General features: G+C 33.1%; 1 protein-coding gene across 1 annotated transcript; it reads left to right on the plus strand.

Moving 5' to 3' along the window:
• Positions 1–8,239: 8,239 nt before the first annotated feature.
• On the plus strand, positions 8,240–53,691 carry LOC114335710 (uncharacterized). The gene is made up of 3 exons (XM_028285992.2): positions 8,240–8,641; positions 32,023–32,393; positions 53,448–53,691. The coding sequence occupies exons 1-3, from the start codon at positions 8,271–8,273 to the stop codon at positions 53,618–53,620; spliced, it is 915 nt and encodes a 304-aa protein (XP_028141793.1). The 5' UTR covers positions 8,240–8,270; the 3' UTR covers positions 53,621–53,691.
• Positions 53,692–72,089: the final 18,398 nt, after the last annotated feature.

Below are 72,089 nucleotides of genomic sequence, written 5' to 3' on the forward strand. Positions count from 1 at the left end.
GGCAATTGACCCCATTGACCCCCCCCTTGGATCCGCGCCTGCTTTGAAGCATCCTAATAAAAAGTTCTCATGGGCACAACTCAATCGTGTGAAGGATTTTCAAGATATAGAGGCACAAACTCGGAAAATTATAAGATTTACTGGGTATTCCAATTCCCTGAGTTACTGGTTATCCATGCAACATGTAGAAGTTTGGATCAAGGAAAAGTACTAGTAGTCTATGATTTTTTCCTGGCTATCCAATGGCGACCTTTACTTTGACCTTGACCTTCAGCGGAGGTCATCTTCTAGAGTTTCGAGGGTTTTCGGCATTAAATTGATATAAACAGATTACTCATGGGTTTTTGGGATCGCTAAACACGAATATGCTATCAGAATTAAACTCCGGAGGACGTGGTGGCCACGGCCACTGTAAGAGACGTCATCTTCTAGAGTTTTGATGGTTTTCGGCATTTAATTGACGCAAATGAATTACTGGAGGGTTTTTTGAGGTCGCTAAAAACAAATATGCTAGCAGAACCGACTCCCGGAGCACCTGGAGTAGGGATGGGAAAAACCTACCGGTTTTAACCTAAAACCGGTTTTTTTAATTCGCAATAACCGATTTTACCGGTTGTTTTTTTGTCTCGGGTATAAACGGTTTTTTCTTTTTAAAGTAAAAACCGGTTCCGGTTATTAGATTTTTACGGTGATTAGGATTAGGTTAGGTATTATTTTGGTTCCCAATCATAATCATTATTCTCAAGTAATTATTCCAAACTAAACCATAATTCAAATTTTATTTTATAAAAAATCCAGAAGCAAACTGAATTTGCAAACTCACATCAGCCCGAAACAATTAAGTTTTATTATAATATTTCGTTGAAAAGTTATTGACAATCATAATATTTTCATAAGAAGTGATCTGGTTGAAGTAGACGCAAACACCATCTATTTTTTACGCTTAACTCTTGACATTGAAAGTAGGTGAATGACTTTTTCTGATTACCAAAAATATTGTTCTGACTATGAATATCGAATTACCGATTACGAATACGAATCTCCAAGGATTTCCCTACGTTTTCAAAACGATACACCCATACAGGAAGTATTAAACGAGTTAAAATGAACCTATTATACAAATATACAAACGTGTTAAAAGAAATACATGATACATTTTCTTTATGGTAGTAAAAATAAAAGATAAATTGCATTATCCAATTTATTTTTAACCTTCGGATGACCAAGCGGGGGAAATTGTGACCCCAGCATATGTTTTTCTTTAATAAATTCAAAAGTATTTTCAATTTTTAACTCATTATTTTTTTATTTGACTTTAATATCATTCCAGATATCCTCGTAGTTTGAACTAAAAAAATTCCCTATATTTTACGAATAAAAATTATATTCTGAAGTTGATGTTTAGTAAAATACGGTCTATTATGTTTAATTCCAAGTAGTTTTACGCTAATGACGTCGACTTTGCAAAGTAACAAGACACTTACTCAACATGCACACTACACATGACACTACTACTCATGTTGTGACTGGCTGAATGACATAAAGTCCACGCCAAAAAAAAATTAAAAAAAAAACTTCATTTTTTTGTTAATTGTCATTTTTGACATTTTTGACCTGGGGTCATTTCCCCCCCCCCTTGGTCATCCGTGTAACAAAAGAAGGTTGGTCATCGGAAGGTTAAGTAAAATATTTATGTTGATATTATTTTTTTAAATCCCATTTGAAAGAGTCTGGGAAATTTTTTATAAGTTGAAATGGTTGGGTTAAATTGTATATTATTGCAATATGTATATATTAATCTTACGCTATATTATATTTAATAATAATCAATAAATATATAATAATAAAATAATAAATAAATATATTAATTAATAGAATAAAATAGTTTTATTAAAAATTGTGTTTTATTTATATTGATATTGATGTTCTTTCGATAGTACTAATTTTGATCATATTGATATCGAGTATCGAGTCGAGTGAAGTATCGCAAACTTAAGTGCATTGTAAATGTAACATTGTAACCTATTGTATTAAAAAACCAAAAACCGGTTTTTAGAAAAACCGGTTTTGTTTGGCCGGTTATAACCGCCAGGTTAAACCGTAAGCAAAAAAACCGGTATAACCGAAAACCGGTGTTTTGTCAAAAATCGCCATCCCTAACCTGGAGTCCAAGGTCAATGAAAGGGGCTCCTGGAGTTTTGAGGGTCTTTGGTACTACATTAATGCAAATGGATTAGTTATAGGTTTTTGGGGTTGCTGAACACGAATACGTGATTAGCACAGACACAAGAGCACCTGGTGCCTAAGACAGGCATCCTCTGGAGTTTCGGAGGAATCAAATGGATTACTCTTAGGATTTTAACTCCATAAGATAACCTGTCTTAGGCACCAGGTGCACCTGTGTCTGTGCTGACCACGTATTCGTGTTCAGCAACCCCAAAAACCTATAACTAATCCGTTTGCATTAATGTGTTACCAAATACGCTCGAAACTCCATGAGCGCCTTTCATTGGCCTTGGAAACCAGGTGCTCGGGGAGTCGGTTCTGGTGGCATATTCGTGTTTAGCGAACTCAAAAAACCCTCCAGTAATTCATTTGCATCAATTAAATGTCGAAAACCATCGAGACTCTAGAAGGTGACGTCCCTTGCAGTGGCCCTGACCAGCACGTTCTCCGGAGGTAAATTCTGATGGCACATTCGTGTTTAGTGATCCCAAAAACCCATGAGTAAACTGTTTATATCAATTTAATGCCGAAAACCCTCGAAACTCTAGAAAATAACGTCCGTTGAAGGTCAAGCTCAAAGTAAAGGACGCCATTGGATAGCCAGGAAAAAATCATAGACTACTAGTACTTTTCCTTGATCAAAACTTCTACATGTTGCACGGATAACCATTAACTCAGAGAATTGGAATACCCAGTAAATCTTATAATTTTCCGAGTTTGTGCCTCTATATCTTGAAAATCCTTCATACGATTGAGTTGTGCGGGGTAAGTTTGTGCGGGGTAATTTGTTTGTTTTAACAGGAAGTCGCTTCTGCCAATTTACAGAAATAGATAATTGAATTTCTCTATTTTATAGTTATTGAATAATTCTACCGTTTTTGATACATAACAATTTTACGATACACCATCAGAACCTATCCCGGAATACCTGGTGCCCAGTGTCACTGCTAAGGCACATCATTTTCTGGAGTTTAGAGAGTTCTCTGTGGTTTTCTGTCTAGTGGTTTTTGGGGTTGCTGAAAACGAATATGCCATCAGAATGACACCCGGGTACCTGGTATCTAGGGTCACGTCATCTTCTGGTGTTTCGAGTGATTTCGACACGAAATTGATGTAAATAGATTATTGGGGAGGGTCAGAACTGACTCTAGGACGGACCACCTGGTGCCCACGATCACTGCTAAGGACGTCATCTTCTGGAGTTTCGAAGGTTTTCGGTACTGAATGCATGCAAATAGATTACCAGGCGTTTTTGTGATCAGGAACATAAGCACGCTATCAGAACTGACCGGATCACCTGGCGCCCAATGTCATTGCTAAGGCAAGTTATCTTCTCGAGATTGGAAGGCATCTGGGCACAAGGTGCACCTATAAGCAGAATAAGCAGTTACTGGGCACCAGGTGTTCCGGGGCTGGATTCTGATGGCGTATTCTTATTTAGCAACCCCAATAACCCATCGAGTAATCTATTTGCATCAATAGTGTGCCGAACACCCTCGAAATTCCAGATGACGTGCCTTAGCAGAACCTGAATACCAGGTCCTCCGGTGGTCGATTCTGATGGCGTATTCATCTCCAGCGATGCCAAATCTCCCTAGTAAAAAAATATGACCCTTAATACACCTCTTCTGACAGTTTGTGCAGTATTGGATGCATTTCATGCAGTTTAAAATGCAACTATTTTAACTATGCAACTAATGCAACCATTTCTCTGTAGTAGACTGTTCTTGACATCATCCTGGACATAATGCAAAAAGTTGCAAATTTCTACATGTTTTATTTAAAAATCGATTTATGTTGTGCTAAATTGCCTGGTCTATAAAGATAAGGTGCTGATTTAACTATTCCTAATTTATGCAAAATTGCTTCATATTTTCCGTATCGAGTTTTTAATCTCACGAGAGTAGAAATATCGCGGTTTGGCAGGTTATACTTAATATATATTCAGATGGCGAGGAAAGTTATTGTTGTAAATAAAAAAAAGTAGTGTAAATAAGGATAGGGGAGCCCAAGCGGGAATTTTGCAGTTATTCGAGCGCGTCAGATTATCACATGGGAAGAAACCTTATACCCTATAAATGTACCCCTACCATATATTGGATCTTTATACAGGGGAGCTCGTTAAGGGGTCCGAAAAAAATATATCCTTAAAAAAACTGAAAATTGTCAGATTAAGATAAGGTAATAGTCTAAAAGCTAGTGAACCCTCCGACTAACGGTCTTCCTGTAAGGCTATAAATTTGTATAGTCTGATAGTTCATAGCAAACCAAGGCTAAAAACCATGACCTGGCACATCAGCCCTGCACGTGTATCTACCAGGTGAATCGAATTTGAATTTGAGTATGTCATTTAGAAGAAATGTGTACAATTCCAGGCGATTCTGAACAGCATAAGACCTTGCCAGACGAGAGGAAAGATTAGGGGTTTTTCCTAAAATTATTATTTTTGCATCGAACAAAGTTTTTTTTAGGTTTTTTGAATGATTCCAAACAGAAAAGATCTTTGGAGACTTTTCTTTTAGGTTAATAGTTTTGTTATATAAGCGATTAAAAATTTTGAAAATTGTGAAATCGGTCCTTTTTAACCCTAAATCGGACATTTGACTAAAAATTTCAATGTTGGCAAGGTAGGTAGAGATTCTTTAAACATTGATTGATAAAATCCCGAAGAGTTTTTGCAATACATTATCGAAAACCCCTTTGTTTCTTAATTGCTAATCAATCGGGCACGACACTGTAGTATAAGTGAGGACGTTTAAGTTTGCATAAATTCATTATCTCGAGAATGGGCAAATTTGAAGAGAAATCCTCAGACAGTCGATTTGTATTTTTAAATTAGGACTTTTTGGCATATATATAATACTAGTGACATCATCCATCTAGGCGTGATGACGTAATCGATGATTTTTTTAATGAGAGTAGGGGTTGTGTGATAGCTCATTTTAAAGGTTATTTAATTCTGTATTCAGTAATATAAACATAAACATAATTATTTATATAGGGTGTACAACAAAAAATTTTCTTATTTTTGTCTAAATTAATTTAATAAAAAATTTTTTTGTACACCCTGTATAAATAAATATGTTAATCTTTATATTACTGAATAGAAAATTAAATAACATTTTAAATGGGCACACAACCCCTACTCTCATTTAAAAAATCATCGATTACCTAACTACGCACAGATGGATGACGTCACTAGTATTATATATATGCCAAAAAGTCCAAATTTAAGAATAAAAATCGACCGGTCTGAGGATTTCTCTCCAAATTTGCCCATTCTCGATATGAATTTATGCAAACTCAAACGTCCTCACTTATACTACAGTGTCGCGCCCGCTTGATTAGCAAGTAAGAAACAAAGGGTTCTTCGATACTGTATTGCAAAAATCTCTTCGGGATTTCATCAATCAATATTTAAAGAATATCTATCTACCTTGGCAACATTGAAATTTTTAGTTAAATGTCCGATTTAGGGTTAAAAATGGCCGATATCGCAAGTTTCAAAATTTTTAATCGCTTATACCGGGTGTCCACTTATATTTTCCCCCATTTTAACTGCCTATAACTTCTAAACGGCTCAAGATAGAAATATGCGGTTTTCGCTGAAATGTTTTATTTTAGTAAAAGTTTTGTCTGAATGGACTGAATTTTTTATATCGCTTTCAAATACGAAAAGAAAAATGGCGGATTTTTGAAAAAAAACGTTGTTGACTTTTTTTTTAATGGAACACCCAGTAAATTTTTTTGTAAATTGAAAGAAAGGTCATTCACCTATCCAGTTATATAAAGTTTTTCAAAATCGGTTGTCAAATCACTGAGTAATTAATTTTTAGAATGAGAGGTGCAACGTGGATATCACATACCTAAATAACATAATACGTGATTTTCACATTGCATCTCTCATTTTAAAAATTAATTGCTCAGTCATTTGACCACCGATTTTAAAAAAGTTTATATCGTTGGATAGGGAAATGATTGTTTTTTCAAGTTTTTAGGTAAATAACCATTTTTTATGTCGCTTTGAAATAAAAAATGGCGGATTTTTGGAGAAAATAACGTTGTTGACTTTTTTGATTGAAACACCCAGTAATTTTTTTTTGTAGCTTGAAAAAACGGTCATTTACCTATCCATCGATATTAAATTTTTTAAAATCGGTTGTCAAATGATTGAGCAAATAATTTTTAAAATGAAAGATGCAATGCGGAAATCACATAACATAAATATCATTTTGCTTAGTTATAGTTATGTTATTTAGGTATGTGATATCCACGTTGCACCGCTCATTTTAAAAATTAATTACTCAGTGATTTGACAACCGATTTTGAAAAACTTTATATCGCTGGATAGGTGAATGAGCTTTCTTTTAATTTGCAAAAAAATATACTGGGTATTCCATTAAAAAAAAGTCAACAACGTTTTTTTTTTAAATCCGCCATTTTTATTTTCGTATTTGAAAGGGATATAAAAAATTCAGTCAATTCAGACAAAACTTTTACTAAAATAAAACATTACAGCGAAAACCTCATATTTCTATCTTAAGCCGTTCAGAAGTTATAGGCAGTTAAAATGGGGGAAAATATAAGTGGATACCCGGTACCTACAACAAAAACTATTAACCTAAGAGAAAAATCACTAAAGAGCTTTTGTGTTTGGAATGATTCAGAAAACCTAAAAAAAAACTTTGTTCGATGCAAAAAAATAATTTTTGGGAAAAACCCCTAATCTTTCCCCTCGCCTGGCAAGGTCTTATGCTGTTCAGAATCGCCTGTCATTGTACATATTTCTTCTAAATTACTTACTCAAACACATACTTAAATTTAAACTTTACAGGAGAAAGTTTATTTTTCCCCTAAACTATGCACTTTTCGATCCAACTGGTAGATACACGTGCAGGGCTGATGCCTGCCAGGCCATGGTTTTTAGCCTTGGTGTGCTATGAATTATCACTATACAAATTTCTAGCCTTACAGGAAGACCATTAGTCGGAGGGTTCACTAGCTCTTAGACTATAAGTTAAGTACATGCACAACCGTGTATATTTCAAAATCTGACGGTTTGTGCGAGGCGTAAGGAAATGGGTGAGTCACAAAGTTTCACAAGAAAAAAGCGAATATTTCGAGAAATAAACGTTAGATCGAAAAACTAAAAAATACCTATACAATATTTTTCAAAAATATATCGAATGATACCAAACACGATCCTCCACGTAGTGGGGTGTGGGGTAAATTTAGAATTTTAAATAGGAACCCCGCGATATTTCTCGAAATGAACATCGGATCGAAAGACTGCAAAATGAACGTATTCAATATTTTTGAAAAATCTATCGAATGACACCAAACACGACCCCCCACCGAGATGGGGTGAGGGGTTACTTTAAAAACTTAAATAAGAGCCCCCCTTTTTATTGCAGATTTGGATTCCTTGCGTAAAAATAAGAAACTTTTATTCGAGATATTTTTTAGAATTATGGATAGATGGCGCAATAATCGGAAAAAACGATTATTGGAAATGGAAAATTAAATAAAAAAATAGAAAATCCTCACTAATATGGAAAACTTTACTTAACTTTTTTTGGTTTTAGGACATAATCTTCACAACCAAATAGGTCCCCATAACGCTCGAGTGACTTAAAACTTAGCATACTTTCCTCCTCTACATATAAATAAATGTATAATCCTTGTGCTGGCATATTTGAGATATGACAACCAGAATATGACTTGAATAATTGATACAATAATCATTTTAAGTTAGCTTCATTGACATATTAAGCGTAGACACGGCATACTCACCAAAAAAGCGTAACGCGGAAACAGCATGGAAACAGTCGATCGGTGGTCTATCTATCTCTTTTAACCAATCGATCCCGAGCATGTGACAGACAAAGTTAGCTAGACCACTCAATCCTATGTCGGCGTTACACCTCGATGCATTGACTGGCATATGACTAGCCAGCTCTATCCGTAACATGTCTCTGTATACCTTACATATAACAAAACCTGACAGATTAGAATGACATAACAATATTTTAATTACTTAAATTATGTTTGATGCCAGAGAATCAACAGAAGGTAAAATAGTAACATTAGACAGGGGGGACTACACTACTTGTACCGTAAATCTCCAAGGAGGTACAGTTGTTTCCTGGAGGATCAACAACGAAGAACAATTATTCCTGGGTCGAAGAAGTTCATTCTCGAAATTTGCAAACATCCGAGGAGGAGTTCGTTTGGTCTGGCCACACTATCATTTGTGGAGCTTCGGAAGACGACATGGGTTTGGTAGAGATATGTTGTGGAGAGTAATGAAAGGACCTGAGCTTTTACTCAATGGAGATATATTTCTCGACGTTTGTGTAACATCGAATCAGTACACGAAGTCTATGTGGAACTTCGATTTTGAAATGCACAACAGGTAAGAATTTTATATTTTATTTATTTCGTTGAACTTATCTAAAAGCTATTAGACTTAAAATTTACAATTTTAACTTATAGAATATAATATGTACAGTTACGGTGATTAAAATAATTTACAGGCTTACGTAGCTAGGAGCCGATTTTTTAATGTTTACCTCGTTTAATAGTAGGGGAGCGAAGTATGCTAAATGTGCAGTCACTCGAGCGCTTTGGGGACCTACACGGTCGTGAAGAGTAGGTCCTAAAACCAAAAAAGTTAAGTAAAGTTTTCCATTTTAGTAGGGACTTTCCATTTTTAATTTAATTTTCCATTTCCAACAATCGTTTTTCCGATTATAGCGCCATCTATCCGTAATTTGAAAAAATGTTTCGAATAAAAAAGTTGCTTATTTTTACGTAAAGAATCCAAATCTGGAATAAAAATTTGGTTCTCCTATTTAAGATTTTAAAGTAACCCCACACCCCACCTCCATGGGAGACGTGTTTGGTACCATTCGAAAGATTTTTCAAAAATATTGATTAAGTGTAAGTATTTTGCAGTTTTTTGATCTAATGTTTATTTTGCGAAATATCGCGGGATTTGTATTTAAAATTTTATATTTACCCACAACCCCTTTCCTTGAAGGCTTGAGTTATCAAGCCTTGAAAATCGTCATTTTTCGTTTTTTTCAATTTTAAATTGAAAATCCACGAGGAATATAAACTTCTTGTATCTGGCTGTATACCATAAATCACAAAAATACTAGATTTGTTGTAAAAGGTATATTTTAAAATACCCTAAATAAGAGTCACATTAAGAAAAAACGTTTTCGGATTAAGAAATCCATCATCAATGTTCTAAAAGTCAAAAAATAGCATGCCTGAGCCACCAAAATATGTTGGGTACAAAACCCTTTAAATATAAACGGTTACGTTATGTTATATCTTCTTCTTCTTTAAGTACCGTGCCCAAATTTTTAGGCGTGGGTAGCTTCCATAACAATTTGCCGATATCGTTCTCGATCTTGTGCGGCATGTAACAATTGATCTCCTGATAAGCCAGTCCATTAACGAAGGTTTCGGAGCCATGAATATTTCTTTCGACCAATTCCTCTTCTTCCGTCGATCTTTCCATTGAGTATTAACTGCAGCATCCTGTATCTGCTACCTCTCATTATATACCCCAAATATTCAAGTTTTCTCTTTTTATCATCTTCATTAAGTCACCTTCGCCTTGACCTACTCTGTTTAAGACTTCTCTGTTAGAAATACGTTGAACCCAAGATATTCTGAGCATTCTACGATATGACCACATCTCAAAGGCTTCTAATTTGTTCATCATGTTAACCTTCATGATCCAGGTTTCACATCCATATAGTAATACAGAATACACATAACATTTTAGGAACTTGATTCTTAGTTGTAAATTCAGCTGAGAGTTGCTCAGAATAGATCTAAGTTTCATAAATGCTCCTCTTGCAATTTCTATACGAGTTTTAATTTCTTCATCCGGATTTAGTGTCTCGTTTATCCAACATCCTAGGTATTTAAAATGGTTAACTTTTGCTATTGATTCATCACTGACAATTAGTTGCATAGGGCCGACGTCTTGTTTACTAACCACAAGTAACTTTGTCTTTGTTGCATTTATGTTAAGTCCGTTATTGGAGCATTCTCTAATGATTAGATCTATAAGGAATTGAAGATCTTCGATGTTTTCAGCCATGATCGCGATGTCGTCTGCATATCTGATGTTGTTAATAGTCTCCCCCTTGATTCGAACTCCACATTGTCCTTCCAAGGCTTCATTAAAAATTATTTCTGAGTATACGTTAAACAAAGTTGGGGATAACACACAACCCTGTTATGTTACATATTTATATAAAATTTAAATGATGTTCTAGATATGCCTGGATGTTACCCAGGGCAACACAGGACTCTACCTACGTGTTTGGAATTTTTTTGAGAAAACCTCACATGGGTAACATCCAGGCATATCTAGAACATCATTTAAATTTTATATAAATATGTAACATAACATAATCGTTTATATTTAAAGGGTTTTGTACCCAACACATTTTAGTGGCTCAGGCATGCTATTTTTTGACTTTTAGAACACTGATGATGGATTTCTTAAACCAAAAACTTTCTGTTTTATTGTGACTCTTATTTAGGGTATTTTTAATATACCTTTTACAACAAATCTAGTATGTTTTTAATTTTAAATTGCTTATAACTCGAAAATGATCAACTTTAGAGAAAAATTATAAGAGACCATTTTGGTTTAGAATGGTCCAAAAAACCTAAAAAAAATTGTCGTGGCCAAAATATTGATTTTTGCAATTTGCTTAAAAAAATTGTTAAAAAAAAATTGGACCACTTTTCACTTGGGCGACTTGTTGAACCTTATTCTGGGATGTCTCACGAATGTGATTATGCAAAAAAATCTCATGGGAATATTTTTCCAACGAACCCGCCGTTCTCGTCTTGTCTTGTAGGACATATACAGAGACGCCCACAATCAGATATGTTGAAAATGATAACTAACTGGACACCACTATACTCGCCTAGGTGTAGAGAAAGACATATAAGAAGATGGCTGGATGATGTAGAAGAAGACTTAAGGGTAACGAATGTGAAAGACTGGAAAGTTCAGTGCAAAGAGAGGAAGAAACGGAAAAGAGTCACGACAGCAACAAAGACACACGGTAAGCTATAAATGACAAAGGAGTAATCCACCTCACCCAAGAATAGGATTTTAAACGCCATGGCGTCAGGTATAATCCCTAGGGATTGTAATGCTTAATGAATGAATGAATTAACCAAGTTATAAAACACAATAAAATACCGGAGCAATGAAGAACGAGCGGACTAATTCAAAAAATGAGATAAAAAGCAGCCAAAAAACTGCAGAAGTATCAACTTGTGAAGTACTTCCCTAAAACTTACAACTAAATTCTACAAAAACTACTGAATTGGAGAATAAGTTTAGCAGATGATTAACAGGGTTTTCGTACTGGAGGATCATGCACCGACGCAAGATTCGTCATAAATAAAATAAATGAGAAATCACTAGAGTATAATAGACCAGCAGCATTTCTACGTCTGATTGAGTTGAAAAAACATTTGATAGGGTGACACTCAAAAATGGAATCCATCTTCTGTATAATGGAGAAGTTCCCCTAGATATCATAAAAACTATTAAAAGCAACTACTAAAACAACAAAATAGAAGTCAGAATAAGTGACCAACTTACAGGACCTATAGACATAGGCAGTGGAAGAAGACAGGAAGATTATTGAGCCCTATGCTCTTTAATTTAATCATGGATGAAATCATCAAAAGCGTCAACAAAGGAAGAGGATACAGAATGGGAAACAAAGAAGTAAAATTACTATGATGCGCAGACGACGCACGCAATATTAATACCCCAAGATGAAGTTAGTCTCTGCAAAGATTAGTCCCAGCTTAAATAAGAGCAAAAGATTTCAGTGTGACAATTTCATCTCAGAAACTAAAAAAATAGTTATCAGTAAAGAACCAATCAGATGTAAAATAGAAATTGAGGGCATCAGCATCAGTACTAAATAAATAATGGAAATAAAATACATTGGAATTACAGCTACGGAAACCTGGACAAAGAAGTGGTAGATCAAGGTACAATCAAGTAAATAGGCAGGCAGGATGCCTTAATAACACTATATGGCAAAACCGATATACTAACACTGAGATGAAGTCAAGAATTTATATAGCCTGGGGGGCTATAATTCTGGAGTGTTAAAAGTAAATTTTGTGACCTGTATGAAGATGGTGTTTGCCTAAAGCTGAAATTGAATTGGCATAATTACAAACAGATATGGAATGTTCGTAAACTCTTTTTTGGATTCTATGGTTGCTTTGGCCTATGTAAGATCGGGGGCAGTTTGAACAGGGAGTTTTATAAACCCCGCTTTGTTCGTTTGGGATGTTGTCTTTGACTGATCGGACAAGCGGTGAAAGTTTATGATGGCGGTAAATATTATCTTATTCCTCGAAGTTTGAGAATTTTGTCGATTTTGTCAGTAACACATTTAATGTAAGGAAGAAATGAAAGGCGTTTTTATCTGGAGACAAGAGTCTTCATAATTGAATTAATCTGTTGAGGTGGGTAATGACAGTTGGCATGCAAGTATCGATTGGTATGGGTGAGTTTTCGGTAAACAGAGTGATGAAAACCTTGGGATTGGTTCTTGTTTATGAGAACGTCGAGGAACAGTAGGGATGAATCAGTATCCACCTCCATTGTGAACTGGATACTAGGATGTATACCATTCAGATACACCAGAGACATCAGATACCAGAGCATCCCTGCCGTGGGGCCAAATGGCGAATGTATCGTCAACATATCGTAGCCAACATATAGGTTTGAGCGTGGATGTGGATAGTGCTCCAGTCTCGAAGTCTTTCATAAAGATATTGACAATTACTGGACAGCGTGGCGAACCCATTGGGGCACCATTTAATTGTCTGTAGTTTGATTATGGAAAATGAAATAAGTGTTGGACATAATTTAATGTTTAATGGGGGATAAGTGGTCGTGCTAGGTACTGTGTTTAGTTTCCAGAATATTTAGGGTTTCGGCGATAGTAGTGCTTGTAAAAAGTGAAGCGATGTCGAAGCTTACTAGAATGTCTGAGTGTGAGATAGGGTATTGTTTGATAAGTTCGAAGAAATCAAATGACAAATAAACGCTCCAACAGTATTACATTGACCAGTGTACAGTATAGTAATGTCTGGGGCTTCGGAGACTGAGACCCCGGAATCACTGAAGATGACGTTAGAAAGGACGTCGAAAGCTGCGACAAGAGAATATCTACGTGATGCAACCCAGAAGCCTAGTGAGTTTAATTTTAATATTAATTGAGGGGGTTAGAAGGGTTTAGGTGCACTTTTTTAAAATACACTAAGCGCCAAAGCCAAAATTAACGCACCATCTTAAAAATGGGACATTTTTAATGTCTCATATTTCCTAAACCTGTTGTCCGATTTTAGTGATTTTCTATTGTGGTATAGATTTAGTCTTCAAGAATATCGATTTGTGTCATTGTATACCGGGTGTAACAATGATAGTGTGTTTTTTCCTCAAAGTTTGAAACACCCTGTGGAATATTCTAGCGTATATAAAATATTGAAATTACAACTCAACTGTAACCTTAGGCTATCTTAACATTTTGCTTTTTGATTCATTCGCTTATGTTGGATAATAAAAAAGTTAGGTACTTTTTTTTTTTTTTTTTTTTTTTATATGGCTTTGGCAGTTTGCCATACAGCCAGTTACATGTTTTTTTTAATCTCATTAGGAGCAATAAAAAGTTTATGAATTATTTTCAATTAAATATAGACTAGAATAGATAAATTTAAAGTTGGAAATCAATACAACAATTAGTGAAAAGAAGAGAAAATTTTATATATATACATACACATTAACAAGGGTCACACGCTTCACGTCCAGGGGCCCATCAGGACATTATAATATAAAACATATACAGGAAAACTAGGCCACGGTAAATAGGATTAAACATATAAAGGAGAGAAAAACAAAGGTAAACAGTAAAAACAAATTATTATTATTTTTTTTTAACTAAAGAAAAATATTACATTTGGCCAAAAAATCGATTATGCAGTCGTAAATTAATCTGTTTTGAGTCGCTAGAGCAGATAAAACGTTAAACGGAGATTTACCGGTAATGTGAACTATATTATTATATAATAAGGTGGATTCCAGATTATTTTTGGCACAACCAAAAATTACATGATCTAGGTCACCTTCTACTCCACATTCCACACAGTTTTTACTCTCAACCACATGAATTCTTGCAAGATGAGCAGGAAAGCAAGCATGTCCAAATTTTAGCCTAGATATCGTTGTTATATAACGCCTAGGGACATTATAGGTTCTATGCCAATGTGAAACAGGGACAGTTGTGTGTAAAGAAGTGTATCTATTTGGGTTGGTAAAGCAAAACTCAGACCATAGGTCACTCCATTTATGTTTCAAGGCTTTCTTACGTGTGGCAACCAAATCAGAAATACTTGGTAGATATTCTGTGGTTTCCCCTGAATAAATACTTAATTTGGCTAAATGGTCCACATGCTCATTATGTTTAATCCCACTGTGTGCTTTTGCCCATATAAATATCACATTTTTTTTATTTTCTTTAAGTTGTTTCACCAATTTTTTAATTAATATTATATAGGGATTGGAGTATGTGCTTGGAAAAGTAGGTTGGTTAATAGCTGTGAGAACTGACATCGCATCTGTAACAATAATAACGGAGGATTCCCTGTTAGAAACAAAAACTAGGGCTTGATATATGGCAATTGCTTCCGCACTAAATATGGAAATATTTGCTTTTAATTTGAACATTTTTTCTACCTTTTCCATGGGGATGTAAAAGGCACATCCTGTACCGTCTCCTGATTTGGAGGCATCCGTGTAGATAGTACTGTGGTAATCCCAATTGGATAAGATGCTTGTTATAATGTTGTTATTTGCTCTTCCAGTGTTTACATAATTTGGTTTAATAAATTTAACGTCATAAAAAAATGTTTCAAAATCATTTGTATCTGTGTGTGATTTTAAGTTAATAGCTTCATCAGCAGAAACTGTGTTTTCTCTAAGAGCTTCACATAGGGTTGGAGAGTTTTTCTTCATCCAATATTTATTCGTTAAATCATAGTTGTTTAAATTTATTAATTCGGTATAAAGGAAAGTGTTCTGGTGTTTAATTTTCAGTAAAAATTTTTCGGCCAGGAAATGTCTTCTAAGAGAAATTGGAGGCTCAAGTGCTTCAACATAAAGGGGCTCAATAGGAGTTGTCTTCATGGCTCCAATACAGATCCGCAGACACTGGTTTATAAATATGTTTAATTTGTTTAGTAAGTTCTTGCTGGAAGATCCATATAACCAACATCCATAATCTACGATAGAGCGAATGTACGTCCTATAAAAAAGTAAGGAAGTCTGAACATCTGTTCCCCACCAAGTTTTAGTTGTCATTTTCAGAAAGTTTAGGCCTTTTTCACATCTATTTAACATATATTCTATGTGAAATTTCCATGTGAGTTTGTGATCCAGTATAAATTTCCATGAAATTTCCATGTGAGTTTGTGATCCAGTATATATTTAACTACCTTTTTAAAAGGAATTTCTCGCTGTTTTACTATAAATGTTTCTATATTGGGAATATTATGTCTACTGAAAATGGTCATTACTGATTTTGTGGTCGACAGTTGAAGGTGATTTTCTTCCAACCATATTTCTACAACATTGTAAGTATCCATTAAAAATCCAAAAGCTTCATCTCTCTTCTTTGTTTCGCAGTATATGCTGAAGTCATCTGCATATTGGATAATCTTAAAAGGATATTTTTCCAACTTTAATTTATGTAGGTCAGCTGTGTATAAATTGAAAAGCAAAGGACTTAAGACAGCTCCTTGTGGAATTCCTGTAAAAACATATCTTGGGCCTAATAAATGGTTGTTAAAATCCCTGACATAAACATGTCTTTCTGAATATAATCCGACAATAGCATATACTATTGCCTTAGGAATTTTAAAATCAATAATCATTTTTTTACTCAAAATATTTAAGCTTAAGGTGTCATATGCTTTCTCAATATCAATAAAAATTGTTGGAATATAGTTATTTCTAGAGAAATTATTTTGAATATTTGTTACTAAGGTTGTAAGTGCATCTAGCGTACCCACTCCTCTTTTGTATGCAAATTGATAGGGCGTAAGCAGGTCTTTTTTATGTAGCCACCATTCTAGCCTATGTTTTAGCATACGTTCGAAAGTTTTTTGCACACATGATAGCAGAGAAATCGGTCTATACGAATGGGCCAAATTAGGGTCTTTACCTTGTTTAGGAATCGGTGTGATTATAATTTTTCTAAAGTCTTCAATGCATTCACCTGCAAGCATCTCATCAAAAATTTGTAGAAGAAACCTTTTTGCTATAATTGGTAGGTTCTCTAACATTGGATACTTTATTTGATCAAAACCCGGGGCAGTACATTTTTTATTTATTAAAGCATAATTTAGTTCATTAATGTGAAATTTTTTTGCCAAAAAATGATTTTTATCTAAGAACGTTTGTTCGATATTTACAATGGAAGGAACAGTCTGGGGAGCTACATGATTAAAAAACTCATCTATTAAATCATCATTATGTGGCTTACCCAGGTTTATTGCTTTACGATTCATTTTTTTTGCTTGTTTCCATATCATGCTCGCTGGAGTATTTTTGTTGAGATTGGAACACCATTCAATCCAACTTTTTTTAGCTTTTTCTTTTAATGTTCGTTTAGTAAGTGCCATACATTTTTGGTAAGCAAGAAAATTATCTTCTGTGGGGGTTTCTTTGTATACTCGCAGTAAATGTTTTCTTTCAGAAATTATGTTGTCACATTCTGCATCCCACCAAGGTGAAGGTGTTCGATTTTTGCACTTAAATGGTCTGTATTCTCTTAAAGTTCTTTGTGCTGCATTATTTATACAATTGATTAAGAATGCATATTTTTCTTTGGTGGTTGGATATTCTGCATCAGTAAAATTATAAAAATAGTCTTCCACAATCTCTTTATATTGCTCCCAATTAGCTCCTTTTAGGTTCCATCTATATCGCGGAACTGTGATATCCTGCGGAATTTGTTGCATTGCAAGAGTTATTTTTATCATAAAATGATTCGATCCTAGTGTGTCAGAGTAAACTGCCCAATCTATATCACTAGCTACATCCGAGGAGCAAAAGGTAACATCTATCATAGAAACATTGCAGCCTGGCCGGGTAATGCACGTAGGTTCGCCCGTATTCATAACTACAAAATCACAATTATTACTTGCTTCAATGAGTTGTTTACCAATAGAATCGTTTTTATGCGATCCCCAGGTAGAATGATGCGCGTTAAAATCCCCACCAATAATACATGGAGTTGAAAATTGCGAAAAAATATTTACCCAATCAGTCGTGTTGGTTTTAATGTCCGGTGCCCTATAAACGGAAACTATACTTAAAATTTTTTTGTTGAATTTAATATTAATACCACAAACAAGAAGGTCGACATTAAAATTGGAAACTATGCTTAATTCTAGGTGTGAAATCGATTTTTTGACCAAAATGCAAACTCCAGAAAAACCATCTTGTCTATCCTTACGAATTACATTATAACCTACAAAACTGTATACTTTGTTGGGTTTAAACCATGTTTCACTTATTATTGCCACATCAATATTATTATTTACAAGATAATGCATTAAACTATTTTTATTGGAAACAGCAGAACGTGCGTTCCACTGACAAATATTTAATGTCTTTAGTAATGGAGTGAAGGTTACTTTTTACATGTGTCCTCCAACACTTTATTTATTCTTGTTTGAATTAAATCATTATTTAAATTTTTTATATCTTCAATAGTATGAATACTTTTTAAAAAATCAACTATACAATCTGCAATTGACTTTACAATGTTTTTATTATTTAAATCTTGATAAGTTGGTGGATTATTATTTCGAGGCAGTGGTTGATTAGGGCCAAACTGAAAAGGGAACATCGGTTGTGGAGGAGGAGTGTCATTAGAAATTCGACGTTTTTTATTGCTGTTACCGGTAGGACTACGTGTAGGATGTGTGGGCAAAACATAATTGCTATTTTTCTTAAAATTGGAGTGTAAAAAGGAGTTAGAATTTCCAGACCTGGATTCAACTGCTGGTAAAGGCGGAAAATTTTCGTTGGACAAAATAGAAAAACTATTTTTAACAGATATTCCCGAATAAGACATTTCATATTTTTCTCTTGCTTCAATAAAGGAAATATTCTCCACAACCATAATATTCTTAATTTTACGTTGTTTCTCATAATGCGGACATTTTCTTGAAATGGAAACATGGTCATTAGTTTTGCAATATATACAGCGAATTTCTGAATCGTTACAAACGTGATTTTCGCCTTTTACGTTACTACATTTAATGCACAATTCCTCAACCCTTTTACAGTTCCCGGAAATGTGTCCAAAAAGCAGACACCGGAAACATTGAGTAATTCTGCTGAAAAACCGCTCTACCGAAAAATAAACACTATTTATTGAAATATAATTGGGTAAAATATTCCCTTCAAAGGTTACAATGACGGTTTTTTTGGGGACATACTGTATATCACCATCCTTTTCTATTCTACGATGTGTACGTTTAACATCAACTACTGTTGCGGAAGATGTTATGTTATCTAAAATATATTTCGTATCGTATTGAGTATCAACATCTCTTATCAAACCCTTAATTTCCAATAAATGATTTGGTATAAACGCTACAAGATCATTTTCTGATAAAAGAGGATTGTTTACCAAAGCATTGGCATCAGAACATGTTTTTAGACAAACTTTTATTCTATTTTTTCCAACGCTTCGAATTTGAATAATATTCTTAACGTTCAATTTCTTATGCAAAATATCTGCCACACATAAAGGATGCAACCGACCTGCATTTTGAATATTTTTCCGTTCGATATAAACACAAATATTATTCAAATTATACTTATCTCCATTCCTTAGGTTAAAAAGTTTAGGCATTTTGTTTTGTTTATGAATATCCTTTTCGTTATCACTAATGAGCTGACGACTGGTTCCAGCTGTTGCTACAGAACAAGCAGTGGTATCCATCTCTTGTACGGGGACCGATTCATAATTCGCATCACTTTTAGAGTTATTTACACTCACTGTCTGGTTAATCGTTTCACCTAACGGCGTCTTTATATTTACAGCTTCCCCCATTTAGGGGGAGCTATTTACACTCCGTACACCTTATCGCAAAAAGAGTTTAAACTAGTTTACAAAGTAAAAATTAAATAATTAATAGCCGATATCGGTAATTATCACTGGTTTTGTTGATAGAAATACGTCCGGTACCTATGAAGTCTATCACGATACTGTTAGGTACTTTAACACTAGCAACTTTCTTCATCAATACAGGGTGTTTCTAAATAAGTGCGACAAACTTTAAGGGGTCATTTTGCATTAAAAAATAATGGCCGTTTGCTTTATAAATATATGTCCGTAAATTCTTCGTTTCCTAGAGACGGGATGTTGAATTTTTTCTTACAAACTGACGATTTATTTATTGCTCTAAAACCGGTTGAGATATGCAAATGAAATTTAGAAGTTTTAAGAGGTAGTTATTACACATTTTTTGACGTACAATTAAGAATTTTATATTTACCATTGGCGCGGATACGGGTCATATTTCCCGGTCATATTACCCGTATGCACGCCAATGGTGAATATAAAATTCTTAATTGTATGCCAAAAAATGCGTAATAGCTACCTCTTAAAAGCTACCAAATTTCATTTGCATATCTCAACCGGTTTTAGAGCAATAAATAAATCGTCAGTTTGTAAGAAAAAATTCATTATCCCGTATCTCGGAAACGAAGCATTTGCAGATACAGTACGTAAATCGTTCAGCTGGACATAGGGAACATACATTGTACATATTTAGATACATAAATACATACATTGTATTATATTGAGACAATTGTGGCAACTAAGCTCTCTTGATGACAATATGGTTGTTAGCATTAAGGGGCATTAACCTCAAAATTGACAACTCTGACACAAATAAACGTCAAAATATTACAATGTAGTATCTAAATATTTTTGGCCTAAGGGAATGGGAAAACTGTTTAGTTTTGAAATTAGTTTTTAAAAATAAATATTTTAAAAATTAAAGTAAAATTATTAACTCATTAATCATAAACTTTGTTTTCGATTTATTTATGGACAGCCTTGCTTCAAAACTCACTCATTCTATTCGTTCTAACAGCTCTATTACACCAAAAACTCGTACTCGAACAGAAGCTTCAACTAACACAGGTTACCGCAGTTGCCACAATTCTCTCAATGTATAATCCCTATGTCCAGCCGAACGATTTACGTACTGTATATGTTTATAAAGCAAACTATCATTATTTTTTCATGCAGAATTACCCCTTAAAGTTTGTCCCACTTATTTAGAAACACCCTGTATTGATAAAGAACGTTGCTAGTTATTAAAGTACCTAACTTTTTTATTATCCAACATAAGCGAATGAGTCAAACAGAAAAATATTAAAATAGCCTAAGGTTACAACAGAGTTATAATTTCAATATTTTATAGACGCTAGAATATGCCACAGAGTGTTCCAAACTTTGAGGAAAAAACACACTATCATTGTTACACCCGGTATACAATGACACTAATCTGATTAGCAACAGTATTATTATATCGATATTATTGAAGAATAAAGCCATAACATATTAAAAAAATCACTAAAATCGGACTACAGGTTTAGGAAATATGAGACATTAAAAATGTCCCATTTTTAAGGTGGTGCGTTAATTTTGGCGCTTAGTGTATTACTCTAAGTACAGATTCGCATATACCTCGTCCAATTTACTTACCGTTGCACGTCATCCGCGGCATAGCCTGTGACACGATACCAACACGAAATATCTAGACGGTAGGTGTGTTCCCCTTTAGAATCATTTTGATTCTAAAAAAGAACACACCCACCGCCTAAATATTTCGTGTTGGTATCGTGTCACAGGCTATGGCGCGGATGACGTGCAACGGTAAGTAAATTGGACGAGGTATACTTAAATGGTATTAGAACTTGGTGGTAAAACGATTTAAGCATATTTCGCCCTACAGTCGCCATCTATCGCTATTACATTTAGTTCACTGAAAAAATTGCAGTTTGCTTTGATAATAAAAAGGTTTAACCGTGCGCTTGAACCGTTTTGCCACAAAACTATTTTTAGTATTCTGTAAAAACAAATAGTAAAAAACGGATTTAAGTGCGCTTGAACCATTTTACCACAAAACTATTACCAGAGAACGGCAGTTCTCGCCAGTGGCGCACACCCAAACCCCCCTACATGCGACACTATATATACACGAAATTTTCGATTTTCTAAATCTGACTGAATTTAAAATTGGACCATCCCCCATCTTAAAGTTCAGGAAAAGACTCACCCATTAATATATCAACCATCCATTTTGGTCCAAGGGTGTGGATTTTACGACCCTTCCTATTTAGGGTGTGTTTTTCGTTGTCGTCCCCAAAACTCCCAGAAACTTTAAAAATTTAAGTCCGACCTTTGCGGCTTCTAATAGTACTCATTAGAGAGCGGAATATATGCAACACAACATTACCAAAATATGCGCATATATATGCATTACTTTTACTACAAATATGCAGGTATTTTTTCTAAATTTGTCTAAATATGCAAATGCATATTAAAAATACTCAAAAATAAAACAATATATTAAGTCGTACGATCTTCAGAAAAGTTGCCTTCAAAAATACGTACAACTTTCCTCAAACAATCGAAGCCCTCATTTTTTTCTAAAACATTTTTTAATTTATTTCTAATTGTAATCCCTGTATTTTCGGGAATTTTTTGACAATGAGCAGAAAAAGTGTTAACAAGATTAACCGAATCACTTAATTGTAAATTCCTTTGTTCTAATGACTTTATTAGATCTGGTAAAAAACCAAAATTAACTTTTATGAACATAAGTTCTTTAGCAATTTGTACGCTACTTAAAGAACAAAGTACGTTACTTAAGCTGAAGAACAAAAGCGGAATTGTCTACAATTTGATGGATTTTTGTATTTTGATGCTTCTCTCTATGTCCGTCTTTATAGAAGTAAAAGCGAATTTGTCGAATAAAAACACTCTTTCCAGAAAAATTTCTTTTGTGGGACATGATGCTTTTGTTTGTCAGTTCCTCATTTAAAAAATGAAATGTGAAAATGAATGTAACTTACGATTTTGGAACAGGCCTTGCAAAATACTTTGTCTCCACTTAGCTTTAACTCGGGAAAACACTTCGTCCAAGCACTTTTTTGAATGGTAGACATATTTAAATTTAATATATACCAATCACTTCAAAAACACTAAATACGATACAACGTTAACTTTAAACAAATGTTGGCCGGAAACTGACAAAATAATTATTAGACCCTTAAAAGCAGGTAGGCACCTACGACTTGCTACGCTAATAAAATAATATTTTTCTGGGAACACCCATAATTGTTAAATTCAGGTAGTAATGGGAAAGTCCAGAGGAGCGATAGATAGATAAATAACGAGCTCGTTCATATCGAAGTTATAAAATTCCAACTAAGAGAGGAAAATTTTAAACTTTTATATAATTTATTTTTAAAATATGCAAAATAAATCGTGTTTAGCTTAAATATGCAATGTTGTGTTTGTTGTCTGAAAATATGCAATATATGCATCTATATGCACTTTGCATATATTCCGCTCTCTAGTACTCATCATTACCTTTCCAACGCATGTCTAATTTTGAAAATCGGTTATACCATTCAAAAGTTACCGAGCTCAGAATATGACTCAATTTTTATTTAAAAAAGGGAAAATGTTTGTGGATATTTATGTATGTGTGTGGAAAAGTTACACCGATTTGATTTTTTTTTCTGTGTTTTAAGAGGGGGTCAGGGCCGATTCAGAACCGGTATAGTTTTTGACTTTTCACCACCATTAAGCCAGTTATAGGACTTGGTAAGTACAAAACGGCATATTTTTTGGGAGTATATATCTTCGGATCAAGAAGGGACAGGAGAACCGCAAATACATCATATTAATACTGTTGAAATAAGATTTCAAATGGTGTCCAAGCCGTCAGGATCACACATACACACGGCTCAGTATAGCCGAAAAACTGAAAAACTAATCTTAGGCCAGGAACCTAAGCTTTTCACCCCGCAATTTTTACAGAATGGATCGATTTGCTTGAAATTTTAAGAATAAGCAGAGGATAGTCCAAGGATCAAAATCTATATGATTCCGAAAGGCGCTTTTACCATAGGGGTGGTTTCCACCCCATCTCGGGGGTGGAAATTTTTTATTATACTTTAATCGCAAAAGTTGATAAAAACATTCATTCTAAGCAAAAAAGTTCTGTACATTTTTTTGATAAAATTAAGAGTTTTCGATTTATTCGTTATCGAAAGTGTTAGATTTGTATAGAAAAATCAATGTTTTTCGATATTACAATTCACTCAATTTTTGCCGTAGAAAAATTGTTTTCAAACCAAGTTGTTGGGAATTAAATAACCTACAATTTTATATGGAAACATTTTTTCCTATCTCTGATGCTAATCTTTCTATTCTGAAGAAAATATCATTTTTTACCAAACTACTTAAATTCGTTATTCATTTTTAACTCCAATTTTTTAAAAACGAATCATTCTAAGCCAGCCAAACTTCTAGAATCTATTAAAAATACATAAATAAATAAGAATTAATAAGGCCAATGACCAAAAACACCTCCAAGTTACATTATTATGATTCCAATTAGATTTCTCCTTTTTTTTTCAAAAAAATATATTGATTTTTTAACCGTAACTTTTTTGTTTTTTATCTTAGAAAGTTTGGTAAAAAAATAATTTTGTAGATTTTTACAAGGTCTATAAGTCCATTAATATTAAATCTTTTTAAAATCCTCAGTCGCAAAAAGCGGTGACTTTGAAAGGGTTGGTAAAGGAGGATTTTGCATGTTATTACAAGTTTTAATTGTCAATAGCTCACTCAATTTTTGCCGTAGAAAAAATATTTGCAAACCAGGTTCTTGGGAATTAAATAAGCTACAATTTCATATTGAAACATTTTTTCGTATCTCTGATGCTAATTTTGCTATTCTGAGGAAAAGGTCATTTTTTTCCAAACTATAAAAATTCGTTATTCGCTTTTAACTCGCATTTTTTTAAAAACTAATCATTCTAAGCCGGTCAAACTTCTTTACATAAGTAAAAAAGATCAAATAAGGTTAATGACTATTTTTAATTAGGGTGGTGATTACGGGGTTGCTTGCACTCACTTTTTCGCTGAAAAAAATGGGGACTGACATGCTTTTCATTATGTCACTTAATTTTTGAGATAGACACTTTTTTTATTTCTGTTGATAGACATTTTTAACTATTTTAAATTAGTTTGAACAAGTTGTCCTCGAAAAATGCATAGTTTTCCCGTCTTTTGACTTAAACTACAATATTTAACATTTGACGAAGAAGAGCCAACATATAATAAAGTATAGCTCGATTACTATTGGTCCAAAAGGAAATTTAAAAAAACGGTTTTGTTTATTTTTTCAAAAGGTACATTTTTGTTAAAAAAAAGTTGTGTTGATAAAACGAAAACTTTTGGAGTTATTAGCCGAAAACTTATTAAAAACATTGATTTTTTCGATATAAAACTAACACTTTCGATAGCGAATAAATCGAAAACTATCAATTTTATCAAAAAACTGTATAGAACCTTTTTTGATTTTAGTGAACGTTTTTACCAACTTTTGGGATTAAAGTATAATGAAAAATTTCCACCCCCGAGATGGGGTGCAAAATCACCCCCATGGTGAAAGCGCCTTTCGGCATGATATAGATTTTGATCCTTGGAGTATCCACTACGTATTCTCAAATTTTCAAGAAAATCGATCCATTCTGTAAAAATTGCGAGGTTTTGTCCTATTTTAAGCTTCATTACTTGGACTAACTTTGAAAATTTTGGATTTTCGACCATTACTCAAAATTTCAACCTACGAATTGTGCCAATAACTGAGCGTTTGTAGAAGGACTCTAAACGAATCTAACGGAGTGTACCTCATATCCGGGAAAATTCGAATTTTTAGGTTATAGGCTTCTTAAATATGATCAAATCTATTTCCTATGGGAAAACGGTTCCTCAAGCTCAATAATTCCTGTAAAAGCTTCAGTTATCATACTTGACCTTAGATCCATCAGACACTACTGGTCAATACGTTTCAAACTCATGTTTACTGATCAAAATTGGTTAAGCCGTTTAGAAGTTATTAAGATACAAAAGTATAATCCAGTTAAGGAGCATTCCCGAAATGGTTTATGTAGTTGTAGTAGTTACGACGCTAAATTTGGCAACGGGCAATCCGACTTCATTTACCGGCCATCTCAATATTTTTTTTCAGTCTATTTCGAATAGAAAAAAAATCTAATGTGCATTCGATGGACACTAAATCATTTGGGGGATAATGCAACAAAGGTGACCATTTATAAAGCCTAACGTGTAATAGAGGAACACTGCATTCAATTTCATACATTTAATTTATAGATAACTCTGAAAAACTCCTGATACAAGAATAAAAACCGTTAAACGCCGTAAAAATGAGTGGCGCATACAATATTCCAGCTTCAAAAGATCTGATATGAATATTACGTAGCGCGAAAATGTATTTCCATTTTGATGCAAAAACAAAATTCTAGTTTTTTTTAAAAGATTTTTCCATGATATTTGCTAAATTTGAAGTAAACGCGGCACAAAAGAGTTTCAAAATTCAAACTGTATCAAAGTTACTCTTTTGTGGCGCGTTTACTTCAAATTTAGCAAATATTATGGAAAAATCTTTTAAAATAAAACTAGAATTTTGTTTTGCATCAAAATGAAAATACATTTTCGCGCCACGTAATATTCATATCAGATCTTTTGTAGCTGGAATATTGTATGCGCCACTCATTTTTACGGCGTTTAGCGGTATTTTACTCTTGTTTTTAGTATTCTGTAATGTGTAAACACATGGATTAATCTAAAGTAAATAAATATTATATAGATTTGTGAACAATTTTGAAGACTAATTAAGTATTATGCAACGTGCCAGTTGTGGTTAAACTGTGGATAACAGCTGGGACAAAAATAATTAGTATTATGTAGTTAACATCTGCACTTGAACCATTTTACCAGTAACATTTATCAACACGATGTACCGATTCAAGTATCGTTTTTTAATTATTGAAAAAATGAAGGATACAGTAAGAGTAATAATATACCCTTTATATTTTTATCATTCTATAGTACATTGTACCCTAAACATATTTTAGTTTAATGACTCCTAGAATTTATAAAACTCAAACAACTTTGAAGTTGATTATCTCAGAACTATCAAAACTGCTATTAAACCCTTTTACGCCTGGTCCCCTCAATTCCTGTAAAGATTTTATTGTTTATAATAAATATTGGTTTTAGCTTTAAGTTTAATTTATATCACATCTACATCTAATTTAGTCCATTAAAATGTTACATTTTTTAAGCCATACCTTGCATTTGTTAGAGGAGTCAATTTTATTTCTTTAATGTCTAAAAGGGAACAGTAGAAGCTTAAGTTCAAGTTTTTGGGGTCGCCACCCTTGTCCCCGGCCGCCATCTTGGAAATTGGGTGCAAAGGGGTTTCGCGCTATATCTCGTAAAGCACCAACCCTACGGAAAATCTAATTAAACATAGAATGTAGCAAATTAAATTTTCTACAATTTTGTTTCTATTACTTTTTATCGTCAAGTGACCAACAAAAAAGATATAAACAAAAATATGTTAAAAATTTTTAAAGTTTCCTTTTGTAGGTTATAACGTTTTTTCAGTTAATTTAAAAATAAAATGACATTATAGCAATTTTGTAGAGGGTTTTTCAGCGAACAATTTTCATTATAAAGTTGTTTAATTCTATTTATTTATATATAGGGGAGTGCATTTAGATTTTCACTTCGGAAAAAATCAAACAAGATAAAACTTTTTGTAATTTCATTAAGAAATGTTTAATAAACAACATATCAAAAAGTTCTACTCGAGAAGTGGGTGCTTCATTTTTTATTAAACAAATGAACAGCGAAATTAGATGTTTTTTTAAATAACTCCGAAAATATAATTTTTAGAAAAAAACTGACTTGCCCATTGAAAAATTCAGAAAATTTTACAAAAAAAACCTTATATAAAGATTTTTCTAAAATTAAATCTCTAGCTTCTGTAATTTTTTATTTATAACGCTAAAGTCACCCTTCTCACACACATTGGCGCACTGTAAACTAGCGTTGGAAGAAGTGCACGGTTGAGTTTTTTAAATGTAATTCTTTAACTACTGGATCAAAAGAAATTTTACAAATTGGACATGAAAGAAAATGAAATAAGCTATCTTACGGTTGTAATAAAAAGCAATAAAATTTATGGACATACGTACGGTGTGGGCGGAAAATGAGCCTTACATGAATTTTGTTTAAAAATGATTTAAAAATGTGTAACTAATACAATTTTACCTATAAAACTCTCAAATTTGTACAACTTACCTCTCAATCATCCTACTAAACGATGTTTTATTCAAAAAAAATCTCAAAAATTTAATTCAAATAATACGATGTCTCAAAAATGTAATTTTTGAAAACTTCGTACTTTTACAGAATTCCCACCGCTTTAAGACGGTATTACTCAAGTTTGAATAAATCTAATACAATTTTTTTAATATTTTTTTAAAGCTTAGGATATAATTTTTAAAAAACACTGAATTATTTTAGTTTAGAAATAAAATAAATAATTTCTTTTTGAGAAAATTAAGAAAGATAACAAAAATGTAATACAAAAACCGAAAATTACCAGCTGAAAAAATGTATATACAGAGTGATCAAAACTTTTTTCTGTAAAACTTACCTAAAATACATTTAATAATAAGCTTCAACAACAATAAATGTTCAACAAAAAAAAAATTTTTTAGCTCATTCAGTATGTCTGCGTAACTTGGAACCTATTGATAACTTTTTTAATATCAGTTTTACGAAAAAAAGTTATTCTTTATAAAATATTTTGCATCGTATATAACATAAGATACAACCATGAAATATCAAATTTTATTAATTTTGTACGAGGTATGTCAAAAAATATGAATTTCACTGAAGAGTAAAGTACCTTTATATTTCACAATATCGAAAAATTTTATAAAGAAAAGTTGTTTGGAATTAAAAACTATGTTCCAATATGCAATTATATCCTTCTAATCGAAAATATGTTTTTTTTTTAATATTGTTTCCAATTAATTATACCCATCATTAAATTTTCACTTATTATTTATGATAACTATTTTATTATTAATTTTATGAAGAAAGTTATTCGTCATAAATAGCTGCAGTGCCGGATTTACCACTAGGCCGACTAGGCCGCGGCCTAGGACCGCAAGCAAAAGGGGGCCGCAGCGTTTTATAAAATGCGTGTGCTTTATGCTTTAATTACATAATCGTGAAGTTATCGGGGCCGCTCGGGGTAATTTGGCCTAGGGCCGCAAGTACCCTAAATCCGGAACTGAATAGCTGTGCATGGTCTAACACTTAATATGCAAATATTAAGTATAAGATTATACGAGCTACGTAAAAAATTATATTTCGCGCAATAAATATGTACCTTTATAGTTCACAATATTTCGATTAGAAGAGTGTAATTGCATATTGACACATCGTTTTTAATTCTGAACAACTTTCCATAATAACAACTTTCAGTATTATGAAAAATATAGGTATTTTACTCCTAACTGAAATTTTTATTTATTGACATATCTTGTACAAAATTGATAAAAATTGATATTTTATGATTGCAACAATTTTTTGAATATTGAAGAGAGAGATTTTGAATAATCTTTCTTTCTAATACATTTTAATTTTTAATATTATTGTGAAAATTATTTGCTTATCTTTTTTTTTAAGAATGAAATTCCATATTTGTTTGATTGGATTCTACTTATTTTTCATTTAAATATCCGCCATTTTGGATCCGCCATTTTGAAATTTAAATTTTTAATCTTTAATTCAGATTCAACAACCTGTTAAACATAAAGACAATAAATGTTTTAGAAAAATGTTTTTTTTGTGTTCTTTTAGGAAAATCCGCATTTTGGATCCGCCATTTTATAGTTTATAATGTTAATATTTTAGTTAGGTTTATCAAAGCTCTCAAAAATAAATATATGTAGAAATAAATACATTTTGTAAAGAAATTATGATTTTACAACTAATTTTTAAGTTATCCGCCATTTTGGATCTGCCATTTTATAATTTTAATTATCAAAATTTGATTCAGGTTCAGCAACCTCTCAAAAATATCCACATATATGTAAACAAACACGTTTTATAAAAAAAATTCGGATTTTACAACTACTTTTTAAGGATTTTTAGGAAAAAATCCGCCATTTTGAATCCGCCATTTTGAATTTGCAAATTGTAATGTCAGATTCGGGTTCAGCATAATCAAAACTAAAATAAAAACATTTTTTATCAAAATAAAATGTTGAATTCACCCATATTCTTAACATTATTTATACAAAACAATTGTTATTGTTTAAACAATTAATAAACAATTAGCGGCGAAATTTGTGAGTAGAACTTTTTACTTTAACATATTTATAAACTAACAAAAAAAGTTTTAGAAAAATATAACCTTGTTTGATTTTTTCCGAAACATTGTATCTTTTCGTTCTAATTGCACTCCCCTAATAGGTTTTACAGCGCTCCAAACTTGACCAGATTCTCGAATGCTCATAGGGGTACAATAAAAACAAAAGTTAGGCTTACTTTTCTATCTATATTTACTTATTTCTATCTACAATTTATTATGATTTTAACATTCCTATGCTATTATTAATCTGTTTTTGACCTTTCTCCCCACTATAAAACTTATAACCCTAAGATATATTGAAAAGGCCCAAGAAGTTGTTTGAGGACAAATTCGCCGGTTCAGAAGAAGAATGACGCAACAAAAACGACCAAAAATTCTTAAGAAGAGCAAAAAACGAATTTTCGATATCAAAATCATAGAGTATGATCAAAATCAGCTATTTACCACACGGTGGTCAGGATCTCGAGATATATAAGCGTTTTTTTTTCTCTCTTGAGATATAATATAACTTTTTTCCTATTGTATATTTTGACTTAAAATTTTCCAAAAAACTTTTTCATGAATTATATTTTATTGTTGTGCTGGTTAAAATTATAAACTAAAAAGTTTGTCACTCAACTTTTTTAGGTAAACATGAAACTAACGAAATATGATGACAAAATATTTAAAAACTAACAACTCTTTTTTAATGTGTTTCAACAGTTTAGACAAATTTCGTTGTTATCTACATACTTCAAAGATGACACAGTAAAATTTTCAAAAGAAAATATTTACAGCGACCAAAGATACTGCGAGGTAAATTTGAAAAATCATCAAAATTGATTTTCGGCATTTTTGTATAAAATTTGATTTTTGAACATGTTCCACCAAATCTAGATAAAAATAAACTTCATATTCGGATTCAGCGACATCGAAAACATAAAAATAGACCAAAATTGGACATTCATCTTAAATTTGATTTTCGTGGTCGGTATAACGATTGCAGCCGCTCTAGGTCTGGATCCCGCGTATGAAAAAAAAGTTGATTAATGGCAAGCTGAAAATTTGTTAATAGCTTAAGGGTGTCTAGTTGGATAAACTTTCATATATGGGAACACTGGAACAGGGGCAGTTTTAATTGTGGAACAGATTAAAAATTTGGAACGGTCAGACCACGAAAACGGCACATTTATTTTGTCCGACAGAACAGACTTAAACTCTCCGAACAGAGATTAAACTCTCATGCAAAAATTAGACTGCTATTTTTCACCTGTCATAATTCCTGTCAATTGACATATTCTACATGTTCCACTCATTAAAACGCCAATTTGGTGATAAATAGCAGTCTGATTTTTGCATGAGAGTTTAATCTCTGTTCGGAGAGTTTAAGTCTGTTCTGTCGGACAAAATACATGTGCCGTTTTCTTGGTCTGACTGTTCCAATTTTTTAACCTGTTCCACAATTAAAACTTCCCCTGTTCCAGTGTCCCCATATATCAAAGTTTGTCCGACTAAACACCCTTAAGCTATTAACAAATTTTCAGCTTGCTATTAATCAACTTTTTTTTCATACGCGGGATCCAGGCCTACTCGACTAATATATACATACATAGATAGAAAAGTATTTTTTATTGTATTCCTATGAGAATTCGAGATTCTGGTCAAGATTGGAGCGCTGTAAAACCTAGATAATAAATAAACTTAAACAACTTTATAGTGAAAATTGTTCATTGAAAAATCCTCTACAAAATCGCTATGATGGTATTTTATTGTGAAATGAACGGAAAAGAAGTTATAACCTCCAAAATATTCTTACAAAATTTTCTCATAATTTTGTTTATAACAACTTTTTTGTTGGTCACTTGACGATAAATAGTAATAGATCTAAAATTGTAGAAAATTTAATTTGCTACATTTTATGTGTAGTTAAATTTTCTGTAGGATTGCTAGTTAAGGAGATACACCGCGAAAGCCCTTTGCACCCATTTTTCCAATATGGCGGCCGGGGAACAAGGGTGGCGACCCCAAAAACTTGAACTTAAGCTTCTACTGAACCCCTCTACACGTTAAAAAAATAAAATTGACTTCTCTAGGAAATGCAACCCTATATGTAACATTTTAATGGACTAATTAGTTTTATTTATATTTTAGAATAACTCTTCATTCAAGTCAACTAACAATGGCCTATACCGTCATAAATAAAAGTCCATATTTTGACTTCGATTTCCACATAAACCTTCAGACATACGTGAAGGTATCAGACATTAGCACCATGCGAATTGTAGGTCTTGAAAATTTTCCTTACGATGATCAGGTAATAACAGATGGAACTTCTATGTTCATAGAGAAAGAGAAGGAAATTAGGGTTCAAGGAGAGTTTGATAGAATCTATCAAGAGGTTCCGAAACTAGTAAATATTTATATGGATAAAAATAAACAGTTAAGTATATCTCTACAAAATCTTCCAGATTTGGGGTTTTTCAACCCTGGACCCGAAAAAGCAAAAAAGATGGATGATTTGGGTGAGTACAAAATGTTTTGCTCCAAAAAGGTTTTTGCTCCAAATTTTAAAGAACTGCGTGGATTAACATAAAAATTGACACGCATATAGATAACATGTCGTATAAAAAATTTGATATTGTACCGCGGTATTTTTGCCCTGGGGATAAGTTTCACTCCTTTCGGGGTGAAAAATATATGTTCAAAATAAGTCCAGAGGCAATAGACCGACTAATTCTAAGCAAATTTTGTTCTACAGCCTTTTTTTCACCAAGTCCCGGTTTATAGTGAAGCGGTGAGCGGTGGGGATAGCGGTAAGAGGCGCGTAGATAGAGGTGCCAAAGTTGTAACTAAGCGGTAAGTAATTTATAGTGAAGCGGCGAAGACCGCGTCGAAAAGTGCGCGAAACCTTTTAAAATTATGTTTTACTGAAAAGAATTGAATGTTTATACTTTTACATTAGCAATAAAGTTAACATATTACTTGATATCTTACATAATTGATATTCCCAACTCATCCACAACCTCTTTTCATATTTTTTCTAGCACGAATTTGTTTCTGTTATCTATGTGGTTCTTATCCTTCTGATCCCATAAAGGTCGACGAACGTAAAAGGTATTCATTAACGAATCAGCCGCTGACATAGTAACGATAACCAATATTTTATTTGTATAAACAAAAGAAAAACAAGACTGGCAGATCACCAAAAATAACCTGATATCTTGATTACAAGAAACGAGATAAGAGAACTAGTCGGGCGGAAACAAGGAGAAGAAAACGGTCGGAGATAGTCGGGTACTATCGAAGGCTATCGAATTCTATGTGGACCGCTATCAAAATCAAACATTTTTTTTCTTACGAAACCGCTATCTGCACCGCTTTTCGCGATGTTATCCTCACACCTTTGCTATTAACGGGTGCAACACAAAATCACGTTTTTAGACGTTATTTCGCAAATAGCACAATAAGTAATTCTTTTATTGAAATAAAAAATTATGCAAAAATATAGCTTATATGTATAAAGACGAAAAAATGATATTAATAAATATTATAAACCTATAGGTCTAGAAAAAAAATGGTGTATGCATGAGCTCTCTAGAACCAGTAGAAGCAGAGTTGTAACTAATGAAAATAAGAAAATATGAAAAAAAAAATTATTTAAGAAACGCTTTTCTTTAGTTACGAGTGACTAAAATTAAAAATAATATAAAAAAATCAACTAGAAAGCCAAAAATTAAAAAAAAAATAAAAATCTAACACATTCGTCAAAGAAAAGCGTCTTCATCGAATAAACGGTTTTCGCCCCCACGCTTTTCTTTGACGAATGTGTTAGATTTTTTCAATTTTTTTATTTTTTGCTTTTTGGTTGATTTTTTTTAAATTACTTTTAATTTTAGTCACTCGTAACTAAAGAAAAGCGTTTCTTAATTTTTTTTTCATATTTTTTTATTTTTCACTTTTTAATCTTACACTTTTCAAAAATTTAAATATATCGTCATGTTTTCTAAAATATGTCTAAAACATCGAAATCGGCAAAAAATTTGAAACTTTAGTGTTTATTTATGAAGCATCTTTATTTTCTTGTAGTGCCTATCCGTTTCGGATGTTGGCGACCATCATGGCAATCTGTTCTTTGCACACTGCTGCTCTGAAAAGATTTGTAGTGGTTGTGTTGAACCACGTACGTAGATTTTTCAGCCACAAAATCCTTAAATATTACTAAAGTCATATTCCTAAAATATTACGATATGAAGCATATCGTAAACAATTAACTTAAGAAGTGAAATTATGTAGGTATATTTCATATAATTAGGTATAATCTGTAAAAGTTTCAAGTTCCTTCATTGTAAAAAACAAGAGAATTTAAGCATTTTCTGTTAAAATCGTTTTTTATTTAAACAATTAATAAACAAATAAAAAAAAATTTTTTTCAAGCTTCAAGAGGCAAGAAAAGGCTTCAATGCAAATGACTAAACGATTGCCCTAGATTGATTCAATGCAAACGATTGAACCAAAGAAACGCGTTTAATTAATTAATACGCCAAAACGAATTCTAATGTTAATTGTAGCACAAAATGTCTCTACTGGCGGTTGTTCTAAGACTGCGATAAAAGCACGAATTTTTTGAATTCGAGTTTTGGTTAAAGTTGTGTTTCGTATCGTATTGAAATTTGACACGAATAAGCGCCGATTTTTATATAAACAAATATATGAGCATTCAAAATTTGAAACTTTATTTTTTATTTATGAAGCATAATTAAACAATTAACGTAAAAAGTGAAATTATGTATAGTTTACATCATTAGCTACAATCCGTAAAAGTTTCAAGTTTCTACATTGTAAAAAACAAGAGACTTTAAACATTTTCCATTAAAATCGTTTGTTTTTTATTTAAACAATTAATAAGCATAAAAAAAATGTATTAACTATTCGTGTATTGTTCCCGCGAATGCATATGTCTGCAAATTTTTATTCATTTGCATTGAAGAAAAGGCAGTCAAATTAACGTCTAAAGATTTGACGCAAACTATTTAACTAAAGGAAAGCGTTTAAATAGTTCATATTCGTCAAATTCGAAAATTAAGCACTTTTCTGGAAAACTAATCACATTTCTTTTAAAGTGTTAAAAAAAGCTTTACTTTTATTTTTTAAAGAAGTTTTTAGCATCAAAAGGAAGCAAGTTACGCTCAAAATAAAGTTGGTCATTTTTTTTTTGGTAAAAAAATCAGAAAAATAGTAAAGTATGAATTATTTATATGATCTGTAAGTTTCATCGGTTTCAAGTGCTTATTTTTGAAAATAATTGGTTTTAGAGTAAATTCTTTTAACCCTAGGATGCATACGCAAATTTTTCTACGTTATGGCATAACATGAGTCTCGCAGACTCGTTTTGTAAATACAGTACTAAAATAGATATTTTCTTTAATTGTTGTCAAATATTTATTTAATATTTCTTTATTTATAATAATATAAGCATAAACAAATAATAAATACCTGGTAAGGAACTACTTAATACAATTCTTGCATATTAAAACACTGTGTTCTTTTCAAATTATACACTTACACTTCTGACTTTGTGTGCTCATTCTTGCAATGTGTGAGGGGCACTCGGAACATCTCCTTTTCTTTCTATGAGCCAAATCTATCCCTAAATTTTCTTGAGGAAACTCAATAAAATTACCCATATGTCTTCGGATTGTGTTTGTAAGTTTAGGGTTTCTAGCCCTTCTTTTCATAAATGGTAAAACTAACTCATTTACTAAATCTTTGAGAAAGTACCGTCTTTTATTTGTTTTTCCTGCAGCAAAATTTTTATTTTGATTTGTATAAAGGAGAAACGCGTTAAGAGCTGCTACATGCATAATATTGTACCAAACGACAAGAGGCCAACGTCTAGTTTGACCCTTTACCGTGTAGTTACCGATCATCTGGTCCATTTTATCAACCCCACCTTTTGTTTGGTTGTAAAATTTGATAATTTCGGGCTTCTTTGCTTGACTTTCAATATCTACAGATTGATCATGGTGCGTTGAACTAAGAAGAATGACAGCTTTAATTTTCTTTGGCACGTAACTTACCAAAGCCAAATTATCATTGAATCCAAAAATAGAGGAAAAAACGCATCTTTCTTTTGAAGCTTGAAATTCGTAGGGGACCTCTTTCTTTCTTTCAACACAAGTTAATCCTATAGACAGTAATTGCTGTGCTAAAGGGATGCTAGTAAAAAAGTTGTCAATTGTCAAGTTGCGACCAGAATTTTTTATGGAAGCGGTCAAGGACATTACAACATTTTCCCCTACATTTTGTTGAATATTTTCACCAGGTTGACGACCTAAGTATATCTGCCCATCAACTGCATATCCTGTTTCACTTTCACAAAGCCAAAAAAATTTAATGCCATATTTTGCAGGTTTCGATGGCATGTATTGAATAAAATTACAACGACCTCTAAATGCAAGTAACTGTTCGTCAATGGTTTGGTTACATCCAATTCTGGTACCATAACTGTTCGGCACTGTTTCACAAACAACTCCCATACATACCGGACATAAGTAAATTTGTCAGTTTCCAACCTAGTTGAACGTGTTCGTCGGTCGTCAAATCGTATAAAACGTCTTATATTTTCAAAACGATTTACTGCCATTGTAGCTTTATACAGTGGATTTGATGATTTATCTAATAACAACTCTCTGACAGGCGTATCCCAGTTCTTCTCGACACCAGCCAGTAGCAGCAGGCCAAAAATGCGTTCATTTCGTCTTTTTCAATTTTTGGCCATACCTTTCCCTTGGCCTCCAATATTCGGTTGGCTTTTCTATTGGTACATATTATTTTTTCAACCATTTCAGCAGTCACAAATTTATCCCAAGCATTTTTTGGAGACAACATTTCGTTTCTTACTTTCGGTCCCGCCGTGAAACGATATAGATTGTAAATTTTTGTTCTTCCTTGCAGAGGAGGCGTGGATCTCCATTCAAAATTGTTTCTGCTAATAAATTATGTACCTGCTGTTTCAATTGTTGAATTATTGTGATTCAAGTTCATATCATCACTACTCCAAGAATTTTCGGAATACTCGTCTGAACTATCTTTGTATGCTGCAGGCTGCTCGTATTCTTGATCAGCTTCCGATACTTCACTTTCACTAGTTATGGAATCGTTGTCATCCTCCTCATACCACGTACGTAAGATTTCCTCATAACTATTATCGTTGGGGTAGACGGATATTTTTCTACTCGAGGATGCCATAATGCTGGCCTGAAAATATAGAGTATTTTACTTGAAAGCCAACTTTTTGCATTTGAAAATACAATTTTTGTATACTACTTCTGTTTTGATAATCTGTAAAAACAAAAACACAGAAGTCTGTAGCGAAAGAGCACTCGTTATATAACATGATTTTCCTTTTTTGATGAAATGTGTGAATGAATTGTTGTATACTACTTCTGTTTTGATATCTGTAAAAACAAAAACACAGGAGTCTATCGCAAAAGAGCACTCGTTATATAAAATGATTTTTCTAAGAAGTGAGCCCAAAAAATATTTATCAATATTTATTATCAATTTTCTATTACCTCACTTATAAAAATATATTTTACTTTTTTATAAAAATAAAATTGTGGATGAAACTATTGACTTTGACAGTAATAAACTGATCCAAAATTAGTGCACTTACTTGGATAATGATGCGAATAACACAAATATAAAAACTATGAAAGCAGACAACGTACTAACGCTAATACCTTGACACTTCAAAACGTGACTAAATTCCTTTTTCTTAGCCTTACAGTCTAGGCAATAGATAAATATGCTTAAGGTTGATCTGAACCCCCCCAAAAATAAACTACACATTCAAAAAATTTGGAAAAAATTGAGAAGGTATATGTGATCACTAGAAGTATTTTGACAAATTTTGAGCAAACTTCATGTTTTCGTTTTCGAAAGAACTCAAAAAAACTCCTTTTTTTCAAGTATAAAGCTGGAAAACTAAACATACAATTTTGTTAATTTTCTTACAGCATAAAGATATAATCCTAGGAAATACTTATGAATTTTTTTAAAATTTTTGAATGTACAGTTTTGCCACAGTAGGAAAAAATAATATGTTTCGGCTTATAATAAAGCTACCGGTAAGAAATTGGATAAAATTTCAATAACAACATATATATAAAACTGTAACAATGGAAAATATTTCCAATAAAATGTTGAATATTTTTTCCTAAACATATGAAAAATCTCGATAAACAAGAATTATATCTTGAATTGCCGCTAAGAATTTGTGCAGCCATGACATGGCGCCATCTACACCATCGGTAATATTTATGTTCGATAGATAGCAGTGCCTTCTGCTTCAATCGCGTCACACAGAATTTTATCCTAACAGCGTTGCCATATCAATTACTTTGTACAACAAAATGTTTTAATGTTAATAGGTAATATAAGCCTACTACTATAGCGTCTATTTATAACGCATCAACGTGACCTTCTGAAATTAATTTAACTACTTTTGTTGAAATATTTTCAGTCCCCTTGGCCGTATTAGATTTTGATATATTTAGGGCCGGTACTTTCTGTTTCGATTAAACCCTAGTTGGCAATTGGCATTTTAATGTTTTTAAGTACCATAAAGTTGTCTTTTTTTATTTGTATTTTTTCATGTATCTCTGAAGCTTTGTATTTGACTATATTTTGAATTGGAATTGGAGCAGTCTTCATTTGTCAAATAGTGTTTCTAATAACTACCATCGATGGTATTTCTCTTTTGTCGCACTTTTATGTTTGTTAAAGATTTTAACTGAAATTATTACTTTATCTTTAAAATTTTCATTGTCCATTACTTTTTGCATTTGTGGTGAGCTAAATTTAAGGGAAAACAATTGGACGATATGTAAATTGATATGGAGTAAGAGCAGTAAATAACCACTTCTAAAATTAATTGAGGAGAGGTTAAAAATATTTTCACCTTCATATTAAAAATAAAAAAGGATCAATATACAAGGAATAATAGGTAACAATCAATTTTAAAAATCTTACATCTATATTGATTTCTTCTCTGTACAAAAACAACAGAAATATATAAGACAAAAGAAAAAATGTGTTGTCACTTAATAATAGGTATGTTAAATAAACGTATTGATTAGTCTGATGGAAGTAGAACTTAAAACTGTTATATGGAGCTAATCTGGATCGGTATAAATTAAATGAGAAAGAAAAAAAATCTAATAAACAGTTTCTTTAAGAGCAGGAGAGAAAGATTATGGAATATTAGAAAATGAAAACGGCGCGGCAGAATAATCATCGATAAAGAACTAAAAAGAGGAAACGCGATAACGATATCTGGAACAATTGTTTTATCTGATAAGAAACGAAGAACAACCAGAAATTGCTATCAAAATAAAAAATATAGTAAAGCAGTGTGGATTGTTTCCGTGTTTGAAAAAGGTTATGGGTTTTTACGAGCTTGTCCGGACGGGTCAGTAAGTGACAATAATATTGTGGAAGTTAAGTGACTGTATTCATCCCGAGAATATACATCTCTAGAGGCAGCCGAATCCATAAAAACATGTAGCTTGTTAAGTGAATGTCCCTAAAGAAAACAATAACTTCTTCTTTAGCCTGGTTGCATCCAATCCTGGACAAAGGCCTCCCATGACTCCCATGAGTTCTCCACTCTTCTCTGTTTTGTGCTATTTGGTACCAGTTTCTCCCCACTTTTGCTTTGAAGTCATCTAGCCATCGTCTTTGTGGTCTTCCTCTGCTACGACTATGCTCGCGTGGTCTCCAATGTAAAATGTTTCTCGTCCACCTTTCATTGTTTTGCCGTGGCACGTGTCCTGTCCTATCCAGCTCCATTTCATTTGCGCAATTCTTCCATTAACAGATTCCACCTTCGTCCTGTTTCGTACGTCCCATTTCGAATATGTTCTCTCAGAGATACTCCTAAGATAGCTCGTTTGATGGCCCTCTGTGTTGTTCTTAATATATTGGCTGATAACCCTGTAAGTGTCACGGTCTCCACTCCATAAGTCATAACTGGTAGAATACAACTGTTGAGTATCCTTTTTTCTAGATTTATTGGTATCTTTTTGTTTTTCAACACATCACTGAGTCTTGCAACTGCTGCCCAAGTAATTCAGATTCTTATAGCTATCTCGTCCGTTTGATTCTGTTTGCCTAGTTTGATCGTGTGACTCTTCGACACTTTCGATCTCACTTCCAACTAAGTCGATTCTGATATTTTGGTTTGTCATCACTTTTGTTTTATTTAAATTCATTTTTAAACCGCCTTTCTCAGATTCATGTTTAAGCATCTTTAATATGTAGATTGGTTCTTCTGTATTGTTTCTTATGAGCACTATGTCATCGGCAAATCTTAGATGACTTCCTTGCGTTATTCATTCCGTTTAATACGGTCCAGAGTTCTATGGAATCGAATGCCCCATTGTACAGCAAGAACAACAATACAAATGAAATATTAACGGTAGACGGCCAGCAGTCTGAGAGAGTAAAAAATATATTTACTGGGAACGATAATCACAGAAAATAACGATTATACTCCAGAAATAAGAGAGAATTGAAAAAGCACGTGCCAACTTCGTGAAAATGAAAAAGATTTTATGCAGCAAAGATCTGATATTGGCTCTCAGAAAAAGGCTAATTATATGTTATGTACACAGTGTGCTTTACTAAGGAGCTGAATCATGGACATTAAATCGAAATGCAATAAATCGACGAGCAAGTCAGAGAAGAACTAGTTTTGGTGTTAGTGAAATAGTTTTGAGTATTTTTTTCTGTTAACAATCATTTTTAATATCTTTATTATAACCTTTTTGGACCTTATTCTGCGGTATCTCATGAAACTGATTACGCAAAAAGATCTCATGGGAATATTTTTCTCAAGAAACACGATGTTTTCGCCTTGCTTAAACATATTTTGCCGAATTTAAAATCAAAATCCTATTCTTTTCTTCTATTCTTTTTCTATCATACATTGACTTTATTCTCTCAGATATTTTTAGTTCTTAACACGTTGATGAACAGAACGTCTATAGACGACATTTTTAAAATAACGAGTTATGACAAAAAATCGGTAGATTTTTGTAGATTTTTTGTCACATTACATCTACAGATGCATATGAAATATAATACGACATCCATGGTCGTCGTCCACATGTTTACAAAAAACATATTGTTTCCATAAAACAAATTTAGCAATTTCGCTATTACACTGGCGGACAAAAAATTTAGGTCACTAGATGAATTATTTGATGCCTTGGATTTCCTAAACCTGTTGTCCGATTTGAATGAATTTTTAAGTATGTTATAGCTTTATTATTTAAGAATCTTAATGTGTTAATATTGTTGCTAGACAGGTAAGTGTCATTTTATACCGGATGTAACAATCATACTGTGTTTTTCCTTAAAGTTCGGAACACTCTGTGGAATATTATAGTATAGATAAAATATTAAGATTAGAACTCAATATTAGGCTTTCTTAATATTGTCTTTTTTGATTCATTTGCTTATGTTGGATAATAAAAAAGTTAGGTACTTTAACAACTAGCCATGCTATTCATCAATACAGGGTGTTTCTAAATAAGGGCGACAAACTTTAAGGGGTAATTCTACATGAAAAATAATGACAATTTGCTTTATAAACATATGTCCACAAATGCTTAATTTCCGTGATACGGATGTTGAATTTTTTCTTCCAACTACGGTTTATTTCTTGCTCTAAAACCGATTGAGATATGCAACTGAAATTTGGTAGGTTTTAAGAGGTAGTTATTGCGCATTGTTTGACATACCATTAAGAATTTTATATTCACCATTGGCGTTCATACGGGTATAAATATTTTAGATACATCCGGTATGCACGCCAATGGCGAATATAAAATTCTTAATTGTATGCCAAACAATGCGTAATAACTACCTCTTAAAACCTACCAACTTTCAGTTGCATATCTCAATCGGTTTTAGAGCAACAAATAAACCGTCAGTTGGTAAGAAAAAATTCAACATCCCGTATCACGGAAATTAAGCATTTGTGGACAATGTTTATAAAGCAAACGGTCACTATTTTTTCATGTAGAATTACCCCTTAAAGTTTGTCGCCCTTATTTAGAAACACCCTGTATTGATGAAAAACATGGCTAGTTGTTAAAGTACATACCTACACCTAACTTTTTTATTATCCAACATAAGCAAATGAATAAAAAAAGAAAGTGTTAAGAAAGCCGAAGGCTACAATTGAGTTCTAATTTCAATATTTGAGGCGTCCAGAGCAACAGTGGCCTAACCCACATCCCACAATTTTACCAAAATGCTTTTAATACATTAAAGTTATGCATTACTTCAGTGTTTTCAGATGCAGAGTGGCTGAAGCAACCATTGCTTGAACTAGTCTGCATCTAAAAACACTTAAATAAAGAATAACTTTAATGTAATAATATCGTTTTGGTAAAATTGTGGGATGTGGGTTAGGCCACTTTGCTCTGACCGCCTCATTTTATCTATGCTATAATATTCCACAGAGTGTTCCGAACTTTAAGGAAAAACACAGTATGATTGTTACACGGTATAAAATGACATTTACCTGTCTAGCAACAATATTAACTCATTAAGATTCTTAAATAATAAAGCTATAACATACTAAAAAAATTATTCAAATCGGACAACAGGTTTAGGAAATCCGAGGCATCAAATAATTCATCTAGTGACCTAAATTTTTTGCGCGCCAGTGTATATTCTACTTTGCAAAATTCATATAGTGTCACAACACTTGCTTATACATTTGACGCCCTGTCCGTCAACGTGTTAAAAAGTTTATGTATAAACAAAATTTGTGCTAATACATTTTTACAAGATTGCAAGCAGTCATAAAATTTTATTACCATTTTTCAGTGTGAGATAAGAGATGACTAACAACTGGAATATTTAGTTACTGAGAAACATAATATGCAATTAGTCTATGATGTGAGGCCGCTCTCGTCTGAAAAAAATTCTGATTTGGTTTCTTTGCGGATTCCTATTCAAAAATGTCCCCTTTAAATAAATCAGAAGGGTGCCGGCGAAATTTTTGGGTAGAAATTGTCTAAACAATGTTTCTAAACAAATTCACAAGATTGGTAATTGGTATTTAGTGTAACTCAATCTGAATCTTTCTGAATCTATTTCGATTATGACTGGTCGATGTTGGCTGCGGGGGAAACTATGGAGTACGGTTCGGAAGCTTGGGAGTAGTTGCAACTGTGAGTTACTCGAAACCCAGCATAGATCGAGGTTGCGCCTTTGCGCCATCTCCTATAAAAGAAAGTAGTTTTATCTTTTAGACTATGAATAAGGTGAATATTGATTTCTTCGGCCAACTCCAGGAGTTTCCCCCATTTACATATGGTGACTGCTTAAGTCCTGTAAGTCCTAAACTGTAGGTTGGTTGTTGGTTTTCCACAGTTTTGTCGTGCGATATGATTGGCGTATGTAATTGATACATTGTAAATAATTAAAAAAATAAATAAATTGTTTATAAAACTATGGTAATAATAATATACAAAATTTAAAGAGAAGTAGTCCCGGTTGTGTGGTATCTCCCGCATGAAAAATGCTTCCCATTCAGTTTCTCTGGAATTTCTGCTCAAAAATGTCTCCTTTAAACATTATGAGAAGGGTGCCGGACGGCATTTTTGGGCAGAAATTGTTTAAATAACTTTTTTCTACAACCTTGTTAAAAATGCAATTTTTAGCACTCCATACGAGCGTTAAAAATGCTACTTTAAGGCACTAGTGCTTTAAAAATTTTAAGGCACTGCAGTTAAAAGTGAATTGTCAAATTGTGAAACGTCAAAATATTTATATTTCATATTTCATTTATTAACATTAATATTAATAGTACAACTTGCTCAATTTGAAAAAGGTAGTTTAAAAGGTTTTTTAAAATTTAATTTAAACTGTATTATTGCATTTTTAACACGTTTGTAGAAAAAACTATTAAAATTTGTTAGAATATACTTACAACAATAAAAGTAGATGTTATTCTATAGTTGTTATATTATGATTTACGTATTGACAGTATAGACGGTTTTGATGTAATGTCAAGAAAAATATAAAAATGGAATGTCAGTCAAGTTCAAGTAAAAGTTTTTGTAGGTATTGTCATTGTCCTGTAAATGAGAATGAATAAATTATAATTGTTGATATATAAGACGTTTGTAGAAAAAATATTGTACGTGTTAAAATAGTATATTGTGCAACAAGTGCAGAAAGGTACTAATTTCTCACGAGTTTGAAAAGTTGCGGTACGAGCGCAAGCGAGTGCCGCAATTCAAACGAGTGAGAAATTACCTTTCTGCACGTGTTTCACACTATACTTTTTCTACAAGCACAGTTTTTCCTAAAAATAAAAATCACAATTTCCAAACGACGATTAATTATAATAGGTACCTATGTGATAAATTTTAAACTGTATTTAATTAATACCTACTAATCAATTTAAATTTATTATACCTAAATAAATTGCACAGAAATCAGTTAAAAAATTAATGCACTGCCTTAATTTGTTTAAATTTAAACAATTATTACACATTATTGACATTATATTTATGCAGTCACGGATTTAAACAAAACCTACTTCATTCGACGTCTCTTGCACAGGTTGCTAAATCCTTATTGGTTATTTGATAATTATAAAATGTTTAATAAGAATAAAATTGTAAAATAAAACAGTTGTAACATCCATAATTTAGTTTCTATGCTATAGTTAAATATAATAATTGTCTTATAGGTTATATATTTGTCTAACGTTTAACCACGGATGTAAACAGAATATAACGTTACTCAGAATGCGGTAGTCCACGGATGTAAACAGAATATAACGTTACTCAGAATGAGGTAGTCAACTGTGCAGAAAAGAACTTTGCGGCACAGAAACGTCACTTTGCGGCATAGAAACGTCACTTTTCTGCACACTAATGTCAAATATCTTATACTGTGAGAAAATATCAAGTTTGCTAACATAAAACCGTGCAGAAAAGTGCACTTTGAATAGTGGTTGTAGAAAAAGTACATTTTTAAGGCACTCGTATGAATTGCAGAATTCGCTTCGCTGATTCTGCAAACTTTCACATGCCTGCCTTAGACGTGTACTTTTAAACTTTTAACACTTATATCATAAATAACTATTAAATTTTATTTTTAACGCGCATAATTAACAAGTAAAAAACAACGATTTATTTTTGAAATAAGCCCCGGTTACCCAGCAAAATCTTAAAATTAAATGTTTAAGCTTCGATTTTAGGCACTTATCAACTACAAAAATAATAATAATTATCAGTTTTCAAGCCTCTAACTCGAATATGCGTATGTTCGCATTTTTCAGATTTTCAATCGCTTATAACTCAAAAACTGTAAACTTGTCAGAAAAATGAAAACAAACTTTTTTTATTTAGTATTACCCGAAAAACCTGAAAAAATATTTTCCCGTGCAAAATAGAAGATTGTTGAAATAGAACCTGCCGCATCGGCATTAAAATTGAATGGACGCATAATAACGTCAACGAATTGAACGAATATAATAATAGCTCATAGAGGAAGCTTTTATATGAAACAGATGGTCACGTTTATAAGGATGCTTGTTGACGAGGGATGTTACGGCCGCAAAGCGGGCGGTGGTGAGATGACGGTGACTACGGACGTTGTCAGATCTATGCACCTCCATAGTACCTACTCAGTTGGAACGCAAAATCCTATGCTAAAACGTTACAGGCCGTAAACTTCTACTCACTATATATTCTTTGATACATTTTAAAAAGAACGGTCTAAATTTAAGATAGAACCGACTACTCTTCATAATTTTGAAAAAAAAAAAAACTTTAATTCAAGCACTTGGCTATTTCAGATATATTAATATACATAAATCTAAGTTTTTAAACTTCGAAAATGCGTATTATCGCATTTTTCAGATTTTAAATCGCCCTTAACTCGAAATCTATCAACTTTTGAGAAAAATGACAACACACCTTTCTTGTTAGAATGGCCCAAAAAACCTAAAAAAATATTTTCCGGAGCAAAAAGGGTGATCTTTTGAATTTCTTAAAAAAAAATTTTAAACAATTTCTGGCCAAAAATTTCGCCCTGCGCACTTCATATTTCCTTAAAGAGAACATTTCTGAATAGGAATCCGCAGAGAAACCGAACCATAATTTTTTTTAGACGGGAGCGGCATCACATCATGGACTAAATGTTTCTTGCTACATTACATTGTTATTAGGCCTTGATAAAATTACTGTCTAAACAATTTGGCAACAGGACCAATTGAGCCAATGGGTGTAAGGACAGAATAGTGTTCAGGTTTCTACATTATTACAGAGTCATCATGTAGAAATCTACAATTAAGTTGAAAATGTTACCACAGTAACATGCTACAGTACAGCCATCTCTAGGATCAGAAACAAATTAATTAAGGGTTCATATCAACCTTAATGGAATAGTACCCAAGGATCGCGGTGATTCACGGCAAACCGTTGACCACTAATTCGATAAGAGTCCCCCGTATGAATGGAAATTATTTTTTTTTGTGCATACTTTTAAATTTTTATACACTAACAAACAGTCATACATGTCAAAAACGAATTCCTAAATCGGCAATGATTGGTATGGATTTAATCACATTTTACGAAGATGTAAATGTACGCTCGAGTCTCTTAAGCCATGGTTTGTTAGAACAGTGAGCGACGCACGGCATACGCGTACAGCAGAATCTGTTGTACTCGACGCACGGCAGATTTGACTGGGTCGGTTTGTTAGCATATTCTGTCGCTCTCAAAATAGTTTCAGTTTTCAATTTGTCGTTTGTTCTCACGAAGGGTATACGTAGAAAAATAAATTCTGACAGAATCAAAGCAATAATTTGATTACTTCTAGAAGAGGAGGAGGAAGAAGAGTTAATAATACTACATTTAAATAAAAGAAATAAAAATGTAAACGAAATGTTTTCATGTGCATTTAAATTAAGTCGAAATAAGATTGTTTCAGAAAGAGGAAAAATTTCGAGAATATTTTAGACTGTCCAGGGATTTATTTGAAACTGTATTACAATTTATAAGGGATGAAATTACTAAAAAACCCTACAACAGAGGACAACATCCGATTTCTGTAGAAGAAAAATTAAGCATAACTTTGAAATTTAGAGAAAAAATAAAAATACAGTATGTGCAAATAAGTATATTCTGGCGAAAATACAAACGAATGCACGCTCTGAGATCCTATATTGGGTTCCAAAAAATGTTTTGGTCACAAGAATTATTTGTTATATATAGGAACCAATGTTATGAATAAAACCAATTCATATACCTAATTCATTTGCAGCCAGCTCAGTTTCATATCGCGAAACAATATTCATGAGTTCAGCTTTTATTCTTGCCTTTTCAATCGTAAGAAATTTCGATACTTTGGAAGCCACACTTTCAAAAAACATGTGTATAGAAGGATCACCTGATTTTTGAGCCAATGTCGATGATGTTTCCGACTTTTTAACAAGTTTTTCAATCAAAGCGGTTCGTTCCTCTCGTCCCATTTTTAATTCACTCATTAATGATAATTTCTTTTTTTAGACATTGACTGTTTTCGGTCAGGAGACTCCTTGTCAGACTGAAATGTCAGAATTTTTTTGGAAATTTCTCTTATGTGGAAGTTATTGACCATTTGTATTTAATATTACCATTACATTGACCAAAATGGTTTCGAAGTAAAGAGACTTAGCAAGTGTATATTTCTGGCTTCTGGCGACAGAAACCAGGAGTAATAAATCGTATAATACAATAGTAATAGAAATTAGATGTTCGCTTCCTGTGAAGCATATGGTGTCTTTGAAGGGCACTACTGAAATATTTACAGTACCTATCTTTTGTTAAAGGCAACCTGCTTTTCTCTTTGAATATTTACCCAAAGTATTGACCTGAAAACAGGTCAATTAACAGATAACTATGTACATACTTAAAAATATGAAAATAGAATATTGATAAATAAGATATTCAATCAAAGCATACTTTAATAGTGATCAAGGATCTGTGTAATATGGCATGACAAAATTGTGTCACGTGTTGAATAATAACGATACACTTTATTTTGTACCAACGTTGTTTTATTATAATGCATGCCAGTTTAATAAATAATAGTAATAATACCAATTAATTTAAATACCAATTAAATACTAATAATATCAATTTAATACAAGTGACTTTTTCATTTACTTTGTGCAATTTAAAATATATCAAATCATCTAAACTTATTTTTGTTTGAATGAAATTAGTTTACCACCATGTTGTACACCGTGAGTTCAGCTGAACGTTTGCGTCCAAATCAAACCCCAGTTGATTCCAGCGCACACCGTCGACGTACACTGCTATCGGTCTTCCGAGCGCGCAACTCAGCAGAACCTAACAATCCGTTAACATACAGAAACAATTCCTTTGATTTGGACTGACGTGTGCGGCGTTCGACTGACTGTGAGTTGTGCGTCGCTCACTGTTCTAACAAACCATGGCTTTAGACTCATGTTATGCATCCTAGAATTATGAATTTTGAAAAAATTACTATTTTTTCAAAATAACTTAAAAATTATTAGCGATGTCCAAAATCTCAAAGAGAAAAAAAATGTAGGTTTTGCTTTTCTGGGTGTTTTGGATGTTTTGTTTTTATGTAAGACAAAAAATGGTTAATAGACCAGTAAGGATCTGTTTTTAGGTGGATGTGAGAGGTGGCATTCACATTTTTGCGGATAAAGTTAGGTGATAACTTCGTTAATAATAATTGATTTATGCTCCTTCTTAAGTATGGCCGGAACATTATTAAAAAAAATAAAATATTTAAAAATTTCAAAAAATTTCGTTTTTTTTTCTATTTTTTGCTTATAGCTTAAAAACTATTAATTTTAGAACAAAGTCCTATATAAATAAAACAAAGATAATTAAATTTTCTATCAGATGAGATTGGTTAAAAATGTCTTAATTCATCACCCTTGCTGCAAAATAGCAATAAATATAAAATAAGAGGGCAAAAGAAGCCTGTCTTTATTCAATGATTTTCCATCACTTAGGTTACACTTGGAACCTTCCTAATTCGCTTAGAAAATTTTTGTAATGTGCTAAAACCGTACACCAAATTTTATTAAAATTGACTTACTAGATTTTGCATAATAATTTTGCAATCTAAACTTTTTTAAAAAATTAAAATTTTTTAAAATCTTGCCCAACAAAAACTAGAGCATAAAAAATTTGTCAATTTTTTTACATATAAAGAAGTACTCCACCTATCTAATGCACTTTACATAATTGAAATCGGATTATTTAAGCAGCCTCAGCAATGTTTTAAATTTATAAACAATTTTTTGGCTTATAAAAAAATTAGTGCTGTGGCCAGGAGGGAGTACTACGGGCTTCTTTATTTCGATGGACTTTCCCAAGTTTTTTATGTATTTTGACCCGTAGGACAGGAATTTTTTGGGTAACAGTCGATCCGGATGTCGATAAGATTGTTATAAATGTTATAGTCAAAGCCCGAATTTCAGGCAATCCTAGGTTTGACTAGGCAATCCTCAGGTCTGACTGACGGTCTTAGTCAAAGCCCGAAATAAACTACAGTTTCGGTCTTTGACTAGTCAAACCTAGGAGAGACTAAGTTGATCAGGCAAAGGTCGAAATTTAATTTTATGAAATCGGGGTTTGACTAGTCAAACCCCGATCAGCTATTAAAATGTCGAAATTTGTTATAGTAGGTGTAATAAAACGTCATTCTTTAATTTTAATGTTTATTATTTTTATATTGTTGTACTTAAAATAAAAAAAAAATAGTGTTTATTCTCACATGTTGAGGCATTATGGCATTTAGATTTGCACAATACGTTAGACCTTTTACACTTATACAATTTAATTTTGAAGAGCATTTCTTATTGCAGTAGCATTTTATAAAGCATTGTCCTCCAAACTTAGAATAAGATATTGCAATCGGAGAAAAAACTAAGGATCACCATAATACTAACGAAACTCCTGGACCGTCGTCACTATGAGAGGAAGAAAATTGTCAAACAAAGGGAGCTCTGACGTACATACGTGCATAATTTGTAGTCAGGTGGTACATGTTGTATACGCTGACAGCACAGTTGGTGCATACTATAAAGGTTTTGAAAGAAAACTTACATAGATGCGTTGTGCACACACAGAAAAGATTAAAATAAATAAAGGAAAGGCGACTGAAGGTGTTTATGCCCAGGCTAATGCTACGGAACAATAAAGTGAAAAACAATTCCTCTAATTTCGATCGGAAAAACTGTAACAATATCGATCCCTAGCTTTGATACAGCCAAAGGAGATACCCGAAATATTTTGGGTATCGTACAAGATAAAAAAATTGACGGTTTATATAGAGTTGGTACGAAATACGGAACAATAAATAAACTTTTTTCAAGAAATCAAATAATAGAATGCAAAGATTCTTAATTTCGAAGATGTTTCAGACGTTAAGCTGTCTCTAAGAGCAATTAGTACAAAAGATTCTAAATTTGGATTACAAGGCTTTATAAAATGCTACTGCGATAAGAAATGCTCTTCAAAATTATGCAAGTGTAAAGAACTAACGTATTGTGCAACTCTAAATATCATAATGTCTCAACATGTGAGAATAAACACTAATTTTTTTATTTTAATTACAATATAAAAATAATAAATATTATAATTTAAAAAATGACGTTTCATTAAATATAATCTAATAGATTATCACATTTTAAGCTAGATCGGGGTTTGACTAGTCAAAGCCCGATTTCATAAAATTAAATTTCGACCTTTGCCTGACCAACTTAGTCTCTCCTAGGTTGACTAGTCAAAGGCCGAAACTGTAGTTTATTTCGGGCTTTGACTAAGACCGTCAGTCAGACCTGAGGATTGCCTAGTCAAACCCAGGGGTGCCTGAAATTCGGGCTTTGACTATAACAAACAAGAACTTGAGGAATTACATAAAATCGATTTTTCGCAAAACAAAACATTTTTTTTGTCTGGGGTAATTCTAAGCAAAAAATGTTCTTACAAGTTTTTTCGTAGGATGCATAGTTTTCGAGATAAACGCGGTGGAACTTTAAAAAAATCGAGAAATTGCAATTTTTGAACGCGAATAACGTTTGATTAAAAAAAAATAGTAATTCTGCTGACAGCATTTGAAAGTTGAAGTCAAATTATACCGGTTTTAATTATTTGCATTGCTAAAAACTAATTTTTTTATTATTAAACAAAGCTATTTGTTTATAAGCCAAAAAATTGTTTATAAATTTAAAACATTGTTAAGGCCCCTTAAATAATCCGATTTTAATTCTGTAAATTGTATTAGATAGGTAGAGCACCTCTTTATATGTAAAGAAATTAGCCAACTTCTAAAATGGTCTGCTTTTTGTTCAGAAAGATTTTAAACGATTTGAACTTTTTTAAAAACATTTAGATTGCAAATTTATTATGCAAAATTTATTAGGTCGATTTTAATGAAATTTGGTACACGATTTAAGTATGTCACAAAGAATTTCCTAAGTGAATTACTAAAGTTCTAAGTGCCACCAAAGTGTTTAAAAAATATTGAATAACAACAGACTTATTTTGCCCCCTTATTTTGTATTTATTGCTATATTGCAGAGAAGATAATACCTTAACACATTTTTTACCAGTCGTATATCATACAAAATTCAATTATATTTATTATATTTTTCTATGACTTTGTTCCAAAACGAATCGTTTTAAAGTTATAAGCAAGGAAAGCAGAAAAAAATCGATGTTTTTCGAAATTTTTAAATATTTTAATTTGTTATTACTGTTCCGGGCATATTTGAGAAGGAGCATAAGTCAATTATTGTTACTGAAGGTGTCACCTAACTTTATCTGCAAAAATCCGAATGCCACCTCTCACATCCAAAAATAGACGTTTTTTCGCAGATCCTTACTGGTCTATAAGAGTTTGCTATGGAACTCTAAGGACCTCATTGCCTTCTTTATGTATGAATAGAAAACAAAAAAGTTGTGACTGGCTAATTGACACCCAAGTCTACGCCATAAAACAAAAAAAAAACAAAAAAATCACTTGTGACTAGTACTCGTTCAATCCCTTTCAGTTACAGCTCTTTCAAAAATTAGCACTAATAACCGATGACTTGTGAAGCGGTAGCGATTAGTTTCATTTTGGATGGTAATTAGGACGTAATTTTCACTATTTCAAAAACAAAGGAACCAACTTTATTTTGAAGGCATCCTGCTTACTTTTGATGCTAGAAACTTTTTTAGAAAACAAAAATAATATACATTTTTTTAAACACTATTGAAAAACGCTGGACGGAAGGGCCGCCCGAGAACTTTATCGTACCGATCTATTATCGTTATGGTACTAGATACTGGCATTCTATAAAAATAACAAAATTACTCGTTATTTTGATATTTTAGTAACACATTCTGTACTTGAAAATATTTTATGGTTCTACGCATCATTAATTCCTGCATTTGAGAAAATGTTCGATGCCGTATTTCGGGGACACACTATAGATGTGTAGATTATTGCATAAATCAATAGAATATTATAGTCCTACTTTCATTTCAAATTAGTTAATTTTTGTGAGAAAAATAATAGTATACAATATTTGCATTTCATTCTATTTCGATTACGCCAGTCAATGCGCGAGATTAAGAACAAGATATTATCTCAGAATTCTATCCTACTGCATGGATTTTAATGAAATTTTGGGAGTAGCCCAATCTCCTAATTCAAAGTATATCCTATATACTATGGCGCTTTTATCATGGGGGAGGTTCCCACCACTTCTCAGGGGTGAAATATTTTTATTTTCGAATTACATGGAGAAAAATGAAGATTTTTAAGAAAATTTAAAATTTTATTCTATAATTTGATCACATGTTTTACAAAAACCATTCATTTTAAACCCGTTCAACTTTTTGAAAGTAGAAAACAATATATTAAAAAGTATTGCAAAAGAAAAACGATGCATTCAAATTATGGTGGATGGGGACGACTCTGTGGTTACTCAGACACCATTGTTACATGTACAGTACGTAGGTTAAGCGAATCAGCTGTTTTAAAACCTTTCATTTTATTTATTTATTTGTACCACCCAAAATATGTCCTTAGAAACATTCTATCCACTTTAAACTAAACAAATTCACCATAAACCTCCACGTTAGCCCTGATAAAACAATAAGAGAACAGAGAACAAAATACAAAATAAAATGACCTGAACTAACGTCAAACAGGTACAAAAAGAGAAAGAATACTGTGGACATGGCGCGCGCTGGAGTATACGAGTACGACTAGTGACGTCAGAAGCATTGTCTTGAAATTTAAAATAATGCTAGATTTCTAATGGAGTTTTTTCATAGAAAGGCTTTTTTAATTTTCTTAATACTTTAGAGAATTATTCCTAGGATGTTTTTAATCGTTTTACATGTTTAAAATGACTATTAAATTTTTTGTGAACATCCCTATCGAAAAAGCCACGGTGACCTAGCTGGCGCGTAGAATACATTGTGTTTATATTGTTTCAGACGACGACGAATGGAAATATTTTTTGGTCGTCCAACCTGCCCATGTGGTTAGTACGATTAAACTTGAAAGAGGTACGAGTTGGAATATGTCTGTAACTTTGGAAGTAAGAAGAACTGATGAGAAGGAAATTCAGTATAAAAATTTTTACGATTACTTTGACAAATATTGCTAGAATCACTGTAGTATAATAAATCTTTATATTAATATTATTTATAATAAATAAAACACATAAAAAACAAATAATATATTTTTTAACATAGTAAATTTTCTGTTCTAAATAAAACAAAGAAACTCCAAACGGCTCAAAACGGTTCCATCTTGACGAAAGCCGAGAATATTTTGGCGAGAACAGGATACAGAGTGAGTTTTATGTAAAACCTTCAATGATCTCGGAAACGACGTAAATGATTTCTATAGATTTTGATGGGTAAGGGTTTTCTAATGCGGCCGATATTACAGTGGTAAATTAGATTGTCAGATCTTCCGTTTTTCTGGAAATCTAAGGAACTTTATTATTTCAAATGGAATTTCCTGTATATTTTTGCGTTTGGAACTCCTTAAGAAATGCTGATTATTTTTCATGTTATATTCACTATACCTGAATGCCATAATTTCGGAGTTATTTCTATATTCATTAAAAAAATTCAACAAATTATAAAAATAAATTTTTTCGGCCCGTGTAGACATTATTTTAGGTTCTTTGGATCATTGCGAACAAAACAGTGTTACTAGTCCAGAAAGCAAGTGCGCATCCGCTAGGAAAAATATTCTAAGTCGGATTTTTTGCACAATATTACTCAAAAAGGACCCCTTTTAAAAAATTTGCATGTTGCCAAGACCAAAAGTTGGTAAAAAAATTTTTAAACGTTTTTTGGTTTTTTTCCTAAAATTATTTTTTGTATGGAAAATTTTTTTTAGGTTTTTTGGATCATTCCAAACAGAAAAGGTCTTTAGTGCCTTTTCTCTAAAGTTGATACTTTTTGACATATAAGCGATTAAAAATTGAAAAATTTAGAAATCGGCCATTTTTAACCCTCAAAAACTATGTGAAAAACTGAAAATTTAAATGTTGCCAAGATAGGTAGATATTCTTTAAATATCGATTGATGAAATCTTGAAGAGTTTTTTGCAATACAATATCAAAAACCCCTTTGTTTTTTAATTGCCAATCAAGCGTGCGCGACACTATTTTCCACCGTTGCATGTGTATGCAGTATGGTGCAAATGAAAGGAATAAATTCGTTATTTCGTAAACCGCCGACTTTAAGGAAAAATCCCGAAACAGGTCGATTTTTGAAGTTATACTTCTTTACGGGCGTAATGACGGTGAAATTTTATATGGAAAAACCTAGCGACCGGGCGCATGCGCATTATAACTTTGTTCTGATTGGATGTTCAAATGACATGACAAAAATTATCCAATATGGCAGCTGTGGCACAGCTGTGGGACTGTGTTTGGTTATAATGTATGCTTGTTGCGTTTTAAAATTTGTAGGAAGAGAAACAACAAACAAAAAGTTAGTTAATGGTTATACTGCCTTTTTAAATAGTTTTCATATTATATTTTTGGACTTATTTACATAGAAGAGATGATTGTTGCATGCCAATGTGAAAGCTCATCAAACTGTGCCTAGTATGAGTGCCGCAGATCTCGCTTATTCAAAGCTAAAGAATCTTTCACTGGTAAGTGTTTTATAAATAGTTGATCAAATTTTGTTATGATATTTGAACATAGCCACTTTGCACGACGCAAGTGATTGCGAAATGTATTAGTCGTTATACGGGCTCCGATACCTACCTTGAACCTACCAAAATACATAAGTAGTATGTAATACTTTTTTTTACATAATTTGATTACCATCAAAATTTATATCAATATTCACCTAATATATTGTCTTCTTACCCTATGTTTTGTTGTATTTTTTCAATTCTAAATCATTTCAATTCAAAATCAAAATAATTTGATTTACATAAGTTAAAAATGTCAAAAGGTTAATCTGTTTAGTTAGACGATCTTCGCACGTAATGACAAGTTGCCTCTGTGGTGCAATTTTAATGCGGGTGAATCCCAATACAACGCAAATACCAGCCGCGTGGTAAGTTGGTTCGAATCCCAATAGAAACTTTTATTTTTTTATATTTTTTTATACATTTTATGATTGTAAGTATATTTATTATATAATTTTATTTTCAGAAAATACGTATTTAGTTAAAAATTTTTCCGATAATTAATGTTCAGAAATCATTTGTGGCATTTTTAATGTGTTTGTGTGTGTTTTATTTTTTTATTATTTTAATTTTTGGCACTGTTTTAATAAAAATGTTTGAGAAGTATTAAGTATAAATTAATTTAATATTTAAATAAAATATAAATAAAAAGTATATTAATTTCGTTTATAATCATATAATCATATAATCATATAATAGAAGTATAACTTCTTACGTGTGTACAAAGTACACACACATTCTTTTATTTTTAAGTTATGATATTGGGACATATATGGTATACTAGTGACGTCATCTATCTGGGCGTGATGACGTAATCGATGATTTTTTTAAATAAGAATAGGGGTCGTGTGCTAGCTCATTTAAAAGGTCTTTCAATTCTCTATTCAGTAGTATAAACATTTACATAATTATTTATATAGGGTAGGTATTTATATAGGATTTAATTTAATAAAAATTTTTGGACACCCTGTATAAATAATTAAATACATGTTTATAATACTGAATAGAGAATTGAAGAACCTTTCAAAAAGCCAGCACACGACCCGTATTCTCATTTAAAAAAATCATCGATTACGTCATCACGCCCAGATGGATGACGTCACTAGTATACTATATATGCCACAATATCATAACTTCAAAATAAAAACCGCCTGTTTTGGGATTTTTCCTTAGTCTCCGGTTTACGAAATAACGAATGTATTCCTTTCATTTGCACCATACTGCATACACATGCAACGGTGGAAAATAGTGTCGCGCACCCTTGATTGGCAATTAAAAAACAAAGGGGTTTTTGATATTGGATTGCAAAAAACTCTACGGGATTTCATCAATAGATGTTTAAAGAATATCTACCTACCTTGGCAACATTCAAATTTTCAGCTTTTCACATAGTTTTTGAGGGTTAAAAATGGCCGATTTCGCAATTTTTTAATTTTTAATCGCTTAAATGTCAAAAACTATCAACTTTAAAGAAAGGTCACTAAACACCTTTTCTGTTTTTAATGATCCAAAAAAACCTAAAAAAAAAATTGTTCCATGCAAAAAAAATAATTTTACGTAAAAAACAAAAAAAAATGTTTAAAAAATGTTTGACCAACTTTTGGTCCTGGCAACATGCAAATTTGTTAAAAGGGGTCCTTTTTGAGTAATATTGTGCAAAAAATCCGCATTAGAATATTTTTCCTAGCGGATGCGCAGTGGCTTTCTGGACTATATGTAATATTCCCCTAAAGTTAATCGTTTTCGAGTTACAAACAATTTAAAACTGCAAAAATCGAAAAATGGCGATTTTCGTGGTTCAAACACGTGGCGGTTTCGTGGTAAAAAATATAATTTTTAAAATTAAGAAGTACCTAAATTCAAGTTCAAAGCTTCGATCGGCTCCCCATAAGGGAGCACAATTTTTGACACGTCTTATTCTACAACATTGGTTTAAATTGTTAATGAAGCACATATGAGAAGATGGGCGATGCATTAACAACTAAAAATAATGTCTTATAATGAAACTAGCACCAATTACTTACCGGTGACTGATAAAACAAGGTTTGAACTTGAATTTAGACACTTCGTAATTTTAAAAATAGTATTTTTTATTTGTGTTTTTCAGCCTTGATAATCGTCATTTTTCGTTTTTTTTTCGTTTTAAATAGCTTGTAACTGGAAAACGATTAACTTTAGAGATAAAAAAAGACCCTTTTGTTAGACAAACCTTGTTCTCTCACCTCCGTGTGGGGTCGTGTTTGGTGCCATCCGATAGTTTTTTCAAAAATATTGAATAAGTGTATTTTGCAGTTTTTAGAGTTGATGTTCATGGCGCGAAATATCGCGGGGTCCATATTTAAAATTTTAAATTTATCCCCCACCCCTCTCCGTAGGGAATCGTGTTTGGTATCATTCGATAGATTTTTGAAAAATATTGAACACGTATTTTTTAGTTTTTCGATCTGACGTTAATTTCGCGAAATATTCGCTTTTTTGTGACACTTTATGACTCACAAATTTCCTTATGCCCCGCTTAAATTGTCAGATTTTTGAAATATACACTCTTTTGCATGTATTTAAACTAAATTTAAAATCAAGATGCAATAGAAATAAACAAACCAAGACACGTTAAATGCACTCCGGAATCATATTTTACAATGTATATATGTTACCGGCCAAACCCGATTTCAGGACAAACTAGTTTGGCCTAGGCCAAACTGGTTTGTCTTAAGCGCGTTAGGATAAACTAGTATGGCCTAGGCCAAACTAGTTTGTCCTATCGCGCGTAGCCCAAACTAGTTTGTCCTAGGAAAAAGTAGTTTATCCTGATAAAAATACACACACTTCAGGCCAAACTAACCAAACTAGCTTATACTGAACTAGTCTAAACCAATTAAATTTAGTCGAAAGTACATAGTTGAATACAGATTGGTTGCTGATTTAAACGTAAGTTTAAAAGACACTACACCCATACCTCGCTTTACGGCCTAGATACGTTCCACAAAACTTGGCCGCAAAATGAAAAGCTGTATAACGAATCGATTATTCTAATACAAATTCATATAAATTCAATGGGATCGGTTCCAAATTTCTTAAATATGTAACATTCTCCAAAAACCAACAAAAATCTATAAACTCATAATGGGAAAAAGCCAAGAAGAAGAAAGTAATTCAGCGAACTAGTACGGCTAATATAAATAATAAATTAAATATACTACTTTGTTCTTGGGAAAATAATCATTTTTATTAAAATTATATATTTATTCGTAACAAACAAACAATAATATTGAGGTATATACCATCCTTGGATTATAAGCTTTCATTTGACACCTCATTTGTCATTCTACCTGGTATAATGACTGATGAGTTGAGTTCACGGACAGACAGACAGACGGACGGACGGACAAACGGACGTGCATATTTCAACGTTTCCACATTTTTTCAAAATTGGTGAAAACAATATTAATGCGTACTAGATTTTATTCGTAAGTGTATCTTTTCTTTTAATTTTTGGAGAAAACCTCATCCTTTTATTTATTATTTTTTATAGTATTTAATTATACAAGAATATACTGATTTGTAGCATGTATCAATATCTTCATTCGATGTATCATATTATACAATATATCTATGTATAATTTTTTTGCCATCCCTGTTGGGACGTGATCTGGGAATTCTCCGCATGCAAAAGTGCTTACATGTTCGCTTAATTACTTTCGACTCGGCTAAATTGGTTTAGCCTAGACCGTACTTTGGCCTGAAGTGCGTGTATTTATATCAGGATAAACATTAGTTTGGCCTAGGAAAAACTAGTTTGGCCTACGCGCGATAGGACAAACTAGTTTGGTCTGAAATCGGGTTTGGCCGGTAACATATACATTGTAAAAAGCAAATCATGATTTCTAAAGTTTATACATTGTAAATTATGATTCGGGATTAACGTGTCTTGGTTTATTTATATTTATTGCATCTTGATTGTAAATTTGGTATAACTTACCTTATCTTAATCTGACGATTTCGAGTTTTTCTAAGGTTATATTGTTTTTTTTTGGACCCCCCTTAACGGACTCCCCTGTATTAAAAGTCAATATATGGTAGTTTCTCCAGTACAAGGTTTGTCCCATGTGATAATCTGACGGGCTCGAGTAACTGCAAAAATCCCCGCTTGGGCTCCCCTTCCATTATAAACAATTTATTCACAATTTTATTGTTTATAACAACTTTTAGACCACTTGGATACAAATCAATCCTCGAAATTCTTAATCAGCAGCCAAAAATACATAAGAAATACTTGGGTTTGCCTATCAGAATTGAAAAGGCCACTTGACTTAACCTAGTTAATTAGGCAGATATAATATATAATATTAGCTATATTATAGCTAATCCTCGATATAAATTTAAAACTTGTTGTTATGGGCGATCAAGTTGTAGCGGCCTTCATCATCCTGCACGTTTTCGAGTTCATTAAAAGGTCTAATGATAATTTGTAAAGAATAATATTTGACTTCAAGAAAAACTTTCAGAACTACTATTTACCAGGAAAAAACACAACGGTAGATGAGTATCGAGGAAGGTGTCATTTCAAGCAATATTTGCCTTCAACACCAGATTGATAGATATGGCACAAAAATATGGTAGGCATGGGACACGGAAAGATACTACTTTTTAGGTGGTATAACATATACACAAAAAAAAACAACGGAAATACAATAACAAAAGGCCTTGTTTTAAAGCAACTCGTTAAACCTTATTATTTATTATAATTCCAACCGAAATGTAACTTCCAATAACTCTTTCACTCTTGCACATGAATTACTGCCAAACTTACTAACTCTGGTGGATGCAGTAAAAAAATAAGAGCTTTTTTCACAGGAATTTCTACCAAACAAAAACCGTGTAGAGAAATAGTCAGTTTTCGGATTCACTCCAGCCGGGATTATAGCCGGAAAAAAAAGAAAGAACCAGAAACACCAATTATTTTGGAATAAAAAAACAGCTTTAGGTTATAATTTTTCCATCCCTTTAGTACATGAACAGTAAAAATGTTTGCTTTGTTCCTAATCTTTTTTTTTTCGTCTTTAAAGAGGGGGGGGGTCTGGAATCTTCAAAAGACACCTCAGTCCAAAACGCCGCCTGACTGACCTTAGTGCAGGATTCATTCTTCGTAGTACCAGCGATAGTTCCCGAGGTGCTTTAAAGCACTCTCTTGTCGCCGAGGCTACGCCGAATGCCTACCTGCTAAACCAGACCCTCCTCTGTCATCCAGCGCTCCGAAAACGGAATGGCCGCTGCAAGGTCGACATCGCTTCCGAAGCACTTTACCTTAATTTATCCACAAACTGTAAGCAAGGAGGCCCTTCATTTTCCCCGTTCCCCCTTTTTTTGGTCCCAAGATTGGGCTTTTTTTTTGAGCTTCTTTCCCACAGTCTGTCTCATACAATATATCTCACTTATTCGCCTCTCGTCAAAACTTATTCCCTCTGCCTTCTACTCGTCATATATTTCCCTCTCACCCCTATCGTTGGTACAGCTGTTTTTCCTCCCCTTTTTTCTTCTTGATCACTACACGGATATAGTTGTGTATGCTAGTCCAACCAGTTTTATTTTCAATCATTCTCTCAATCATTTCTCGTACTGTCAAAAAATTCACACCTGTCTCTCTTTCCATTCTATTTCTTTCTACTATCCATCTGTTGCACTCTAGCATGGTATGTGTAACAGTGTCCGGGTGTCTGCAGTATAGACATTCGTCAGCCTTTCCAAACCTAGAGAGGTAGGCTCTAAAACACCCGTGTCCTGTGAGCACCTGCGTCAGGAAATAGTCCAGCCGCCTGTGACCACAGTCCATCCAATCTTTTAAGTTAGGAAGCAACATTTTTGTCCACTGTGCCACATGCTCCATGTTGTTCCATTCTTGCTGCCATCTTTCAATTGACCTTTCTCTTTCCTGTCTTCTCTCGGCCATAGTAAGCTCAAGGTCTCTTCTCTCATACAGTTCTTTTCTTTCTACTACCAACACATAAAGCGGAACACATCCAGTGATGGCCCACAAGGCTGCGGCAGACACAGTCCTGTAGGCGCATGCCACTCGTAGCAGACTTGTTCTGTCCACTCGTGTAATGAGCCCCCTGTAGGCCCGTATCCCTACCGCCTCACTCCAGACTGGGGCTGCATAGAGGACGATCGACTGCACAACACCGTGCAAGGCCCTCCTCCTTTCGGATTTGGGTCCTCCAATGTTGGGCATCACCCTTCCCAACGCAGCCGCACTATTTGCAGCCTTCCGGGTCACCACCTGCACGTGCTCCCCCCATTTTCCATTCTGGTGCAACGTCACTCCTAGGTACTTTACGTGTTTCTTGGGTGTTAGACACGCTCCTGCACATTGTAGCTCCACACTTTGCCTGTTCCTTTTCCCCTTCAAAATGATGGCCTCGGTCTTCTGTGCCGCGTTTCAGTCCATGCTGTGTCATCCATTTCTTCACGACGCCGCCTGCTTTCCGTACCCGGTATTTAAGATCTGGCTCGTCCCGCGCCACTACCAGCACAGCGAGATCGTCTGCAAATGCGAAGGGAGACGTACTCTCTCCATATTCACAGTTCAGAATCCCGCCATATGCTAGATTCCATAGCGTCGGGCCCAAGACAGATCCCTGGGGAACACCTGCCGTCACATCCACGATCGTGCCTTTCTCCACCATAATTCTTCTTTCAGACAGATATTCCGCTACCACGTTCATCAGGTATCCAGGACACTCTCTCTCCTCCATTGCCTTCATTACCTCGTTCCACTGCAGCGTTTTTCCTAAGCCTTTGTTCCTAATCTGCTTTAGTGTATTGAGACCGTGCAAGTTCGGAAAAGCGACACCTGGTTTCATAGCTCGGCGACATTTTTCGCACTTTTAATTATATTGGCCAATTATATTGGTCTTGGTTACTGGACAATTGTCAAGGCCATAGCTCAAAAAAGTTATACGAAAAAAAATTAATATTAAGGTTATGTTATTAAAAGGTAAACAATTGTAAGTAGTAAATAAAATTAATTATTAAAAAAATTTAATTTATAATATAATAATTGCATATAATATCAATATTGTGGAGCAACATATAATTTTTCTTCTTCATTGATAGTAGATATGAAATATACGTTAATTTGACAAATTTCAATTGACAATGAATTATTTAAGAACGTTTCAAGTTGCAAGATTTCTCCGCTATTCGCGCGCGATCGTTTCTCGTATCCCCTCCAAGTACTTGCATACGGCGAATACGTTAGATGACCATAAATTCAAACCGTCTAGTAATTTATACTCTAATATAAAATTAAACATGCTTGAAATAACAACACCCTATCTCTGAGAGCCCCATCTTCTCCATTGTTTAACTTGCTAACCTAGTTAGGCAGATATACTGCTAATCCTCGGTATAAATTTAAAAACTTGTTGTTAATGGGCGCTCAAGTTGTAGCGGCCTTCATCATCCTGCACTTTTTCGAGTTCATTAAAACGTCCACTGATAATTTGTAAAGAATAATATTTGACTTCAAAGCAACTTCCCTAATAATTGCCGAATTCAACTTTGTGCTGCGTGTAATACAGGACAGCTCCTAGGGGGAAGAACACAAATTAAGACAATCAACAGAGTTTCATTTAATAAAAAATATATTTTATGTGCATCAGTTATTGGGTTTTTGTGAAAAGCTTGAATTATCAATGTCTGTCTGTCCTAGAGACTTTTTGTAAGCACAAACTCTAATTAATTAGACCAGATAAAATCACAAATTAGGTATCGAATAAAACCAAGGATGGTATTAAAGGTGAGAAATTTTACCTAGGCCTTGTGGTTTTATAGTTGTAACCGGAAGTACTGCTTTAAAGTCACCGAAATAGTACAAGCGATATATTATTCGAAGCGCCCTAGCAAAACGAAAATAAATATATGCTTCCAGTTTCATGCCTGTCTCTTCCTCCGTCTGACTTTCTGAGAATATAACTCCTCTGTTATTATAACAGGCATAATGACATATGGGTTGTCGAATGAGAGCTCATAACCCAAAAATTGAAAGAAAGGTTAGAAATTTGACCTCGCACTTCGGGTTTTAGAGTTGCAACCAGAAGTACTGTTTTAAAGTCACCGAAATAATACAACCGATATATTATTCGACGTGGCTTAGCAAGACGAAAACAAATATAATATACTTTCTGTTCCATACCTGTCTGTCCTTCCGTCTGTCTGTTCGCGAATATAACTTCTTCGTGATTAGAACAAATAGCATGGCAAATGAGGCGTCGAGTAAGAAATTATATCAAGGATTGTATTAAAGGTGAGAAATTTGACGTCTGACTTCCGGTTCTAGAGTTACAACTACTGGAAGTACTGTTTTGAAGTCGCCGAAATACTACAAACGGGTTAATACTCGACTCTGGTTAGCAGACGAGAATAGATATACAGAGAGGGGCAAAATTATGAAATAAATTCATTTTCTCTAAAATGGACGATTTTGGAAAAAAATCCCGAAATAGGTCGATTTTTTTAAATTATTTTAGTACATATTTCATACTAGTGACGTCGTCTATCTGGGCGTGATGACGTAATCGATGATTTTTTTAAATGGGAGTAGGAGTCGTTGTGTGGTAGTTCATTTGAAAAGTTGTTTAATTCTCTATTCAGTAATATAAACATTAATAATATTATTCATACAGGTAGATGGGTGGCCGTTTGTGATTTAATTTAAGGGAAAAGAAATAATGTTAATTTCTGAAATAAACTTTTTTTTCTATGTTCTGACAGCAGTACAATGTATTTTAAAATAAATAAATTACATACATTCTTCTTTTTGCCTCAATTAATTTAATTCAAAATTATTTTTTTCCTCAATTAATTTAATTCAAAATTATTTTTTGGGTGACCCTGTATAAATAATGGTACCAATGTTTATATTAATGAAATAATAGCGAATTAAACACCTTTCCAAATGAGCTACCACACGACCCCTATTCCCATTTAAAAAAAAATCATAGATTCCGTCATCACGCTCAGATGGATGACGTCACAAGTATGAAATTTATATGTAAAAAAATTGTAATTTAAAAATAAAAATCGACCCGTTTCGGATTTTTTCTCCAAAATCGTCCATTTTAGAAAAAAATAAATCTATTTCATAATTTAGCCCCTCTCTGTATACTTCCGGAATTATATCTTTTTCTTTAAGTGCCGTCTCAGCGACGGAGGTCGGTAAACATCATAGCTATTCGGATTTTAAAGACGGCCGCTCTGAAAAGTTCATTTGATGTACATCTGTACCATTCTCTCAGGTTGCGCTGCCACGATATTCTGCGTCTCCCTATGCTTCTTTTTCCTTGAATCTTTCCCTGTATAATAAATTGGAGCAAGTTGTGTCTCTCTCCACGTGTAGTATATCCGAGATATCCAAATTTTCTTGTTTTGATGATATTTAAAATTTCCATTTCTTTATTCATTCTCAGAACCTCTTTCTTTGTGGCGTGTTTTGTCCACGATATTTTCAGAATTCTTCTGTACACACACAGCTCGAATGATTCCAATTTTTCAACTTCAAATCTCTTGTGCAGAACACTTTTCTGATTTTGTTAAAATTTGCTCTAGCGTTTTCTATTCTGATTTTGATTTCTTGTAAGTACTCTCCTGTGGAGGTGATCATTGTTCCAAGATATGCATATTGGTCGACTCGTTCGATACTGGATCCCTTTATGAAGAGACTCGTTATTTCTTTGAGTTTTCGATATTCTCATTAACTTTGTCTTTTTGATGTTCATTGTTAGCCCGTATTCTTTTCCAAACTCCACTATTCTGGTCACCAGCCTCTGAAGATCCCCAATATTTTGAGCTAAGATGACAGTGTCATCCGCATATCTAATCTTGTTAATGGGAAGTACATTTACCTCTATTCCAGCTGTTTCACCTTCAAGGTTTTCAAGATCTGTTCCGAGTAGGCATTAAAATGAATTGGCGACAACACGTATCCCTGTCTCACTCTACGTCTGATTTCAATTTCCTCTGAAAGCTGACCGTTAACACGTAGATTTGCTCGTTGCTTATAGCGTTGACTGATAAATATACTGGAAGATACGAAACTAAATGAGCGTTTATGTACGACACCAGTGGTTTTAGAAATAGATGGCGTTAGCAGCTTTCTAGGTGCGAGATTGAATTTACCTGAGACAACGATGAGACGTATTCAGGTAGCTTTGGTTATCGGAATTTGGGGTCGGTCGGGTCGATCGGATTAAAATAAAAATTATTTAATTCTTTTGATGCATTTAAATTTGAGTTCTCATTCAACGATAACAATGGCAATCTTTAAAATAATTATTGGAGTGTACCTATGTATTACTTTCTAAACTCGTTTTTAAATTAGCAAGAATAGTTTTGTAGTTGTAATTTGTCTTCTAATTTGAATTCTTGAAACAAATCATTAAATATTCTAAAGTTTATTTAATAATTTTATATAATATATATGTATAATAATATAATTTATTTAATAAAACATTTATTTAACGAGAAAAATACTCACTCGGTGATTTTAGATATTGTACATTTCTTATTTGCCTCATATTCTCGATAAAAAAATAGGTAGTTATTTTCGTTAATTACAGTCTCTTCTGATAATTGTATATTTTGTTTGGAGATATTGCAAACGTATTTACTTAAATGAAATTGACTTAGTAACCCGCTCGGCCACTTTAAACTCTTCGAGAGAAAAATGGTAAGGACTCATGAATGGTTGCAATCGCGATTTCCAACAATTTCTTCCAAGTTTTTTCGTGCCGTTGATATTTTCCGAGTTAGGGGGAAAATAGTGACCAAGTATAATTATTGAATTATTTATTATTAACTTTACTTCTTAAAGGTGCCGTGTATTTCTGCGTAGACGTCCACCGTGCATTGTATTGTCAGGTGAGATATTAGATAGTCACGATTACATTATTCTATTAAGAGTAATTTCATTAATATCATTTGGCGAATATTAACCAGCCATGACATCTTTTTCTAGACCTCTCTTACCCTCTATATTTCCTTCGAGTTCCAGTTGCCGACAAGTATATCGTTCTCCTCGCAATATGTCCATGATATTTTAAGCATTCGGTGCAGGCACCTCATTTCAAAGACTTCAAGTTTGTTAGTGGAGCTGGCCTTTATTATCCATGCTTTTATTACATACAAGAGAACAAGCCAAACGTAACACTTTAGCGTATTGTATGTATCTCAGGTTGAAACCAAAATTTCAGTAAACAGTCATAAGAGTTTGGACGTCGACATCCCATTGTTTATGAGAGATATTTTTCATTAAGTTGAGCGGAGTGAGTGTATATTGTCTTACCAAGATAGACGATTATCCAGTTTTATTCCCAAGAAGTTAATCAATTATGAATAATTTATTGTAAACTCTTTAGGAACTACTTATTAACTTTTGCTCTCAGAACGAATTTCGAATAAACAATACGTTCTTCAGACACAAAGATCAAGAAAAATATACATTCAAAAATACAAGAGCACACAGATCCGATATTGATTATATATTGACAAACAGAAACATCCATCATTCTCAAGTACTAGACATAAGATTTTTAAGTGCAGCTAATATCGGAAGTGATCACAACCTAGTACTTGGAAAAATCAGAATACAGTGGAACCCCGATAAGTCGGCCCCCGATAACCCGGAACTCCGGCTAACCCGGACCGATTTTTATCAGACAAACATTTCAACAATAAAAATGTATTGCTGTTACAAAATCTCGTAAACCTAATTCATTCATTTGGTGACGTCAATATACGAACGAAACGATTGATGAATCCGACATTACTGAAAATATCAGGGCAATCAGGGTGCAGATGGGACCCTGTCGCGCAATTCGCAGCAAATAAAATAGTCGTATGTTTTTGGCTTCATTTTATTTCGTTTATACATACGCATTTTCAAGGTTCACGAGGTTTTGTACCAACTCTATGTAATATAATATTTGAGAGATAATGGAACCGGATTGAACTACATATAACATAGTAAAAATGACTCATGGTACACCACATTCATTGTCGAAAACAACATGCACCTGTATTATCCTTTATTTTTTTGAAACTGTCTGTGTTAGCATTGTTTAGAAAAGACTATTAAAATTATTTTTTTAACAATGGTCTTAGTCATCACTTTTATTAAATAACATAACATCAGAGACGGTATTATGTGTAGTAAAGTCGTATTATTGTTCGCTTCCGTTTTGTAATCGTTCGTAAATTTATTCAGATTTTGTGTTTGTGTGTCTTTTGTCTATAAGGGCAACAAAACGTAAAAATGTTGTAGTGACAATGGAAAAGAAACTAGAAGCATTAAGTAGAATTGATAAAGGTGAATCTTGCAGCATTATATTATGGTGTCGGTACATCTACAGTATCGGATTGGAAGAAAAATAGAACTAAAATCGAAGAATTTTTTTTTTCAAAATGATAACAAAAGACAGTTTAATCGGTGCAAAGCTAATAAAGCTAAGAATGAGACTTTTGACGACGCTTTGTATGTGTGGTTTTGTGTGGAATGCGAACGTGGTTTACCAGTGCCTGTGTGACAATTATAACGGAGTTTATCTGTAAGCATACCATATTTTATTAATTTTTACCATTTTCTCCGGCTAACCCGGATTTTCGATAACCCGGATCGGCCGCGGTCCCAATTAATCCGAGTTAACGGGGTTCCACTGTACATCTAAAAAAAAACAGGAAAAAAGACCCTATTGAATGTGAGACAAGAATAAAGGTAAAACAGCTACAAGACTTGTCAACACGAGATTTATACCAGAGAAGACTGCAAAAAGTACTGAACGAAAACTACATAACACCAGATGAAGACATAGAAGAAATTTATTATTATTATTATTATTACATAGAAATAAGGGCTGGGGTCATGGAGACCCATAAGCCCATTTACAAGAAAAATGAAATAGTACCTACATTACAAAAATTAGCTTCGCAAATAAACTATAGACTAATAGATTGTGCACAACACTGATCAGTTTACAAACAAATTACTGTCTAGTTGGTTTTTGAAAACATTAATAGATGGAGAATTTATAATTTCCGTTGGGAGACTGTTCCATATACTAAAAATGCGATTACACAGAAAATGTTGGCGCTTTATCGACGAAAAGGGTTCCTTCTTCACTTTCAAACTAACATTTGGAGGAAGATTAGAGATAATATCAAAATGGCAGCAACGGACGCATTTGGAGATCGTAAGATAAGTAAACATATACGAAAGAAAAGGAGAACACCCCATGGATCTGTGAAGAAATAAAAATAAAATGCCAAAAAAAAAGAAAATCTAGCTAGAATACAAATTCAAAAGAACGAGACAAACATATGTGAAGAATATAAAAGAGTTTGAAATGAGGTAAACTCAATAGTAAGAAGGAAGAAAACAGAACATTGGTAAGCATTTTCAAAAGAGATGGAGCACGACTTATACGGGATGCAAAAGGAAATGTGGAAAATGATAAGAGGTCAAACAGCAGAGATGAAGGAATTGATAGTAGAAGTAAAACATATTGATACAAATACATGGACAACTTACCTAGAAAACCTGTATCAAACAGCTAATCATGAAGAACTGGAAAACCAGGATTAGAATCGGATGAGCAAACAGAAATTAAAGAGGAAGATAACGAACGCCTTAAAACAGATGAAAAATCGAAAAGCACCAGGGAAAGATGGAATAGCTAATGAACTTTTAAAATACGGAGGAGAGAGACTTCACAAAGAACTGAATATCCTGATAAGTAAAATAATAAATACAGGAAAAATTCCAGAAGAATGGAGTACCACTTAGATGATAGCGTTATTTAAGAAAAGTGATAGGGCAGACCCCAGTAATTATAGAGGGATTAATTTACGGAGCACTATACTGAAACTCCCAACAAAAATACTGATGAAGAAAATAATGGCGTGCATAAATATATCGGTTGAACAACAAGGATTTAGAAGGGGAAGATCATAACGATGCAGTTTTTGTGATAAAACAAATAGCGGAGAAATCATTAGAGTATAACAAGCGAGGGTTTTTCTGTTTTATATACCTAGAGAAAGCGTTTGATAGAATACAATTAAAAGACGTGATACACCTACTATATGACAACAATTTACCACTGGATATTATAAAACTGATAGAAAACCTTTATGTACGAAATAAAATAGAAATGAAGTCAATGGAATAATAACAGAACCCATATAGAAGCAAACACAGGAATCAAGCAAGGAGATTCACTAAGCCCTCTACTGTTAAACATAACGCTGGATGCAATGATAAAACAAGTGAAGAAAAAAGAGGGTAAAAAATGGGCGATAAAGAGATAAAAATACTCTGTTACGCTGATGACACCGTGTTAGTAGCAGAGTGCGAAGACGACCTACAAAGATTACTGCACGAATTCAACATTAGCGCAAAAGAAATGAATATGAAAATATCAGCCCAAAAACAAAAAGCTTAGTAATATCCAAAGAACCAATAAGATGCCAATTGGACTTAGACAATAAAAGTAAATACCTGGGAAATAATCTATCAGCCGACAATAATATCGAAGAAGAGGTTAAAGACTAATAATTAAAGCCAGTAGAACGGCCGGATGCCTAAACGACACAATTTGGAAAAACAAATACCTTAGAGTGGAATCAAAGGACCGAATATATAAGTCATTTGACTGAAGTTATTAGACCAGTTATGACTTACACTGCCGAAACAAGACCAGATGCAAGCAAAATACAAAGATGTCTGGATACCAACAAAATGAAGATTTTAAGAAGGATTGCTGGAAAAGGACTACGGGACAGGGTAAGAAGTGAGGAAATCAGATGCATATGTGGGGTAGACAATATAAATACCTGGGTAAAGAATAGAAAAGAAGAGTGGAATCAACACATAAGCAGGATGTCTGAATCAAGGATAATAAGAATAGCCAGGGACAAGTCACCGTTAGGCCGAAGAAGTATAGGATGCCCAAGGAAAAGATGGAATGACAATTTAGGGACAGAATGTAAGGCACCGTTGAAGAAAAACAGGCAGTACTGCCTATATAAAAGAAAAAGTAGAAGAAGAAATTCTTTAGGTAGATTTTTGGTAGTATAATGTGCTTCTTTGGAGTTTTACTGAAGATTATTGTTTTCGTTTTAGTGGGAGAAAATTCTAGGCCAGTAGTGTTTGACCAATTCTCTAATTTCTAAATGACTAGCGGGTTAAGTGATTTAGCGATGTCATTGATTGCAATAAGGAAAAGTGCAACGAGTAGACCATTGAGGAATGTCGTTTAATTGGATTTTTGAGTCTAAAAGGACGTTATTTATTCGAATAAGTTTCGTCTATATAGGAAATTACTAATAAATTTTATGTTTCCTGGAATTGACCAACTTAATAGAATTCTTATATCTTATCCCCAAATGGCACGCGTTATACAATATAATAAAAGATAGCCATAAGCCAAACATACTTTATCACATCCAAATTACCCATGAATTACAGATTCAATATCCACTAGGTTGTCTAATGTAGATGTGGACTTTCTAAATCCACTTTGTATAAGGCTAGGTAGCTATAATATCAATAAGTCTAATACTATCTAGTATCTATCAAGTGGATAAACTGATTAATTGTAGCAAGTTTTATTCCATTCAGTTTTTTGACTAAGCTAATGGTAGGGGAGCAAAGTATGCTAAATGTGCAGTCACTCGAGCGTTATGGGGACCTATTGGGTTGTGAAGAGTAGGTCCTAAAACCAAAAAAAGTTAAGTAAACTTTTCCATTTTAGTGGGCGCTTGCCATTTTTTAATTTAATTTTCCATTTCCAACAATCGTTTATTTCGATTATAACGCCATCTATCCATAATTCGAAAAAATATTTCGAATAAAAGTTACTTATTTTTACGTAAGGAATCCAAATCTGCAATAAAAAATTAGGGCTCCTATTTAAGATTTTAAAGTAACCCCCCACCCCACCTCCGTGGGGGTCGTGTTTGGTGTCATTCGATAGATTTTTCAAAAATATTGAATAAGTGTATTTTACAGTTTTTCGATCTGATGTTCATTTCGCGAAATATCGCGGGATTCGTATTTAAAATATTAAACTTTCCCCCCACTCCTCTCCGTGGGAAGTCATGTTTCGTATCATTCAATAGATTTTTAAAAAATATTGAGCACATATTTTTTAGTTTTTCGATCAGTCATTCGTTTCGCGAAATATTCTCTTTTTTCTTGTGAAAATTTGGGACTCACCCATTTCCTTACGCCCGGCTCAAATCGTCAGATTTTTGAAATATACACTCTTTTGCATGTACTTAACTTACCTTATCTTAATCTGACAATTTCGAGTTTTTTTAAGGATATATTTTTATTTTCGGGCCCCCCTTAACGAACTCCCCTGTGTTAAATGCCAATATATAGTAGAGGTACATCTGCAGGGTATCAGGTTTCTCCCCATATGATAATCTGACGCGCTCGAGTAACTGCAAAAATCCCCGCTTGGGCTCCCCTACCATAATACTTTTCGAGTTATTTGAGAGTGAATATGTTCGTTTTTTAACAAAAAATACACGTTTTTAGACGGTTTTACGCAAATAACACAACTAGTAAGTATTTTATCGAAAAAGGTATTCAATAAAAATATACTTTATAAAAAATTAAAAAAAAATTTCTGTATAAAATCTTTATACTCGTAGAAGCAGAGTTGTAGCTAAAAAAGTAAGTTCTTATTCGTCAAATTCCAAATCGAATATTTCAACGTGAAATAACCAAAAAATAAAACACATTTCTTTAAAAAAGCTTTGTTTTTGTTTTTAAAAAAGTTTCTAGCATTAAAGTAAGCACGTTACCCTGAAAATAAAGTTGGTCCTTTTTTGTAAAAGATAGTTTTAAAAAA

The sequence above is a fragment of the Diabrotica virgifera genome, chromosome 1 (assembly GCF_917563875.1).
Source record: "Diabrotica virgifera virgifera chromosome 1, PGI_DIABVI_V3a".
Lineage (NCBI taxonomy): Eukaryota > Metazoa > Arthropoda > Insecta > Coleoptera > Chrysomelidae > Diabrotica > Diabrotica virgifera.

Bases quoted from the DNA above. Each gene is read 5' to 3' on its own strand.
- LOC114335710 (XM_028285992.2), top strand. From the start codon at position 8,271: ATGTTTGATGCCAGAGAATCAACAGAAGGTAAAATAGTAACATTAGAC. The intron at 8,642-32,022 runs GTAAGAATTTTA...TTTATATTTTAG, and splicing joins GATTTTGAAATGCACAACAG to AATAACTCTTCATTCAAGTC. The intron at 32,394-53,447 runs GTGAGTACAAAA...ATATTGTTTCAG, and splicing joins AAAAAAGATGGATGATTTGG to ACGACGACGAATGGAAATAT.